Here is a 60,948-nt window from a genome sequence, read left to right on the forward strand (position 1 = left end):
TCCAACATATGATGAGATACTTCAACTGGCCAACTTTCTTGTGATCTAGACTGGGTTTTCTCTTGTGTGGCCATTGTTTATGCCCAGTGTGACTAGTAATAAAAATAATATACAAAAATTATTGAAATATCTTCATACACAAAATCAATAATTGCATGATAATTTGTATTAATACAGTCATTTATCATTAAAATCAAATCATCTATTCAACATTGAGATCATGAAACATAATAAACCTAAAACTTAACACAACATGACATAAGTCCATAAACCAAATATAAAGGAAACATGTCAAAATTTTAAACACCAATTCAACACAAAAATCAAGATTTAAATTTATAATCCAATACATTAAACTATCAATTACATTAACCATCAGCAGAAGTAGAAGTTTCTTCATCATCCATATCGCCTGTCATCCAGTCAGCCCACATGTTGTCAGCTATTTCTTCTCTGAGTTGATCAACATTAAGGACTTCACCACTGTAATCATCCTCAACTTCATCATCATCATCATCATCATCATCATCAATTTGTTGGTTTGGTTGAACACTAGAACTAGGCCCTGCAGCTCTCTCATCTGCATCTAACCACTCATCTTCTTCTTCAATACTGTGCTGTGTAAGGATATGGTTATGAAGTAGAACACATGCTTGAACAATTTTTACTTGAGTCCTAAATGGGTATTCCAGTTGAGCCTTCAATATCTTGAACCTTAACTTCAAATTAGAGAATGCCCGTTCAATAACGCTTCGTAGCTTAGAATGACGCAGATTAAACAATTCCTGTTTATTTGTTGGTGACAAGTTTGAATTCTTCCACTCCTTTAAATGGTACCTAACATTACGGTACGGTCTCAAGAATCCAGTTCTGTTGGCAAACCCAGCATCAACTAGATAAAATTTACCTGTAGGTACCACTAACTTGCTGTCACCCTGTCTATGACTGGCATCCTCTAATATTCTAGAATCTGATGCAGATCCTTCCCAACCAGATAGTATGTATATAAATCTTCTACCATGATTGCATGCAGCTAAAATATTTTGAGATATAAGTCCTTTCCTATCATGAAACTTGCAATGATCAACAACTGGAACCCAAGCTGGTACTTGTGACCCATCTATGGCTCCAATGCAATCCTTGAAGTAGGGGTAGTAGCTTCTTGGATTATTCAATATTTTTTCATGGGTTGTGGTACTTGGAGGGGTCAGTAACACTGGGTATAGTTTAAGAATTGCATGTAATACTTTGTTTAAATACCGACTTACTGTCTCACCAGAGTGTCCAAAATGCAGCTTCATAACTCGATTCTTAACATTGTGGGCAATTGTAAATAAAAACATGACCACTTATTCTTCCACTCGAACTGAGTTCGTGTGATACAGAAGGCCACAATCTTGTAGCCTTTGACATAAGGTAAAAAAAGACCTTCTACTCATTCTTATTATATCTCTACAAGTCCTGTCGGAAGCACCAATTATTCTCTCTGTCTCAATCCATCCACGATTACCCTCACGTCGATAAGGTTGTTTTTTGAGGAACAGTTTGTGATACTTTTCTACTGCTATAACAACAGCGGTAAGTACCCAAAACAATATCATCTCTTCATCATCGGGGTCAATATCCATCTAGTACAAAAACAAAAAGTACAAAATATGATGACATCAATTACGACATATGTTAACCATATGAAGTACTAAAGCAAAATTTTCATATACAATCTTTACACAACAACTTTATATACACAGTTCAAGCCATGATTCAAACATTCAATAAAACAACAGGCTTTTCACCCAAGCAATTCCCCTGAAGCTCTAGCTTTCTAATCCCTGTTTTGTCCCCTTATTTTTATAATCCCCTCTTTGTAAACTTCAGTCCTTCTCTCTCAGATATCTCTTTGATCTCCTGCAGTCAATAATTTACCTATCTCCTTATACACCACTCACTAAATATAGATTGGCAAAGATATTTCTTTCACAATCTCATTGGATTCCTTCTTCACCTCCTTCGAGATGTGTGCAAAGGCAGCTGCCCCTTCTTTACCTCCTTTGAGATGTGTGCAAGGGCCGCTGCCTAAGTATACAAACTGGTGTTTTAAAAACACCATAGTTGGACTTGCTCAACCAATGAATGACTCAACTAAGGTAACAGTAATTGGTTACAATCTTCCTATCATTTGTGGAATTATTAATCACAAGAACCCAAAGTGCAACATTTCAGATGAGTGAATACCAAAATTGTGAAGAGTTCTGGCAATGATATTGCTTCCTTTATAACTTAGTCCAAAATAGTTAAAGATCACGAAATGTGAGCAACACTGCTCAAGATTATAATCTCAAACTGAACTACATAGTTGCCATGGCTACTAGGTGAGGCCAAGGAGCCCTAGGGGAGCACCATATTCCAGGAAGATTTGCCTAATTACAGGGTATGCTTCCATATTCAACCAGCCTTGTTTCCATGGCATTGCCTACATGATGCCTTGACAAGTGACAACTTCAACCGAAAGAAACAAGTTACGTAGTTGGATCACTAGCTGAATACAAGAAGAAGCTTGAAGGAGGCCAAATTGCAACTTATACTTGTTGGATCACTAGCTGAATACAAGAAGAAGCTTGAAGGAGGCCAAATTGCAACTTATACTTGTTTACTCATAATCAACAGTAAATGAAACTTTCAAGCCATCATATTGTTCATATACTCATTTTAGTTAGAAAGAAACGAGGATATTTGCTACAGATGGAAATAAAGAGAAAAATAACTGGGCATTATTAAGGGTAGAAAACAGAGATGCACGTTATGGAAAAAAAATTAAGAAGAAAACCCTTTTAAGGAACAGAGGATAAGGACAGTGCATTTAATTCATCCCACTCCTTGAATATGACCCTACTGTCTACCCGTAACCAATTCCAAAGTTCCAAAATTCTTTCCTTCTTTCACTAAAGCTAGAAGTAACAACCCCTTAATTAACTTACCATAACCCTAGAACCCCACAGAGGAGACTAGAGAGAGAAGACAAATGATTTCAATGTTAAATGACCCCCATGCAAAGCATACAAAGATTCCAAATGCTTCAAAAGATATTTAAGATTAGATCTTGAACAATGAACCCACCTTCAAGGTCAAATCCAACAGGATTTTAGATTTAGAATTTGTCCAATTTAAAATTCAGTTTAACTCAAGCATATTCTGAACACTGGTTTTCTCAGAGTGGGTTCTCAAACAACTGATTTCAAGGATCAAGTGGAACAGCTTGCAACCATAGCTTAAGAAAATATGATGACACTGTGTTATAGTGGTGATTCATGGTAAGTTATTTGATGGGAAGACATGTGAACCAGCTGAAACTTAGATTTTGTGCTGGAATCAAAAGAATTAGAAGTGAAAATTGAGGTGGTCCCCATTTATTTTTTCCCTCGTTAGAGTAAGGTGGCCTTGGATGATGGATCAAAGAATGTAAAATAATCCATCCTTGTGTGTAAAGCTGGATTTTGCTAGTCTGAACTGCTATCAATGAGTACAAATTTTGATCTTTGTTAACTATTTAGATTTTGAAGCCAGCCAAGCTTATGTTATCAGAAATCTGAGTGATAAATGATGACCATTGGTCCACATTGGGTGTGCAATATTTTATTGAACAAGGATACTTGTGTTATGGTCCTGTAAAGTGATGGGTGCACCTTATTCAGCATAGCTTAATATAGTGGGTCCTATTGTTTTACGTGGAAGCAATACACTGTCTGGGATGGATTCAGAATCCTCATAACTCCTTCATGGCATAAAGCCTACCCTTCTCATTTGCATAATCATATTCAGAGAATTTTGATATTTAGGGAATATAAGTGATACAAGTATTCAGCTTGAGTTATACTATGTTCTTGCTGTGTGTTTTTGATGGCATTGTGACCATTGATGCTAAAATCCCAGAATTGTTTGACAATCAGCTCGGTGTGGTATACGATTGGGAACAAAAGTGGTATCCCTACTGAGTAGAGGGTGTCTAATGATATTTTCTGTTCTTGTTTACCGATTTATTAGTTATTACCTAAATACGACTCTCCTAGATCTACTAGGATTGTCCCATATGGCCTGAATTATTCTTTGATTTAAAGATATTGTCTATTGGCTACTGTTTCGAGTCTTTCAAATACAATACTACATTAGAAGGGGTAGAACAGGATAACAGTAAAGAGAGCAGGTAAGGAAGAAGAGGAACAAAGAAAGATGAAGGGAAATCATACCAAGGGGAAAAAGGAAGAAGAAAAAAAGAATGGAGGAGAGAGAGAAGTTTCTCACGCTACAGCCATAACACAGTAGCAACTCAAAAACTCTTTCACTTCATTTTAATCTTCCATTGTATTACATCAATATAAAGAAAAATACTTTTACATGATAATAGAAACTCAAATAAAATGGAAACTAAACAATCTAGGCAATATATCAAATATGCTCTCAAGTCACCCCCAAATCATCTACTTAACCTATGTATTTTTTAAAAATCCATAACTATAATGCAGCTGTCTCAGAGAAGGGAGAGAGTGAAGAAATGTGGCATACCTGTGTTAATCCAAGATGTTCCTTCCACCACAGATTTTCAAAACAACCCTAACTACAATCGAACTTGAAATGGAGAGGAAAATCGGTTAGCAATCAAATAATTTTATTTAAAAAAAAAAAAAAAAAAACCCTAACTACAATCAGAGAATGATAAAGGGAGAGACAGGGAGATACATAGACACAGAGAGAGAGACAGAGATAATGTGAGAGAGACAGAGACAACGATAGAGATAGAGAGCGATAGGCAGAGAAACAAATAGAGAGAGAGAGAGAGAGAGAGAGAGAGAGAGATAAATGGAGTAGTAAAGAACCTTTGTAGACGAAAAGGAGAAGGCTGAGAGAAACCCTAGTATTGACTTCCTTTGTCTTCGGTTTGGAGAAAAAACAAGATGGCAAGACCAAAGTTGCAGAGACGACTTCGGCTTTGGTTTGGAGAAGAAATGAGAAGGATGCGAGAAACCCTAGTCTCGATTTCCTTCGTCTTCGGTTTGGAGAAGAAACTTGATGGCAAGACGAGAGTTGCAGAGACGACTTGGTCTTCGTTTTGGAGAAGAAACGAGAAGGCTGAGAGAAACCCTATCGACTTCCTTCGTTTCGATCTCGATAAAATTGGAGTCCACAAGATTCCACCGTATTTATTTGAGGGCTTGGAATCCTGAATTCTATTTGGAATTCACCCCCTTGGACGAATTCTGGTGGATTCCAAAATTTAGCCTAAAAAGTAGATTTTTATGGATTCTTGGAATCCAATACGGATCTGGGTTCCGAGAAACCAAACACCCAAAAAATGACGGAATCCGGATTCCGTCGAATCCGACTCCGAAGATACCTCCAACCAAACGCGTCCTAAGGGATGCTTTACCAATTAGGGACAAGCTGATTCATAGAGACATCCCAATTCAACCCAATTGCATTTTTTGCTGGGTTGATATGGAAAGTTGCTCCCATGTATTTTTTGAATGCCCTTTTACATTAAGAATTTGGGAAAGTATTTTCTCTATGTGTTCACAAGATGGGAGAGTCCAGCAAGGGTAGAGGATGCAGCTATTTGATCCCGCTATGCTAATGGAGGTGGAGGAAAATTTAGAATAGTTGGGAAGCTGCAACTATATTTCATATATGGATAGAAAGGAATTTTTGGATTTTCAGAAACAAAACAAGAACGACAGATTCTAGCCTCTATTAAAAATGATGTTACCATAAGGTGCTCCTGTGTTCAGCTAACAGGTAATCCATGTGCTAACAACCAATTTATTGTTACTAGCTGGGGGCTGAATGTGGCTTGGGTTACAAAGGTTCCAAATGCTTTAACTTGGTTCTTCCGGCCTCCTTGCATTATTGCCTTACATTGTGATGGATCGGTTTCTAGAGATAGAGCTACTTATGGGAGGCTGACTCGTACTGCAAGTGGAGATCCACTCATTGCATATGCGGGGATGGGGGAGGAGTTATCGGTTCTTGGTATGGAGATGTTGGCGATTCTTAGAGAGATTTCTTTAGGATGCGTTTGATTATTTAATTCCGTAGAATCTAAACCTACGGAATGATGATTCTTATTTTATTAAACTTTTTGGTAGAAAATGAAGTAGATTTTAAAGAATCAGGGTAATTCCACTGTTCTATGTAAAATTATTTCGCTCCGGAATTTAGCTCTAGGGGTAAATTCCAATTTTTTTTTGTTTTGGTTGAAAAAGGTAAATTCCAATTTGAAACTTACATTTGAGGTACTAAGTATATAAATGAAAAATCAGGGTGATGCCAACTCTAGTTCTCAAAATCGTAAATCACAAATCACAAATCCAAAATCCCGATATGGAACCTAGGACTCGAAGGAAGAATCCGAAGGAGAGGAACCGCGGCTGAAGGAGAGGCAACAATCGTTGGCGCTCATCTCCGGCTCCCAACCGAGGTATCGTTCTCATCTCAGCTCTCCCTCTCGGATCTCTCTCTCTCTCTCTTTTTCGCTTTGTCCCTCTCTGATGTTACTCTAATCAGTGTCTGTTCTCTCGCGTTTGTGAAGGTGAAGCACCCAAACTCTTCTCGCAAACTGAGGATCTGTAAACCGTGTCTCTCTCTCGTGTTCGTGAAGCTAAAGAAAGCATTCATACTCTGGCAGGGTTATTGAGGCTCTCGCTCTGTGTTTGCTGAAGAAAGCATTCATATGAGTTATCATTCTCTCTCTTTTGCTCTCGCTCTATGTTTGCTCTTGAGGATCTAAAATTGGAAATGCATTTTTTGATCTCTGCTCTCTCTCTCTCGCTCTCTCGTATTTGATGTTGATCTTGAGGGTATAAGATTGGACATGATGCTTTGTAAATTACTCTCTCTCATCGCTGATGTAAAATTCCATTCAACTTGTTCGGTTCCATAATTTCTAAAGAGAACATCTTGCCGATATTTGGGTCCTGCCCAATCTAATAAAGCTGTAAGACATAGTGATGGGGGAAAGAGGCCCCAACGGTTGGTGAGAGACGACTGACAAAGGCCATAGATAATTTACAAGTTGAGCCATCTCAATTGGGAGCTGAAGGTCGGAAGATCGATGTGAAGAAACCCTCCTCCCTCCATGAATAGGAAAGCTGTATCCAATGATCTTCATTCCATCTAATAAAGAGCAAAGAAGTTGCACAAACCATATTGGAAATGCAATGTCTGAGTATGGTTCTTAGCTGATTGATAGATTAGATTAGGTTAACCTTCTAAACCTATTATCTCTTCTTTTGAAAGAAGAAAAACTTAAATAATGGTGGTATAATGGACGGATCTTGATTATATGGGGATTATGCTCAATGTATATAAATTCTGGAATTGAATGATTTACTTGTCGGAACATGTAGACAGTAACTATGCATCATTTAGAGCATTTGAGGGATTTTATTACTAGTGTTAGAGGACTGATGAATGATAGTTACTTGTTCAATATGCATCTTATTGTTAATTCTCCATTTGTTATAAGCAATTTGCCAGACCAATCTTTTTCGCTTTTTGACTCTGTGAGGATGTTTATGTTAATTACCTACTAAAAAGCTACCAGGGGAACGTAAAAATTATTAGATGGAAATGCTTGGGTTCCTAAACATTACTCCATGTCTGTCAAGCAGCAATTGTTTAGAAAAAAGATAGCCTCATTTTCTGTAGCAAGGTCAAATGGTGTTTCAACTTCCTCAGCTCTGTATGCATTTCCTTGGGGTAGTTTTTTATATGTATAATGCAAACTATGAAGCCTTTAAAATGCATTAATTGACTTCCCCTTTAACTCATACTATCTTTAGCACATGCACTATTTGTTTATGGGTAAAGAATAACATGAGATTGCTAATCACTCTCAATCTTAACAACTGCAACTGCAACTGCCCCTAAAGTTTCAGGTCAAAGGTAAGATTCAAATTGGTTGTGCCATAGAAGGAATCTGCACCATCCAAAATTGAGAATCATAGAATCTTGTTGATGCTCAATAGAATGTATGAATGCTGAACTATATGCAATACAGGTTTAATTTATACATATTAACGGACAAGAGAGAGAGGGAGATAGAGATTTGTTAGATGTAAGTTTAGCTTTGAATAATAAAAATAAGATCAATAGAGACAATAGTATTTTGGATTTCCAAAGGTGGAAGAAAAAGTATTGTTTTTAGTATGATCATTCTTACTTGATTAGATAAGAATGGGTTTTGGAGAATGATGGGTAGTGTGAATGTGAGTACCTAAAACGGAAAAAAAAAGGATATAGAACATGTAAAAGAATGAATCTACTCTGATCTTTATCTAATATAAGGGATGGTGTAAATACACAATATAGGAATGATTGGTAACTTTATAGTATATTTTTTAAGCACCATTACCCTGTTCAGTCATAACAAGTATGATATATGGATTTGGATGATAAGGGTATTATATTCTTTTTCTTACCCCCTTCACTTCAATCAATATAAAACCATGGCAGACAGAAGGGGTTATTAGAAAAGGTTTTCATCTAAAGTGCTAACTTATGTTTTGAATTGTAGATCAACGTATAAATGGATATTGATGACAATCATGATGAGGGTTATTAGAATCGCAAAAAAGTAATTATATTAGGGGTTGTTGCTGCTGCTATAGGAGCGGAGCATTATAGTAAAATATTTTTCGGTAAAGCTCTATACCATGATGAGTCTCTACCTGGACTTTAGGAAAATGAGAGAATTATTGGTGTGTGCAACAATACATCTCGAAACTCATAAGAATGAGTAGGAGGGTCTTTTTTAGTTTATGTCAATTAGTGCGACAGAGGGGCCTTCTTTATGATACCAAATCAATGCAAGTGGAGGAACAGATAGTCATGTTTTTGCAAACAGTCGGCCACCACAGGAAGAATCGTAAAAATCTGCATGATTTTGGACATTCCAATGAGACTGTAAGTAGGTGTTTTAATCTTGTATTGGGTGCAATATTGAATTTGTACCCAGTATTATTGAAGCCTCCAAGTACAATAATGCATGAGTGAATAGTTGGTAACTGTAGAAGCTTCTACCCTTACTTCAAGGATTGCATTGGTGCTATTGATTATTCACATATCCCTGCGTGGGTACCGGTTAACGAACATAAGCGATTTCACGATTGGCATAGAAATATTTCACAAAATACCTTAGCTGGCTGCGACTTCAATTTGAGATTTACATACATACTAGCTGATTGGGAAGGATCAGCATGTGATTCATGAATATTAGCTGATGCACATCATAGGAATCGAGAAGGAAGGATAGTTGTACCAAATGGTAAATAATATCTTGTTGATGCTAGTTTTGCCAACTAAAGGGGTTTCTTGAGATCATACCAGAATGTTCGTTACCATCTAAAAGAGTGGGAGAACAGTCATCAAGTACCAGCTGATAAAAAGGAGTTATTTAATTTGTGACATTCCAGATTGTGAAATATGATTGAACGTGCGTTTCGTATGTTGAAGTCAAAATTCATGATATTGAAAAGCCAGGCAGAATACCCTTATAAGACGCAAACTAGGATTGTCGAAGCTTGTGTTCTTCTTCATAATCATATTTTTTACTCGAATACTATTGAGAAAGAGGAGTTTTTGCAGCAAGAGAATGCAAAAACTAATACTCCTAGTCAAACAGAAGGATTAGATACAAATTATGAAGAATTAGATGGTGATTCTAATGATAAAGTTAATGAAAACATTGTTGATGATTGGGAACAATTTTGAGATGCTATTGTTGACAAAATGTGAGCTGATTACATTGGAGGAGTTGGTGATGATGAAGATGGTGATGATGTAGATGGTGATTCTGAAGAGTGAAAAGGCAAGGTTTATTTGGTTGTTGTTGTAATTTTAAGTTAAATACTGTTGAATTTTATTAAGTTTGATGATGTGACTTAATCATGGAATAACGAGTTATGGGTTAGTTGGTTATGTGGATTGATTCTATTACTTTATTATATGCATGTTTCAGATTTGGTATTTAATGATTAATTGCATTTGAGTGGTGAAGGTATTATATATTTTATTTAATGATTAATTGTATTTGAGTGGTGAAGGTTTTAAAAGATTATATATTCTCTGTAATAAACATTACTGAATTGGAGTTATTTGTCAAACAAAGCATGGATTCAGAACAGGGTTCCCAGGCAAAGTCAAGAGATATTGCTTCATGGCCAAGCAAAGTTTCACATTTCATGCTCCAGTGTCTTATAGATTATCATAATAAAGGAAGGACTGGAGATAATGGTCTAAGGAAAGAGCAGTGGCCGTCCTTATCACTTGCCATCAAAGAGAAGTTTGGTATGGACTATGATTGGGAACAGTGTAGAAGCCACTATAGAATATGGAAACAAAGGCTTCAAGTGTTGTGTGACCTATAGAAGCAAAGTGGATTAGGGAGGAACCCAATGGAAAAGAGGTTTGATGCACCAAGACATGTATGATGTGAATTCAAGGTAAAATTGTGTGTCTAATGATTTAATTTTTTATATTAACACAGGACATGTATGGTCTACCCTACAAGACATGTAATGTATTCTTTTATATTAAATTTATGAATGTATTGTGATTGTATTTGGCAGAAGAAGAAACAAAAATATTGGAAAGAACATAGAGTGCTTCCCATACACTTGGATGTTGCAATATGGTTGGGAAATGAAGTTGCAACAAGGCACAGAGTTGAACACCCATTTGATGCAGTGAATGATTTTATGCATGACAGTTCGATTCCAGCTGCGGGTTTATATGGCCTTGATGCTATTGATGAAGAATTTACTGAAGCTGTAGATAGTGCCCCAGCCAGTCAATGAGGAGGGGGGAATCATAGTCGTGGTTGTCCTCAGGCATCTGCCACCAGTGGTAGAACAAAGAGAAAGAAACGTGGACCTGATAAGGTAGAAAGTCCCTTAAAATCCATTGCTACCGCCATGCATTCTTTGGTTAAGAATGACTCGCTAGATGATCTTGCCGATAGACTCAATGAGGCATTTTTTCCCTTCCAACTATTGACTTGGACACTAGATTTCGTGCAATGAACTTTTTTATGGCAAAGAAGAAGAAGGCCATCATTTTTCTGAAGGTAAAGAGAAAAGAAGACAACCTAAAGATTCTTGAAAGTTATCTGGCAGAGGGAGGAGACGAAAACAATCAAGACTGATGCATTGGTGGTACCCATCGTGGTTTTTTTTTTTTTTTTTTTGTTATATGACATAACAGTGGTGAAGGAGTTGGTGAACTAACAAAAATACTTTATTATGGTGTTAATTAATATTAACTCTAGACCTATCTTTTAGTTTAGTTAGCATGACATAGACAATTAAACTCTTAGAGTGGTTGAGATTATCTTGGGATACTGGTTGATGCTATTCTATCTTTCGGAACTATTTCTGGAATTTTAGCTATATGCACTTGTGATGTTGCTATTCTCTATAAATTCTAGAATTTTGTCTACATGCACTTGTGTTAGGTGTTTGCAATTCTCTATAAATTCTGGAATTTTATCTACAAGCGCTTGTGTTACGTGTTTGATCTCTATAAATTCTAGAATTTTGTCTACATGCACTTGTGTTAGGTTTTTGAACTTCTCTATAAATTCTGGAATTTTGTCTACAAGCACTTGTGTTAGGTATTTGATCTCTATAAATTTTGGAATTTTGTCTACATGCACTTGTGTTAGGTGTTTGAACTTCTCTATAAATTCTGGAATTTTGTCTACAAGCACTTGTGTTAGGTGTTTGATCTCTATAATTCAGAAATTTTGTCTACAACCAATTGTGTTAGGTGTTTATTCTCTATAAATTTTGGAATTTTGTCTACAAGCACTTGTGTTAGGTGTTTGATCTCTATAAATACAGAAATTTTGTCTACAACCACTTGTGTTAGGTGTTTGATCTCTATAAATTCTGGAATTTTGTCTGTATGCACTTGTGATAGGTGTTTGATCTCTATAAATTCTGGAATTTTGTCTATGTGCACATGTGATAGGTGTTTAATCTTGTTTGTCATTCTCATATATATGTTTACACTCACACATTTCATAGTTGCCCAAGTCATACCCCTATTTTTTGAACCTGAAAATAGAATCATACCAACTCTGGCCCAAGTGCTCCCAGTTCTGCTTAATTGGATCATCCGTTGAATATTTTCCTTGTTAATTAGCAGGTTTTACTCTCATTATAAAAAAAAAAATGTATGAATGTGGAATGGGACAGTGAGAAAAAAAAAATCAGACTACTTGATACATCATGAAACCATCCCCCTATAGAAAGATGACATGTGTATCCCCCCCAGGGGCGAGGATGGCCAAAGAACTCGGAGTCGAGCCAGGTCATCCCAGCCAAACCGAAGAAGTGTACCCCCCCGGGGATAGTTTGGACTGGAGACCTACCGACCAAGATGCGCGAAAACTTGGCATGCACCATAGAACCATCCGTCACGACACGTTGGGAAACACACAATCGAACTGATCAAAGTCGCACTAGGCGATCTCACCAACGCACATCACAGGAAGAAAACTATAAGCCGGTGAATCAAGGAAACGGGCGTAGAGAAGATGGTCTTGACACACAAAATGGCCAAGCTGTGGATACAAGCGCGACCCAACTCACGGGAGATGAGCTTGACCGTAAGCTCAAGGAAATCAATGACAAATTGAAGGCCCTAGACAAAGGGACCGACCTCAAGGAGTATTTTCGGCCGGGCCAACACCTGTTCTCGGTTGAGATAATGAAAGCAAGGCTCCCTCGAGGGTTTAAACTGCCCAGCTTCGAAGCATATGATGGAAAGACCAACCCCAACAACCACATAAGCTACTTCAATGCGATGATGACAGTCTACAGGGGGTCTGATGTCGTGTCATGCTGGTCCTTCCCCACTTCCTTGAAGGGACTAGCTGCCCTATGGTTTTCCAAGTTGAAGCCAAACTCCATAAAAAGCTTCACGGAGTTGGCCCGACCCTTCATGAGCCGTTTTCAAAGCAGTGTGAAACAACAGAAGATGGCGGCAAACCTGTTGCCAGTACAGCAGCAACCTGATGAGTACATACGGGACTACATCACTCGTTTCAATGGTGAGTCATTGGAGATTAAGGACCTAGATGATGGCATGGCCTTCAATGCACTACACATTTAGGTCACAAATCATGACCTGGTCCAGTCTCTAGCCCTGGAACGCTATGGGACCGATGCTATCAGTGCGCGAACATGTTTGACATCATGAAGGGCCGGAAGGCGGCTGATGGCAAGGGAATGGAGAAGAAGAGAGCGAGTAACAAGGAAGAAAAGAAGGAGGGTGAGAAAAGGAAAAAATCTAATTGGTACCAGGACCGAGAATGTAGCCTTGATTATACCCCACTAACCACCTCCCAGACCAACATCCTCATGGAAGTCCATGACCGAGGACTCTTGCAATGGCCGAGACCAATGTTCTCGATGCCTGAAGACAGAAATAAGAAGAAATACTTCAAGTTCCATAAAGACGTCGGGCACGACACCGAATGTCACACCCCAAACAACCCCCTGGGAGGATTTAGGCAAGTGACCGGATATCCTACGACATCCGCCAATCCCCAAGGATCAAGAAGCAGTACTTATACGTCACAAACCACACATTGAGGATAAAAAGATAGTAAAAGAATATCAGAGTGCAACGGAAGATTAGACTACCCACAGATGATTTATATCATCGATAATACAATCCCAAATACCTATGTTTTACCATATACATATCCATTTATGTCCAATAAGTACATTATCTTGGTAATACACTTCTTGAAAGAAAGAAACTTAAATAATAACAAAATCGTCGCTAAGCAACGAGATGAGGAAGATCTACAATTCCATCAACAGCTTCCTCGCCCATTGGCAAACCCGTTCCTGCAAAATCAACTAAAAGAGAATATACAAGAGTGTGAGCTCCACCGAGCCCGTGAATGAAATACAAACCATGTATGCACATGCAAGCACAACCAAATGAGTCCTACAAGAGGTGCAGTTTATTTTATTTATTAGCCACCTAATATCACAACTAAGGCAGATTAGTGCTACTACAATCTCCAATACATGTATCCCTAGTGCGGGCTTGGTTACCCCTTCCCGCGATACACCCATTGAGTTGTCGGAGAGGATCAGTCATCTCCCGCATTCGTTCACCAAGGTCAGCCCGACCAGCCCTCTGTGATTAACATGTGGGGATTAACCTGTGGGGTAACCGTTAGTATTTAGCTAAATTCTTTTCCCTTTTTAATTGTGGCATAAAGCCCGACATATAGCTCCTGACATTAATTATGGCGTAAAGCCCGGCATATAGCTCCTGGCATTAATTGTGGCGTAAAGCCTGGCATATAACTCTTGACATTAATTGTGGCTCCCATAGGCATCCAACACCTTAACCCCTGTTGGCAAGGGTGCGTAGCACGGGTGATGAAACCCTAGCCCCATGTCTATATGTCATCGTATGAGTCAGGCGGTGTCAACTGTATCCCATAATACGGGCTACCACAGGTCTCATTTTCAAGCCGGCTACGGCATCTAATCTAGCAATTCCACATACAAGCATTATCATCCATTTTCAATGTTCATCAGATAAGATTTAGGATTCAAATGAGAATATAAAACAATTTAAAGTAATTAAAGACAGTAAATATTGTTGTTGTTGGCATGACCCATCAGTCATGTTACACCTACACTCATGGTGTAATTCCACTCACTTTGGTTTGACCCTACCGGTTCAGTTGTTTGTTTAGTTTCGGCCAGTATCTGGCTATGCACCTCGAGCACGGAATCAAGTCCTAAAGTAATAAATTAGAAATGTGTTATTTTAATTATTCACATTGTTTTGGATAACCTAGTGTTAGTCTAGGCTCACTGGTCTGACTCGGAGCTCAGTTCGAGATCACTTTGAATTCTCTGGGCCTTGCACTGGGTTTTAGGCCTATGTCCCGGTGCATCACCCGGAGAATGTGGCTTAGGGTCAATATGGTATTTTACCATTGTAGTACATGTTCCTAAGTCACAATAGTCTTACTTCACAGTCCCTAGGTCAGTAGTGCTGCAGGACCAACACAAACAAGGTTTCCAAGCCCTGCGGGGCCCACTCGGGTACCCAAGGTGTTCATAATTATGGACAGATGTGAGGAGGGGTATTTTGGTCATTTTCCACCTCCTTACACTGTTTATAGTCCATATGTGGAGGTCCCCAAACTCGGATTTGCAAAACAGTCCACTTTAATTCTCTGGGTGATGTGTACATCGCCTAGTGCTATCGCCCAGAGAATTCATATGCAGAATTTGTTTGGATTGAAATGAAATTTCAGTCTGTTTAGAGACATAATTGGTTCATGGTTCCTTCTAAGAAAATGAAGCTCTATGAATCTAGTTTCTATAAAAACTGGAATCGAAGGAAATTAAGATTGGATGATGAAGTTATGTTATTTTTATTACGCAAAGGTCAATCTGTCAAGACAGCAGAATCCGATTTTGACAGAAACTTGAACTAAACTTTTAACTAACTTAGAGACAGAAATAGGTAACGGTGTCTTCTAATAAAATGCAGCCCTATGAGTCTAGTTTCTAAAAAAATTGGAACCAATACAAATGAAGTTCAAGTGGTGGAGTTATATTATTTTAACTAAGAGAAGGTCAATCTGCAGAGTAGCAGAATTTGATATTTATGTTGGGATTAGACATGCATGTATGGATCCGTGGCTCTATCCTAATATTCATGTTTTATGCATATGGTTTGGTATAAACTAAGCTATATTCATGGCTGGAACTAAGGTCTAAACAATTCTAAGTTTGTAAGAATGTGGATGAAGAGCAATAGCATAGAATTCATGGCATGCATGCAAGGATCCATGGTTCTATCATGCAAATCATGGCTTACATTCATAATTTAGCATGATGGTTTGCCAAATCATGGCTGGAACGTAAGTTCAAATACTTTCCAAGTTTGAGAAGAAGGTAGGAGGTAGGAAGGAGAGGTTATGCAAGAGGATCATGCATCCTAGTTACCAATCTAAGCATTTCATACATGGTAGCATGCAAGGTAGGAGTTTGGGTTAAATTCTGTAACTGTTTTCCCCAAAACAGAATTTTATAAGGAAGATTTATGAGATGAGAAGGTTGGATTCTAGTGGTGCTTACCTTGGGTCTTAAGAGCAAGAGGTGAGCAAGGCTCCTTCTTCTTCATCTTCTCTTTCTCTTTCTCTTCTTCCTCTCATCTTTTCTTTCTTCTCCTTCTCTTTCTCTTCTTCTTCTCTTTTTTTTTTTTGTTTTTTTTTTTTGTCAGTTTTGCTAAACTAAACCCAACGAATATGGGGAAGGGTTCCCTTATGTACTTTATTTTATTTTATTTTATTTTTGATTTATGAGATTACAATTTTACCCCTTCTTTATCCTTGTATAACCAATATATTATTTTGTTTATTTAGTATCTTGGGTACCCATCTAAATGTGTAAGGACATGAATGTCCCCATACTTTAAATGAAAAGTCTCTAAGTCCTAAACCTATGAAATTCCAGTCCTACCCTTCCTTGTATCCATTTTCCACCAATAGGGATTAATCTTCTTCTTTGATTAAGGTACCCTTATAAAGTGAAAAGACTTGATTACCCAATAGTCTTATGTTTTATTTCAATTATATCTAGTCTATCCCAACTTGTCACCTATTTATTAATTTGATTTCTTAATTCTCACCACTAGGATCCTTCCACATGGAATGCCATGTGTCCTCCAACTATTGTATGCATGTTCGACATGCAACATATGTCACTGCTTGAGTGTGCCACGTGGCTACCACTTTAGGTGGGCTCCACATACATATTTGTTTTAAAAATTGACTTTACACCTCACCACATGTCTTTTATTAAATTTATTTAAAGTTTTATGTATATATGTAAAAGTATACATGGGTGGGGATTTGAACCTACAACCTCCTTCCTCCTTCTTAAATAGCCAAAGTAACAATCAGTTGGGCTAAGACCTTAATTTGCTATCTTTTGAAGAATAAATTAATTTATTCTTTTGTTCCTACTGTTTTAATCAAAATTTTGTCTAGGAAACTCGGAATTGACTTTCGTCAGTTGTATAGGTTTCGTTTTAAGGTTCTTCTCAATAATTTATTGATCCTAAGAATTATTTCACATGGTCAAAACTTAATTTTTCATGAGTTGGTATAATTACCCTAATGCCCCTATATTACAAATATAAGTTGTTTTATTGTTTACCGATCATCAGGTTAGACCGATGATGCACTAGTTGGCAACCAAACTTAATGGGAAAAATTTTAAAACAAAGATGTGGGCATTACATTACGTTATTTTTCTCGACCATTCGTTCAACGCTCCACAAGGTACTGGTGCCATTGACCTCGGGTTTTGGACCTTCAACAAAATTTCAAATTAGCCCGTATTTTTGGGCACAGGTTTTACACCGAAGACTACCAATAGCTGAAACGGGAGATAGAAGATGTGATCCAGAGAGGCCACCTCCGACATTACGTAAAAGGGGAAGAGCGAAGAGACGCCTCGTATGGTCGGAGAGACACGAGTGCGGAGCCAAGGAGGGATGATCATGCCTGGGGAGAGAAATGAACGAAATCGACACGACGATCGCCGAGAAGTTCGGCAAGATGATTGTAGGACAGGAGCTGAGGCTAACACATCAACAGCACCGGCCATCCTCCCAATCATCGAATGTCCCAGACAAGAATCCTCCAGGAAGGCCAAGGCAAAGGCACGGTTCGTGGGTCTGGTAGAGACAATAGAGAAAACAACAAAACCTACCCCGACCATCTCCTTTTCAGAAGAAGACCTAGAAGGGCTAAGCTGGCCACACGATGACGCGATCGTGGTTCAGGCAGTTACAGCAAATAGGCCCATGCAGTGTATTCTGCTGGATACCAGGGCCTGTGGACCTACTATCTTATGATGCATACCTGCAGTTCGGGTTCGAGCCGGGAACACTAAAGCCAGAGAGTGTGCCGTAATATTAGGTTTCTCTGGACATCCAGCCCCAATTAAAGGGTTGGTAGAGCTGCTGATGACGGTAGGCACGGCCCCATTCCAAAAGACTATAAAGGTCAACTTTATGGTGGTTTGGGTCGCGATGGCGTACAATGTCATACTAGGGAGGCCGAGCCTAAACGAAATAGGAGCGGTAGTCTCCACCAAGCACTAGAAGATGAAATTCATCACTGAGAACGGAGTGGGAGATAGTTGAACCGAACAGAAGAAGGCTAGAGAATGTCATGTCACGCTCTTAAAGCACACGAAAGGTAATTTCTGGGGGATGGCCTTTACAGTCGAAGTTTGCGACAACCGGGATGAGCATAAGCAACCACTAGGGGAGCCAGTTGAGGACTTGGTCGAAGTCCCAATCAATGACAACGACCCGACCAAGGTTGTCAAAATTGGAGCCCTACTGAAGGAAGAAGAAGCGAAAGAGCTCGGGTCCTTCCTTAAAAGCCATGCCGATGTGTTTGCCTGGTCGGCTGCTGACATGCCAGGCATCCCGCGGAACATTGTAGAGCACACCCTACATCTGGACCTGGCAAGAATGCCGATCCAACAGAAAAGAAGAAACTTTGGCCTAGAGTGGCATGCAGCAATGAAGGAGGAGGTAGAAAAGTTGAAGGCATCAGACTTCATCAAGGAAGAGCGGTTCCCGACCTGGTTGGCTAATGCAGTCATGGTACCGAAAGCGAATGAAAAATGGAGGATGTGCATGGACTACACCGACCTGAACAAGGCTTACCCAAAGGACGAGTACCCACTTCCCCGAATAGATCTCTTGATTGATGCCACAGCGGAACATAAAAGGTTGAGCATGGATGCATACTCTGGGTACAATTAGATCCTAATGAAAAAGGAAGATGAGAAGTATACAATATTTCGATCTGACCAAGAGAACTTCTGTTATCAGGTCATGCCGTTTGGCCTGAAGAATGCAGGAGCCACGTACCAAAGAATGGTGAACAAAATGTTCAAGAAGCAAATCGGGTGTAACATGGAGGTGTACGTGGATAATATGCTTGTGAAGAGTGTTCAGACTTAGGATCATATGGCCGACTTAGAAGAGGTGTTCCAAGTACTCAGAGAAAATCATATGAAATTGAACCCAGCAAAGTGTGCCTTCGGGGTCACCTCGGGAAAATTCCTGGGATACATGGTCTCACAGTGAGGCATTGAGGCCAACCCAAGCAAAATCAAAGCAATTCAAGAATGGCCCTGCCGAGGACGGTTCGAGAGGTCTAGAGTTTGAATGGAAGAATAGGAGCCTTAGCTAGATTCATGACCCGGTCTGGGGACAAATGCTTGCCATTCTTCAAAACCTTGAAGAATCTCAGAGAGGCCAAAGACTTCGTATGGACCGACGCCTGTCAAAAAGTGTTTGAAGGCCTAAAGGAACATCTCATGAAGCCGCCCCTGCTAGTGTGACCCGACCCTAAAAGGAAGCTGCTAATTCATCTGGCAACCTCACCCGTGGTAGTAAGCATGGTGTTATTAAAGGAAGAGGATAGGCAGCAAAAGTCAGTCTATTAAGTGAGTCACATTCTCTTAGATGTAGAGAGCAGATAACCTAAGATCGAGAAGCTCGTGTTTGCGTTGGTGGTGGCAACAAGAAAGCTAAGGCCCTACTTCCAGGCCTACCCCATAATGGTGATGACAGATCAACCCCTGAAGAAGGTGATGCACAAGTCAAATGTGTCGGGCTGCCTAAGAGCATAGGCAGTAGAATTGAGCTACTACCAAATCGAGTTCAAACCTAGGATAGCCATAAAAGGTCAGGACCTCGCGGATTTCCTGGTCGAATGTATGTTGGCTAAGAACGAGCATGAGCAAGAAGAAGAAGTTAAAGATGAGACCAAGCCAAGGGCATCATGGGCGATGTTCATGGATGGTTCGAGCATCTTAGGGGGGAGCGGAGCTGGCTTTATACTAACTAGCCCAGAAGGTTTCAAAATACAGTACGCGCTACGCTTCGATTTCCCAGCATCGAATAATAAGGCCGAGTATGAGGCATTGATTGTCGGGTTGAAAGTAGCCTGAGCCATCCAGATTGAAGGACTGGTCGTGAAAAGTGACTCACAACTGGTCATCAATCAGGTGAATGGTGAATACGAGGCCAAGGATGAACGGATGAGCACCTACCTGGAAAAGGCCCGGACCCTGATCGCGACACTTAGAACGTCTATCATACAAAGAATATTGTGCATAGAAAACACAGTGGTGGACACGTTGTCCCGGCTATCCAATGATGACCTATCCCAAATGGGCGGAGCAGTCTACGTGGAGAGAGTAGCCGAGCCAACCCACAAGGAGAAAGAGGACGAGGTCGCCCAAATTGACACGGAGCTGAGTTGGATGGACCCGATAGTGAGCTACCTCCGAGATAACATACTCCTAGAGGATCGAATGGAGGCCAGAAAGATTAGAGGAAGGGCGTCCAGATACACTTTGATTGATGGACAATTGTATAAAAGGTCGGTTACCACGCCCCTACTCAAGTGCCTGACACCGGGTCATGCCCAATACACCCTGGTCGAAGTTCACGAAGGAATATGTGGAAGTCATCTGGGGGGGAATGCCTTAGCATACAGGGTAGTTCAACTGGGCTTCTATTGGCCAAGAATACAACAGGACGCGATTCAATACATCAGGACGTGCGAGTAGTGCCAGAAGTTCGTACCAATTCCTCATCAGTTTGCGACACAATTGACTTCCATCCTCAGCCCCATACCGTTTGCTATGTGGGGAATGGACATACTCGGTGACTTCACCCTAGCCTCAGGGGGAAGAAAATACTTGGTGGTCACGATAGATTACTTCACAAAGTAGGTAGAGGCCAAGTCCTTGGAAAAAATCACAGAAAAACAAATGGAGAAGCTCTTCAGGGACAAGATAATTTATTGGTTCGGGTTACCTCAAGTGCTCATCACCGACAATGGGATGCAATTCAATAACCTCGAGTTCAGGCAATTTTGTGTGCACTACAATATATATTTCAGGCCCATTGCAGTAGCCTACCCACATGCGAATGGACAAGTCGTAGTCACGAACCACAAACTTCTAGCAGGGATAAAGCGAAGGTTGATCGAGGCTAAAGGAAAGTGGCTGGACGAGCTATTGAGTGCACTGTGGTCGTATTGAACTTGTACACCAACGGGCGAGAGCCCGTTCCGATTAACATACAGAACAATAGCCTTGGCACCAATGGAAGTATTGGTCGGGTTACACAGAGTTCTCAACTTCAACGAGAGAACGTATCAAGACGGGTTACGAGGGAATCTAGACTTTTTGGATGAAGTCAGGGAAAGCACCCCGATGAGGAACGTGGCCTATCAACAGAGAACGGCCTGTTACTTCAACTCCAAAGTGAAGGAACGGTTGTTCAGAGCTCGAGACCTAGTCCTAAGGAAAGCAAGAGCTTCACAACAGCAAAAAAGAAGGCAAGCTGTCTGCCAACTGGGAAGGCCTGCATGTCATCTCCAAGAAAATACGCCTAGACATGTACCGCTTGAAGACTCCAGGGGGCAAGAAAATATCCCAACCTTGGAACTCTGAGAATTTGAAAAAAATTTATCAATAAAAAATTCATGTTCATGCTTTTTGGCCTATGCATGTCGTGGAATATTCTTTTGGCCTATGTATGTCGTGGAATATTCACAATGAAGTCTCATGTTCATCTCCCTATTATTCACAAGCTACTAGTCCAGATCTTTGCACAAAAGACCGACCTCGTAAGTCGGCATGAAAGTTCCCAAGGGGCATAAAAGACCGACCTCATGAGTCGGCACGAAAGTCCCCAAGGGGCATAAAAGACCGACCCCTGATGAGTCAATATGAAAGTCCCCGAGGGGCAAAAAAGACCGACCTCGTGGGTCAGTATGAAAACCTCTAAGTGGCACAATAGATTGCTCACTAAAGGGAATAGAAGAACGGTAAAAAATAAAGAACACAAGAATGAGAGAAATGAAAGCTTCATTACTTGAAAGTTTTTACAAGGCCCAAAAAATTGGCCCATTATTACAAAAAACAAAAAGAGAAGGGGGTCATGGACCGGCAGTGCGATCCTAGTCTTGGGCTTTGGGGATGACCTTGTTGGGAACAGCCTGAACCAGGGACTTTGTCAGAGGAGGGACGTACGTATCAAATTTATCAAAGTTCAATTTTGGATCCTCGTTGAGGACGTACTCAACGGTGTTGCTAACACCGAAATCATACGCCTCCTGCGACTTCCCTTTGACATAGGCCACAAGCTAGGGAGATTGCTTGAAGTCCTCCACAGCCTAGACTCGGATCGCATCCCTGCTTGCCCAGAGATCTTCCAACTCCTTCTCTAAGGCCTTGATTCTTTTGGCCGCAGTAATGGCTTCCTCCTCCAAAATGCCCTTCCTTTCGGTTAGAGCGGAGAACATCCCCTTATAGTCCCGGGCCTTGACCTCCAATGCTGAATAGTCCTTAGACAGGTCCAGTATCTGGGCCTCTGTAACCTTGCGGACATTCTTCTCCTAAAAGTAAAGGTTGTGATACTTCTCCAACCGTTGAGCAGTATCAGCAACCTTGGAAACGACCTGAAAAGGCGAGCACAAGGCATCAGAAATGCCAAAAAAAAAGAAAAGAAAGAAAGTTAGGCTTGAAAAACCCACCAAGGTCAAGTCCAGGCAGAGAGAGGTGACAAGCTCCTCATTAGTCAAGCTCTCCATGGTGGCGCAACCTGCAGGGAGGCGGCGCTGCTCAAGCCATTCTCGCGCTATCAGCGGGTCCTTGAAGGTGCAGTCACCTTGTAAATCTTCCACCTGGGGACCAGGCAGGCTCTCTCTTGGGGATGATCTTTCTCCTACTCCTTGGTCTCATCATCTAAGGGAATCACCTCCCGCTCATGCTCGCAGCGAGGGCGCTCTTCTTGGGACGCTGCGGAAGAGGGGGTACACTGTCTAGAGAGGCTTTTCCCTCCCCTTCCTTTTGTGACTCTCCTCCATAGGAGTCGCCTGAGGGGCACACGCAACAACATTCCTTTTGTCCTGGGGTTGGACATTTTAGGGTCCATCCACGATGATCAAGCTCACGATAGCTTTCTGGCGATTTGCCTGATCCTCCGCCAACTTCATCTTGTGCTCAGTCGCATCGGACCTGAACGACTTATGGTCTAATCGAACATCCACTGGAAAATAGACAAAGAAACACAGGTCAGAATCTACACAAAATAGGGTGAAAGGATCATCTACCCAGACGAGGACACTCACCTTGAGCCGAGCTCAAGCATAGTGGGCCAGCTGGTCCTCCCTTTTCAACTTGCGGACGTCAAAAGGTTCACGGCCTTAAGGCAGATTTTCCTCCACTCCAACCAGAAGGGGTTCCCCGACATTTAAGCAAAGAAGAAGCGATCCTTCCACTTCTTGGCAGATTGGGGCATGTGGCTAATAAGCTGAATTGACTTCAGCGATCCCATCGGGGGGTGTAGAGAGAGATAGTACCACTTCCCGACCATCTTCTTCAGCATAAAGAAATGAGCGAAGAGAGCAGCAGTTGTCTCCCGATCGAGCCGAACAAAATACATGTAAAACCCAAAAATTTGTCTCCACGAGTTCACTACCAACTGGCCCGGGGAAAGAGTGAAGTGGTTGAGGATGTCCACGACAAAGTCTCAGGCCGAAAGACGAAGGTCGCAGATAAACGCAACCACATACAGGCACACTTCACCCTCGCGAAAGTAGCATGCCTTGTTGATCTTGGTCGGGGTGCCCATCCGGACCTCTTGAGGGATTCAATACCGGCTCCATAAAGCCACCAAAGCCCGGTCATTTAGGACACTCTCGTAAGAGTTTGCACCTCGGGCGATCCCACCAGCATCACCCCCGATGTCAAAATCGGACTCATTGTCATCATCCTCTTCGACGTTGGTCCCTTCATCCTCCTAGACCTCATTCTCGTCCTCATCATGGGTCGGACCGCCCTCAACATTTTGCTCTTCGAGAGTTTGGGCAGAATCAAGACCACCTCCCCTTGGCGGATTGGCTGAGGAGCTTGCCAAATGGTCGTGCCGAGCTGCGAAGCTCTTAGACCAAAATAGGATGGGTTGTTCATCGTGAGTCCTCTCGGAACCCACATCAGGGTCAGAATCCCCATTCATCCCAGCAACATCGTGAGAGCCTGAAACAGGCTCTTGGGAAGAAGAATTAGAAGCCATGAGAAGAAATAAGAAGAGAAAACATACTGGCTCGAAGGGAAGATTGACGACTAGTGAAGAGAAGGCATGCGGGCGTACAAAGAATGAGCCGATCAACAACAATCAAGCAAATCGGAGGACCAAACGAGACTAGGAACGAGCCGAGAATAATAGAACAAAAAAATAAGGAAAAAGCAAGGTAACACAAAGAAGCAGGAGAAAAAATGGAGGATTGGGATTATGAATTTATAGGTGCAAGAGGAGGAGGAATCGTCAGGATCCAACGGTCGAGTACAAAAGGCATCAACGACAGGGAACGAGCGATGGTAGCTCTGCCTAAGGTGCCATAATGACTCGAAGCCACGAGTTGCTTCGGGCATGAACCATCATGCGGCTGACAACCGTCAGCTATCACATCTTAAATGACAACTTCAAAGCAAGAGACCTAGCAGGGAAGTGGCCTGAACGGGAGCGGTTCAACTTCCTCCAAACGTGAACGTCCGAAGGAGTGGGGGGCTCATGATACATCATAAAATTGGCCCCCAATAGAAAGATTACACGTGTATCCCTCTGGGGGCAAGGACAAAGAGAACGAGGAGCGAGTAACTAACAAGGTCCGCCCCTGAACGACATGGTCGGTCATCGATCGAGCTAGTCTTAGTAGTGGCCCGACGTGTCCACGATGTCTAACCCAGATAAGGCGGTGGAGTCACCTCCTGAAAATGAAGCAGAATGGACCTAACGGCCCTAAACTAATGCGCCAATCCAACCTGACAAGGCGTAATGGGTTAGGGAACTTATCCCTAACGCTAAGAGGACTCCTAATCACCTAAACTTACGCTGAGGGAACTTCCTTTCCTAATAAGTCATGCCATTTCCTGCAAGACTCTCCCAATCGCCTATAAATAACTGGGGTAACCTCCTTCCATGATCATCTGAATCCAACTACTATTATCTATTTCTAAGGAGTTCTGACTTAGGCATCAGAGTGACTGAACTGGCTAGGCCCGGTCCTCTATTGTTGCTTACATCTTTGCAGGAACGACACACTCTGTCCCCAGTTCTTGACGCAACACTACCACTTTTTTCATATAACAAAGATTTTCACTTCAACAATACTTCTTTGATACTTATTCTTTCCAGATGGATAATGTACCAACTTGTGACATCTGTGGTCATGAATGTATAATTATGAAATCGAACACTAAGACTAATTTGGGTAGAAGATTCGACAGTGCTGCCAACACCCTACTTTTTTTTATGTGGTGGACCACTTTAAAATGTGTGATTATGGAATGGGACAATGCAAGGTTTGAAGGTGTACTAAAGGACAAAATGTAGGACGAGATTTCTGGTGTTGCCTGCAATCCACCCCGGTAGATATTGTTACTTATTTCATTTGTGAAGTCAAATTATTGAAAACAGTCTTATTTTATTAGTTATTTAAACAAAAAATTATTTACAAATATGTTCTTCATATTTCTTATAGTGAAACAAATCTTTGGGTTGCGGCATGTTTAAATTTATACATGAGGGGGAATCGTCATGTTCAAACGAGCAAGTAGTGAATACCGAATAGGGTCTATCCTCCACCTCACAACCATCGGATCCAACCACAGCCTATCTGCATGATTTCATCAGTTCAGCAATTAGAGGCTCCGAACAACTATCAAGGCTAACTGAGCACGATACAAGGACATTGGAACACGTCCTTGAAGAAAAAACTTGACTTGAACAAGTTAAAAAGTGTGTTTATCTTTGGAAGAGATGATGAGACAGACCATGTCTACCATTGAATGCATTGCATTGGAACAATTTTGAGACTAAAATTTGTGAATTTGAGTTATATAATTGAATTTTAATTGTGGTATGTATGATACTGACGAATACATTGAAAACTACTATTTAAATGTTATATTTTAAGTGACTTGCATTTCATTTCTTGTTTTAACTTTGAAACTCTATTAGATAGAAAGTGAGCAACATAGAGATGCCATTGTCCACTTTTTAACTATATTTATAGCCCATAACAAAATTTAATTCAAAAAATGTTATATGTAGATACAAAAAGATTATACGGTATGTGTCTCTCTTTAATAAAAAAAAAATGTTATCACTACGATGATGTTGGAAAATACTTGGCCATGAATAGCCCTGAGTAATTGACATCATCAATATAGCATTAATGTGTCTCTCTTTTTTGATTTAGTAATCAGTAGTTAGGGCCCAACTTGATGGCATGAAGGTGCATTTCAGTCAATCTAAGTTTTAAATTCCAAATTATTTTTACTTAGAATATATAATTTGACTAATATCCTTTTCAAATGATCAACAAGACATTCTAAAATGGATGAATCCACCTGAAAGAATTTGAGTAACCAAACAGTTATTCAGATAGATTCAGTATAAATCCAACTTATAGAATCAGGGCAACCAAACAGTTTTTTAGATAGATTCAGGATAAATCCACCTGATAGACACAGGATAACACAACAGTTTTTCAGGACGAATCATGTTACAGAATCAGGGTAACCAAATAGTTATTCAGGAAGATTTGTGTTATAGAATCAAGGTAACCAAACAGTTAATCTTTCAACATTATGAATCCACAGTAACTTATTTCATGTATTGATAGAGGGTTCCTAGAGGTATCTATAAGATCTGATTCAAAACTTACCATTGATATTATCACTGGAAAAATCTATAGGCTCTGGAGTATGCAAGTTATCAAGAGTAAAATTATATGCAAAGCAGCTTTGTTAAGGCAGAAGGAATTCAAACATATATGGAGGGAGCAGAATCAACCGACAGATTACATGACATCCATCCCAAGTGATTTGGCAGAAAGTATTTGGTTTCCCCCTGAGTTTTCGATTGATCTTCAAACGCTAATGCAGCGTGATGCAGAGTTTGTGATTTACTATCGAGTGTAGCTGACCTTATGTCTTCTCTTTTCTAATTGGATTCTTGTTTTGTTTGGTGGGGCTTGTCCTGCCTTGTTTTGGATCCTTTTCCACCCACTCATGAGTTCTTAAAGGATGACACATTTTTGTAAATTTCTTGTTTTTCTAGTACATCATTTATACTTATCAAAAAAATAAAATAATTAAAATAATACTATTAATAATAAATCTGTGAAATACATTAAAACCATAAATAATATCTTAAAATCAAGTAAAATACTTACAAGCATCATCCACATCAACAATCATAAAAAATCCTCTCCAATGCCTGACACGAAATCTGCCAGCACAGCAAATAAAATAATATAAATAAAAGATACGAAATGCGGGGCATTACACTTATCATCAATGGCAGCTTTAAATCTATCCCATATGATCTGCTTATCCTACGCCTACATGATTGGCTTGGTCAGCTTCTCCTTGAAGCACGAATATGGTGCACATAAGCTTCTATGCATCAGTACACTTGATAACTTCATATTCTTTCTCCAGCACTTGTTCCCTTGAAAGCTACAAAATGAAGCTTCTTAAAATCTTTAAGGACATGCTTGTCCTCTGTCCCAGTCACTTCTCTTCTACTACTACTACCACCAGCTGTGGTGTAGCTTGAGCAATTTGAGCAGTTACTCCAGCCCGGTTAGTTTGGTTCTGCATCCCACTAAGATTTGTTGTATCTGTGTTTGCCATTCACTCTCATGTGTTGAAGGGCTCTCTTAGGGCTCTTCATTTTGACTTCTAGTCCTCCTTCTTTTAGGTGTCATCACCTGATCACCAAGGACAAGGATTTAGTTAAGTTCCCATCCATAAATGGACTAGCAAATCGATATCATCAATCATTTCCATACAGTCCATTCACATTCATATTCTGTCATGTCTTGTTCTCATTCAGTTTAGTTCTATTCAGTTCATTTCTGTTTTTTTCAACCATCATTCCTATGCCCTCAAACCGTTAGTTTATAGAATCTATCTAAATCTATTCCTCTGATACCAAGACTATAACGACCCCAATTCAAGGACCAGGTGGGGCCCATGACACTAGAAATTCCGTTGGGACCACACAAGAAAACATTCATTCTAAACATATAATTAAATCAAAATGCAAGAACTAAAACAAATAGTAAGCGAAAGACATACAATCTACTTAAAACAGGGTATTGATGGCTCTACAGTCTACATTACCCTACTCTCCAAGGAGAGGAACAGAACATTATAACATTTACAATCATTAGGGTTCAAGACCCTCCTCCAAAAGAATATTTACATCAAAGAAAGGGTTTTATACACGTAAAAGTATAAGACTCCAAAAAGTCATCATCAGACATCACTCTTCAATCCTTTCAACGTGGCAATACCTTTGCCCATGCCCCTTCCAGTCTCATCTGTAAAATGGGAATCAACAAAGTAATAAGCCAAAGCCCAGCAAGTAAAACATTACCAATACTGCTAATATATCATATAACATATGAGGTTTCAATTTCAATCATGGGCATGATTATAGCCCATTAATTCTATAAGTCTTTATTGAATAAATCATTTATCATTTCATTCATTCTTCTTTATCTTTTCTCATTTCATTTCAGTCATTGGCCTCAGCATACCTTATGTTTAGTATACCTTCAATCATACCACCAAAGTGGCTTCAGTCAATTCGCATAAGGCCTGGTATACCTCACAAGTTTGCATATTGGCCTTTGACATTCCTTTCCTTATCTTGCATCATTTCAGTCTCGTATGCTATTTATTTCATTCATGGTGTATCAATCATATCATTCAATCGTTACTCATAGCAATCAATCATCTTTTCATTTCATATACCTTAATAGGCTAACAATCAATCATGGTTATCCATATCAAAATTTCACGGTTAACACTACTAATCATCATCATTTGCACCTAGCATTATCATAGTATACATTCTAGGGTGATAACCATCAATTAGTAATATTTGCTCACCTCAATACACTCGATCCAAGATTGGTCACCAAAACTTGAGAACTATAAGACTTTAAGTCAAGCATCACCTATTGCAAAACATTACCCAAAAATTAGTCATAAACCTTTAGAAAGTCAAATCCCTGGGTGCTATGAGGTTCAGCCCCTTAAAATGGGCAAAACAGGGTCTATCGAACTTGTCGGTTCCTACCGAATTGAATGTCGGGCTCGCCAGATGTCAATCAGGTTCTCTTTTGCCCACAAACAGTGCTAACCAGTTCCTACTTAGATTGTATACCGGATTCATCGGTTAGCGGTGACTCTGCTCACATTCCTTGAGCTTTCGAGGGGGTTTTAATCTATTTATGACAAAATTTGGGAAAAACCTATTTCACTTGAAACGTAGCTATGGAAGTCTTCTTTCACCGTAAACAAGAATCACTCAATTTAGAATAGAAACAAGTGAGATATGACATAAAGAATGCACAAAGGTCAGTCTGTTCAGAAATGAAAATACAACTTGAAAGGGGTTTCAATCATGGGGGTTTCAACAGCCGTGCATCAAACTCAAAATAAAAACAATAAACATAATCGAATCAACATTCTAAACCTGTTGCAACCCTCAGTTAGCCCTTGAATTAACAATTAACAAAACCAAATGCAAATTTGGGAATCATTACCTTGTTTGTCAACCTAGGGTTCAAATCTTTCAAATCTTCTTTGAAACATGAATTGAACCCTTAAATAGTGTGAAATTTAACATCAAACACGAGTTTATAGCTCCCATTACTCATTCAAACATCAATGTACCATACCATTAGAAAACCAAACGAAATCAAAGTGCCTTACCTCAAGTTTGAGCCATTTTTTGAACAAATTGGGTTTATTTCATCTTCTCAAGCTCTCTTCATCAACTTGAACCATAAATCTCTTAAAGTCCTCTCTACACCTCAAAATTCCAGCAAGATTGAGTCTCCTTCAAGTTCTCTCAACTTTGCCCTAATTTTCTCTATAAGGAAAGGTGAAGAGAAAGACTCAACATCCAAAATAGATTATAATATAGCTCTCAAGCCCATAATAGCAAAAACTATAATAAACCAAAGTCTCCATAATCTTCCCATTATATCCTCTCAATATTTCTTCCCCACTAAATATTTTGACCAATAGGGTCCCTTGCATGGTTACTAAGTTCTTTTCTTTCCAATCTTACCCTTAGTCAAAGCTCCATATTTCAAAACAACGAATCACTTAATTCAAACCATGGGTTAATCCCATGAACCAAACCAAACCTCAATTGAACCAATTCAAGTAAATTTCTCAATAAACCAAAATCATCAATTAAACCTTACAAATCCAACCTATACAAGTTACATAAATATGATAAGATAAATAAATAGAATATTAAAATAAATAAACCATCATTAAGCAACATAATACTAAAATATTAATAAATCTATGAAATACCATAAAACCATAAATAACATTTCAAAATCAATAAAAATACTTACATATATAGCTTACCTCAAAATCATCGAAAATCCACATCAAAACCTGACATAACCTGCCAGTACAATAATTAACATATTAAAAATAAAGATACGAGATGCAAGGCATCACACCTATACTATATGTTTGCTTGAGGTATATCGTATGATTTAATACATGGACTCACAGTCAATGGTCTAGATTTAATGATTCTGATATACTAAAAAATTGGCTGAATAGATACTTCCTTGATCACGTGGCAAAGGAAAACTTTCCCCCAAACTTACCCTTTTTTAATAACTTAACTTAAGGTTTTGTTTGGTTGCAAAATAAATAGAAGGTAAGGACAGTGAATTTTCAAAGCTAAAAAAGAAAATTTTGTAGTTATTATCTCATATGGTTATATAAGAAACTCTTAGTCATTCCATATTAGGTCACTAAATTTCACTTTATTGTTTCGTATTCATACAGGCCTTGAGCATGTACAAATACTGGGACATGAGTTAAACATATTTGGGTTGTTGGTCCGTTGGAGTTGAGAACTGAGTTTCTTTCTCATCCTTCCCGTGAACATTTCTGCCCATCTACTCTACTGAATCATATGCTTGATAAATAGTCTTTAGTATGGTTCTTTGGGGTTTTTATTATTACTCGTTATTTCATTTGATCTGCTCAAAACAAGGTTATGGGTTTGAAAAGCCTGACCTGGTACGGGTAGTGAAAAATATTGAACTTTGGATAGCGGGATTAGGATTATCCTCCCCCCTCCTCTTTTTCTTCCCATGATGTATATTCTCCAATTGAGGAGGCACTTATATTATCTACCTTTTTTACCCCAAAAAAAAAATTGTTATCTACCGTTTCTCATTTGTCTCTTTTCAATTACCCTGTTTTAATATGTGTAGGATTTCAGATCTCAGGAGTAATTTCAGCTAGGTGGTCTTACTTTTTTTTGCTAGATGGAAAGTTTCTTTTGTTTGCTACAGGTTCTATTAAAACTTCTCATAGTTTGGAACCAGAGCTGTTTAGTATTCGTACAGGCCTTGAGCATGCTTCCAGTCTAAGGTTGAAGGTGAAAGAAGTGTGGTGCTCAAATCAGCTGATCTCCAATCTTCTTCCATCTCCAACTACTATTCCTTGGCCATGGCCGCTCCTATATCATTTTTTGTACATCAACTCTATATGTTAAGACTTGACTTTTAGTTCTAGGGGAGATCTATTTTGTTTGGCGGTGCTGTCTAACCTGGCCAAAAAGGCTCAAGCGACAAACAATCTTTTTGTAAAGTCTTCTATTTAATTTTGTTTCTTTTTTATCATAAAAAAACTTTTTCACTTTACTGTGCATCCTACTCCATTGGGTTAAATAAAAATTACATTTAAAAAGTATCATTACTAAATATGGTAAGAAATTTAAGTATTTTTTAAACCATTTTGAGTATGAATAGAAAACTTATGCCTTTTTAGGTTTTGAATTTTTTTTCCCCTGAGAGGGGAGCTAGCGGCACAACGGTTAGGTTGTGCTATTGCAACATCAAGTTTGGGTTTGAAATATGAAAACTTTTTTTTTTTTAATTTGGGAGAAAGAACGCTACCTAGTTACGTGCAGCGTGTGAAGGGAGAAAGAACACTACCTGATTATGTGCGACGCACAACCCTTGCGCCCAGACACAAGGCCAGTCGAAATGACCAAGGAGAAAATGCTAACTGGTTGCATGTGACGTGCGGCCCCCTACACCCAAACACATGGCCATGCAAATGATCATTGCCTCCCATGGAAGGTGGAAATTCCTGAAAACACGACAATCATTTTGCACAGCCTTGTGTTTGGGTGCAGAGGCTGCACATCACACGCAACAAGTTAGCATTTTCTTTCCCTTTAAATTTTGGGTTTTCTTCAAATGCCCCCCTTAAATTGCCTAAATGTAAAAATACCCCCATGAACTTTCACTAATTCCAAATGCACCCCTACTTTCCAAACTATGTAACACTCTAATCCTCCCCATTAGTCTAAGATGTTATGTTCTAACGTCTGTCATTTTTTGAACATGGTTAGACCATTCTGCTCTTGATAGGGTAAAGTGACAAAAATGCACGCACTTGAAAAAAAAACCCTACAACTCATCCTCCCCAATCGAATCGGGAAAGATGAGTTGTAAGTATCCTTGTATTGTATTGCTGCCCAAAACCCACCTACAACTAAGCCAACCCAAACCCTTGAATCACCGTTGTCGGCAACTCTACCTCTAGAAACGAATCCATCTGCAACACCCAACCCTTCAACCCATTTGCAATCGTCCCTGCTAACCCCTTCGATTGAACCCATTTGCAATGGTCCCTTGAACCCATAAGCCATTCCTGTTTTTTTTTTTTTTTTTCCTCTTAATATATTTTCTTCATTCCTTAAGATTGGTTAGATTTGTAGGGATTTTTTTTTTCAACAGGTGAAACCCTAAACTCAACAGGTAATCTACAATGAGAAAACCAACCATATTCACATAAAATGGATAATTTGCAATGGTGTGCTTACATCAAAATTTCCATTGTTGTTTCTGGTTTTGAAGCTCTAGCTTACTATTGGTTCAGGTCCAAACAGTTTATTAGTTTGCTTTACCTCTGCCTTCATAATCTTCGTTATTAGTTTGGCATAATATTTTCCTTTTCCTGTTATATCCATGCCCTGCGCTGTTTTCCATATCTGTCCAAATCAGCCTAATCACACCCTTCATATTAGTTGAGATTTCAAAGTTTTCAATCTTATGGTTTGGTCTGATTCATACATGCTCTCGACCTGAGTTGTTGGTTATTGAATTTTTCCCTTGATCCTAAGTTCTGTTCCAGTTCGTTCCATATCGGTCCCTTTCATCTATGTTTCTTCTCTTTTAGCTATTCAGTTCTGTCCTGTAAAACCTTTGCAATTTCTCCACTACTCTCAATTTTGGGTTAGAATATTTAGACTTGCACCGAGAGATAGCTGAAGGACCTGTAACTCCAACCAAGAAGAAACAAGAAAATAAAAGAGAATTAGGAAAAATAAACAAAAATCATTAAAGGAACAACCAATTAAACCATGTAACCGACTTTGGAAGTCACGATTCCAAAACCCCTTCTAGTAAGCCTTGTACAAAAAATTCAGTATAAATTAGGTGTAGGTTAAGCTAGCGACTCATTCAGAGAATAAGGAATGAAGAGAATATACTAAAAGAAAAAAAGGGGGGAAGCAGTGGTGCATCATCCATGGAGAAGGGCTTAAAAGGAGGTGCAGGTGCGTGAGGAGAAATTTTGGGCGTTTTGGGATGAGATTCAAGGTCGTCCGCTGTCTTCAAGGCTAAATCCTAGCCAAGGTTATCTCTTTTGAGTATTTGGGGAAGAAAGGGCACTAGTCCCTTGATTCCACCTAATTGTAGAATGAAAAAATAAAAAAGGGAAAATTACTTGGACACCCTTTATACTATAGCCATTTTGCTTAGATTTCCCAACATTTTAAACAATTATTTGATCACCCCCTATGGTTTACCATTTCTTTCCAGTTGGTCTTGTCCGTTAGTTTAGTGATGATGTCATCAGTTATAATGCCTAAATTACCTTTAAAGGGTTGTGAAGTGACCCTTTAACCCTCTTCCTCATTCTTCTTCTTCCTGCAAATCACCTATTTTGGAAACCCTAATTGATTTCAAAAAATTCTGTGTGTTTTTAAAGGAACCGAAACTTGGCGGCGATGGTGGTGGTGGGCACTCAGTGCCTGACGAGGAGGGTGGAGGTGGGGACGGTGGAGGAGGAGATGGTGATGGGGGGAGAAGACTTGGTTGCAAGGGTTGTTGCAGGCGGAGCACATTGTACATTCAATCTGATCTTTCCTTTTGCAGCCAGTAAGGGCAAGTTCGACACAACAGGTCACCAAACCACAGAGAATTTTTTGAAATCGATTAGGCATATGCTAACAAAAACCTTTCTTCAACAAGCAAACAAAATCCCCAAAATCGAAGTTCTTCGAAACGCTATAAAAATAGGAGTGGGAATCCAAAAAGCCCCAATAATGGACGGAGATGGTGCAGAGAAGTGTCATGGACTTATTAATAACACTGACTGGATTCGAAATTTCTCTCTATTTAATGAATCAGAGAATAAAAAATCATAAGAACTCACGATTCAACCCAATTTGATGATTTGATAGATTCTGTTTCTAGCAAGGCATGGTGGGATGGGCAACGCAAGATGGGACGATATTTTTCACGACAAAAACCCTTTCAGTCTCTACAATTTCACTCAAGCCACCCTTCTCAGCAAACCCAACTCCACCTCTTTCATGGTATAAAGTAGCAAAATATCTATGCTGAAATTATTGGTGGTCAATGGAGCCCAAATCGGTCTGGTTTCTTCTACTTCTCTTACAACTTCAACAATGGCTCTCTCAAGGCCTGTAACGAAGGAAAGAAACTAGCCCTTAGGGTTATTCCACCACCAGAAATGGACAAGTGGGCTTCGTTGTCAGAACTTTCACTAGAAGCTGCACCATCGCCGATCTCTGGTGGAATTGTCCCATCCACTCCAGCTTTCCGGTGGTCGTTTCGTCTTCATCAACATCAAGGAAGTTCACCAAGTCCGGCACCGAGCGTAATCCAAGGGTTGAAGGGCTTGAGACAATGGCGATGGCGGAAGTAGTTGGGGAGGTGGAGGTGATGGTGTGGTTGAAGTAGTTGGGCACCTAAAATGGCTTTTTCATAAATATTGGGTATCTGATGTGTAATTTACCCTAAGGGTAAAATAGATATTTTCATTTAAACTCTAATAACAGATTAACACCGTCAAGTTTTAGAGGGTGTTAAGTAATTGTTTCAAAAATTGATAATCATAAGCAAAATGATTATAGTACAGGAGTGTCTAAGTAATTTTCCCAATAAAAAATCAATAATAAAATTAGTGAAGTCAATTGGGTCATTATATTCTATCAAGAGCAGATTGGTCTAGCCATGTTCAAAAAACTGCCAGATGTTCGAACATAATGTCCTAGACCAACGGCAAAGACTAGAATGTTACATAGTTTGGAAAGTAAGAGTGCATTTAGAATTAATGAAAATTCAGAGAAGACATTTGAAGAAAACCCTTAAATTTTTATATAACCTACCTTCAATTTCCCTTTGCAACCAAACCTAACCTAAAAGAACTTTTGAGAAAATACAAAAAGGAGGGGGCAATCAAAAGTTATCACATGGAAACAGATGCATCTCATCAAAAAAAAAAAAGAAAAACAGATGCACCCGTTTAACAAAAAATACAAACAAGAAACAGATGCAACCTATTTTATACTAGGGAAAATGATTTTTTTAAGAGATTCTATCCTTCGCTGTTTCGCAGGTTACAATCGCTGCAGGGGTAGGGAGAGAGAGAGGGAGGCATTACTGTCATACACTTTCCGCGTACTCGATTGGAAAGCGGTTTGTTTCCTTTCAGATTAGGATTTTAGGGTTTTTTTTTCTCGATTCCTTTTTTTCCCGTCTCTAGAAAAGCAAAAGATCGATTCAGTATCCAGGTTCCAGATTAGCAATCTTAGTACTAAGTGTTTCATTCGATTCGAGCATATTGCCAAATTCTGAATTCTCCTCATTAATTTGGAGTGAGTTTCTTAGTTTCCGTCAACTAGTCGTTTCGATCTCCCTTTGTTGTTGGGTAGTTGTGGAATTCTCTCTTTCTTGCGCGCTCTTGAGGTTTGGTTTGAATCTGGTGTGTTTCACTGCTCTTCTGGGTTCGATTTGGTGAAGTTTGGTGGAGAAAATGGAATTCTATACCTCTATAAGACCTGGATGAGAAATTCGTTGATGAATTCAAGGCAAAGAATGGGACTAAACCATGAAAAATGTAAACTTGTTTCTTCATTTTCTAATAAATTCTGATGTTAATGTCTTCTCAATTTGGAGTTTCTCTGTAGTTTAACTGTTTAAGAGCTGAATTGCAGTTTAAGGTAGTTTCTGGAGTTGCTAGATTTGGGGTTGGGCTTCTCATTTGAGTCAAGCTCAGTCGGTGGCCGCTAGGGTTTGTGGGAATGGCGTCGATGAAGAGCATTGAGAATCTTGTAGCAGCTCGGAAGTCCTTGAAGATGAGCTTAGAGAAATCGAAAGCTCTTGCTTTTGCTCTGGAGAAAGCTGGTCCGAGACTAGAGGAGATTAACCAGAGATTACCCTCTTTGGAAGCTGCAGTACGCCCCATCCGAGCGCAGAAAGAGGCTTTGGTTGCTGTTGGTGGGCACATAGATCGGGCTGTTGGCCCTGCAGCTGCAGTTCTTAAGGTTTTCGATGCCGTCCATGGACTCGAGAGGATGCTCTTGTCAGACCCTCGTTCCGATCTCTCTGGTTACCTTGCAGTTCTCAAACGGCTTGAAGAGGCGTTGAGGTTCCTTGCTGATAATTGCGGGTTAGCGATTCAATGGTTGGAAGATATCGTGGAATACCTGGAAGATAACACTGTTGCAGACGATCGGTACCTCTCGAATTTGAAGAGTTCGTTGAAGAAACTGCGAGATTTGCAGACCGACGAGGAAAAGGCTCGCCTCGAAGGTGGGCTTCTGGAGGCTGCGTTAGACAAATTGGAAGCAGAGTTCCGACGGCTTCTTACGGAAAACAGTGTTCCTCTACCGATGTCGTCGTCCTCTTCCCTTGGAGAGCAAGCCTGCATTGCTCCTTCGCCGTTGCCAGTCCCAGTTATCCAGAAGCTACAGGCAGTTATTGAGAGATTAAGTTCTAATAAGCGACTTGACAAATGCATCTCAATCTATGTCGAGGTACGGAGTTCGAATGTTAGGGCAAGCTTGCAAGCTCTCAATTTGGACTACCTTGAAATATCCGTCTCTGAGTTCAATGACGTGCAGAGCATAGAGGTTTACATAGCGCAGTGGGGCAAGCATTTGGAATTTGCTGTGAAGCACCTTTTTGAAGCTGAGTACAACCTCTGCAATGATGTGTTTGAGAAGATTGGAAAGGATAAATGGAAAGACTGCTTTGCGAAGATAGCTGCCCAGGCTGGTATGCTCGCTTTCCTCCAATTTGGGAAGACAGTTACCGAGAGTAAGAATGACCCCATCAAGCTCCTGAAGCTGTTGGATATTTTCTCTTCTTTGAACAAGTTAAGGTTGGATTTCAACCGTCTATTTGGAGGGCAAGCCTGTATTGAAATTCAAAACATGACGAGGGACCTCATCAAGAGGGTTATTGAAGGGGCTTGTGCGATTTTCTGGGAACTTTTGGTTCAAGTGGAGTTGCAGAGACGGAATCCACCTCCTACAGATGGCAGCGTCCCAAGGTTAGTGAGCTTTATCACTGACTACTGTAATCGGCTACTTGGGGATGATTATCGGCCAATCTTGACGCAGGTTCTGGTCATTCACCGCAGTTGGAAGCAAGAGAAATTCCAGGAGGGGCTTCTTACTGATGCAGTTTTGAATATAATCAAGGCCATGGATATTAACTTGGAGACATGGTCAAAGGCCTATGATGATACCACTCTATCCTATCTCTTTCTGATGAACAACCACTGGTACTTCTACAAGCACTTGAAAGGCACAAAGCTTGGGGATCTCTTGGGAGATGCATGGTTAAGGGAGCATGAACAGTACAAGGAGTATTATGCTGTTGTGTACTCGAGAGAAAGCTGGAGTAGGCTTCCGGGTCTCCTAAGCAGGGAAGGTCTAATTCTGTTTTCTGGTGGGAGAGCAACAGCTCGTGATCTGGTGAAGAAGAGGCTGAAGGCTTTCAATGAGGCTTTTGATGATATGTATAAGAAGCAGTCCAACTGGGTTGTGTCTGAAAAGGATTTAAGAGAGAAGACATGCCAGCTAGCAGTGCAGACTATTGTTCCTGTTTACAGGAGTTACATGCAGAACTACGGACCCTTGGTTGAACAAGATGCAAGTGCCAGCAAGTATGCAAAGTACACAGCTCAGAATTTAGAGAAGATGTTGAGCTCTCTCTTTCAGCCAAAGCTGGGGAAATACAGCAGTGCTAAAGCCAGGCATTCAAATGGGAAACTCAACAATACAGTGACCAATCAATTTCAATCGACCCCAACTGTTGTATAATTATGGAAGCCATTAGCAGTCTTCCCTGATTGTGTGGAAGGAAACATGAACTTCTTGCCTTGACCCTTTCTCTGTGCAAATCTGGTTCTGTACTTGGATGGTTAACCTGCGTGATTGTAGATATTGATATCCCTAGGTACCATGGCAGGTTGGCTGATTTTTCTGATGTTCTTTCGGTCACAGTCTCTCTGCCAAGAGGATGGTGAATGATGATGATCAACAAGAAAGAAAGAGAAGAATATTGAATATATTACCTTATCTCTGAAGGACTATGAAGTTCTCAAAAATAGGATTTTGTCAAGATAAATTGAACATGTGGGTTCACTTGATCATTCTAGCGAATTTTCTGGTAGATTTAATTTCCTTTATGTGACATTGCTTTAACTGTTTTGTAGTCCATACTTTTTTTTCTTTTTTCTATAAATGTCCTCCATTTAGCTATTTACGTTGGCGGCAAAGAAAATGCTTCTAATGTTCTCAAATCGTGTAGTGCATCCTGTGATCTAGCAGTTGTCTTTGAATGTTTTAGAACTTTGAAATGCTATGGATGTTTGACAAAGCTTATATGAAGAAAGATGAATAAGTTGCATGTTTATTATGGATTACTAAAGCTACCTCCTCCATCAACGAATTTCTCATTCAGGTCCTGTTCTATTCTAGGAGATGTTAAATAGGTGTATCATGCTGATGCCCTGAAACCAATAACAAGTCTGCTGATCAATAATTTATTCAAGGAAGATACTTATTTGTAACCTTTGGTTTTAAGGATCAGCTAATCCTAATCGAAGTTCTCCTATCTGGATTGCGATTGTGTTATTCTGAATTTTCTTAGCAAAAGTTTCATTTTCTATTGCTGGATCCTTGAACCTGTTGATCCTGTTGAGACTTCAAATACAGAGTGGGATTATCATTAATCCACATGTTATTGTCTGATATGGCCATTAGATTGCTCAATCAAATTTTCTTGATCTGGATTGGAAACAATGTTTGTTGAAGGTCACTGATAGCCCATGTGATATGCTTAAGCAAATATGATAGTTTGGGTTAGAAAATACAATGGGAGGTATATTTTGCAATGCCCTGTCCGTGCTTCGTGGATTTGAATTGATTTTGGTAGGTTGTACAGCAGGACTTTTGGAGATAAAAAGTTGTGTTTCTTATATCCTTTTCAGATATCAGAAACAGGGTCCAGATCTCTTATACAAGATAGCGACTGCATGTAAAATCTTTAGGGAATTTTTATCTCCTACAATTCTGACACCCTCCAATTCCCCTACAATCCCTCACATGGGAGTGAAATGACCACTTACCCACTGCCTTGGGAAGTGACGTTGGACTTTTTAACTGTTACTTTTTTTTTTTAATATTACCAAAAAAAAAATTTGCAGTTTTGCATGTTTCTGATAGTGTGTTTGGGATTGGATTGGTTTTCATGAAGTACATCAAAGACTTTTATGTTTTTATTTTTTTTGCTATTACATTGTCTGGTTCTCTTGGTCACTATATTGGAATAGGAAACATGAGTGTGAAACGTAGAAGGGGGAGGAAAGTTGTTGAGTTTTGTGTAATAGTTTTTGAGCATTGTTCATCAATTGCATGCAAGGGATCCATATTGGACTTGGAACATCCTCGCACCAATATTCAAAATGGTTGCCGTATGATGGCAGATTCTTCTAAATGTTTGTCATATAATTTTTTGTTTTGGTAAAAAAATGTTTGTCATATACTAACTGTGGTGTTGTTCGGAGTCTGATATAATCTGAATAATGCAGGCTGAGATAAAACAACCAATCTAATGAGCCCTATCAAGACTTCTAAAGCGGAGCTTAATCAAAGAGCAGGGCAGAAGATCTATTGGATTACGTTGGACGATCTTATTTTAGATCTAATGGTTAAGGTTACTAATAATAAAAATAACAACCCTGATCTGATGATGGTCTGGTGATGGAGATAAAAGAGAATACTGTATAAAGTTTTGGAAAAAGTTTTCATACACGGTCGTGTAAACCATGTATGTGAGAGGGTGGGAGTTTCAAGGCATTAATTAATGGGTGGGGATTTATGACTTTTCCAACTCTTTGTGAGAGACCCTCTCACATATACGGTTTACACGACCCTGTATGAAACCTTTCCCCTAAAGTTTTGATGAAAATAAATAATTAAAATAGTAAAGTTTTGAGGATTCGATGGTGTAATATCAAAAAACAACCCGCCAATAAACAATGAACACGTGGAAGGGATAACTTGGGTCACACGGCTCTGAACGACTCCACTCCCACTCCTAAACTAACTCCAGTAACTAACACGCTCCACTATGAGAAACACTCCCAGTATCAAGGGAACACAATCCCCTTTCAAACTGTCAACTCAGACACATGTCAATAGCGCAACTACTACCGGCTCGATAACTTTCACCTCTATATAAGAGAAGAAGAAGGCCCCAGGCAGGTTCACTTTTACACACAAGCTCTGACTCTTTCTGTACTCTCTTCATTAATTGTTCTGCTGGATTGACATAAGCATCGAAGAGTCCCCCCTCTGAGTCCGCTCCAGGTCTCTTTTGTGCCCTTCATTCTCTACAGGTCTTCACGTCACTCAGTCAAATTCCGGCGCCAATCTGTGGGAAATTGAAAGAGTAAGAGCATCCATTATGACTACTACTAGAAGCATGCACCGAACCACATCGAATCAAGGTGGGAGAAATTGTAACAATTCGGGCCAAGTTCGGGGAATAGCTCCCCCTACAAGGTCCACAACTAGCACTTCCCAACCCAACTCGCGGTGGAAGGGCCCCAAGATGGGGATCGAGAAAGACTCAATAACAGCATGGCCAGACGAGCCACGACCCTCCGCAGAACAATTTGTAGGTTCCAATGACTCAGGGCCAGTTCATGGCCTTACAACAGCAGTTCTAAGAGTTGACCCAGTCTCTCCAGCAAAATTCCCGAGCACTAGCTCAAGCGCATTTGCACGGGATTCAACCCCCATGACAGCGGACGCAGGAGCAAGGCAACAACAACAAGAAGAAAAGTAGCTCGGGTTCGACAAATACAGGCCAGGATGATTGGAATCGCGGGGTTGAAAATTGCTAGAAAAAGGCAGACGACTGGAACGAGGCGCACTCAAAGCTCCAACAAGAGGGCGATCACAAGAAGGCTCCAGAAAGCAACGATCTCAATAAACAAATGAAGGAACTCCAAGAGTAGTTCATGGCCTTACAACAGCAGTTCTAGGAGTTGACCCAGTCACTCTAGCAGAATTCAAGAGCACTAGCTCAAGCGCATTTGCACGGGATTCAACCCCCATGACAGCGGACGCAGGAGCAAGGCAACAACAAGAAGAAGAAAAGTAGCTCGGGTTCGACAAATACAGGCCAGGATGATCGGAATCGCGGGGTTGAAAATTGCTAGAAAAAGGCAGACGACCAGAACGAGGCGCACTCAAAGCTCCAACAAGAGGGCGATCACAAGAAGGCTCCAGAAAGCAACGATCTCAATAAACAAATGAAGGAACTCCAAGAGCAGTTCCAAAAGGTGATCCAGAAGCAACTGTTGGCTGAGAAACCCGTCTTTTTCAGGAAGACAACACTCTTAGATGAGATTATGGTCGTCCCTTTCCCCAAAGAATTCAAGATGCCGGCATTCGAGTGTTATGACGGCATGACTAATCCTGTTCAACATTTAGAAGGCTTCAATTCGATCATGGCCTTCTGTGGGGCCTCTAACGCGATCATGTGCAGCGTCTTTCCGGTATAGTTGGGGAGTTGGAATACAACTCCACATAACTGTCCATCATGATCCACAGATACCCCTCAGGCTTGTGATCCAAAAATTATTTCCTTTGGCTGGAGCGAATGGGGGCACATGATTAGGACTTACCCCTATCGTAAGGCCAAGTATGTGTTGTATCTGAATGTCTTGCTTCCCAATAAACCATGACGGGACAATGGACCCCAAGGCAACGTCTCACCATGATTCTAGGGTGGACTATATCACCATCGGGCGCAACGATAGGTACCTTTATAACTCATTAATGCTTGGCATATATTGTTTCCCTTACGTTGCTAGCATGGCTTTAGTGTAAAGCTTACTCTGTTAGGTACCATAAGCACCGACCTTTGATCTATGCTTGTATTGTCGATCTTGGGGTTTAGCACCCAGTTTAGTTGTTCACCGTCATAAGTAGTAAACTCTTTGTACTTAGTCCAACTGTTGGTGAGAGACTCACCAAAAGATTGATTATGTAGACTAACGATTAGGGGGGTTGTTTTTCTTCCTCACGGCCTCAGTAATTGGTCTGGGCTTCCTTGAGAACCACCTGGAGATCTTACGTTTGGTCCTGAGAACTCTTGGATGGGCCTATGGTCCCATGCATCTTTGGGAAGTGAGTGTTGTTTTTAGGAGGTCTAGTGCTTGAGAAGTGTTGTATCGAGTGTTAGTGTAACCTGTTGCAGCCATTTTTATCGCACTATCATGCTTAATTTAGTGTCAACCATGCTTAGGTCATTTAGGTTTTGATTCTTTTATTTTACATTCCCATATACTAACCCTTGCTTTACAGCCGAATCTCTGGGTATGTGTTTCTCTACCTCCCTTGTACTTTAATTTCTACGGTTCTCTTGTATTTTACATCCCTTTATATTTTAGATTCTCATCCAGAAGCATGTTGTAACCTTACCCAATTGTGCCTAGCAATAGAAAGACCGGCAAGTCCAGGCGGACTAAGGTGCCTAATCCCTTCCCCAGACAATAACTTGACCGGTACCCAAACCAACAGACCATTTGTCCCCCAAAAGGGAGTCCTATGAGAGTCATTAAATTTACATTTTTGGGTCCTAGACCCTCCTCTAGGTGGCCCGACTCTAACATTCAACTCACCTCTCTCTTCCTCCCCAAAGAGGGACAAGGTGGAGGACATGTGGCGATCCCTTGCCATGTCATTGTCCTCACACATGTGTGATAGGAATCAAAATCACTCACATATTAAAGCTTAAATGCACTTCGTATTCACAGAAATTAACATTAAAATGGCTTTATTCGATATTGACATGCCCCGAGTCGACATCAACATAGTGTCGATCGACAGTAGCTTAGCATTGACATTGGCTGCTACGCACCTTCACAAAAATGGCCATAACTTCTTTATCCAACCTCCATTTGATCCGATTCATTTTCAAACGTATAGAGGACTCAAAGGGATACAACCTTTATGTTTTGACTTTGAGCTAAATATCAGTTTAAGTATCCCACAATAGATCTCCAAGATACATGATATGCAGACACAACTTTTCTTTGCATTACATGCACTAGCCTTGAAGATTGAGTCATAACTTCCAACTCCGATATCGTAATGATATGATTCAAATTTCATATGGAAGATAATTAACATATTTACCTTTCTTATGTTTTAAGCTTCCCAAAAATTCAATTGGAAGATAACTCAAAATGGTCATGAAGGTACTCCACAAACATAACTGACAACCTTAAATCTGCCACTTTCTTAGCTTCTTCGACATCAATCCAAGGTTAGACGACATTGAAGTGGGGTCGAAGAACATCATTTGACATTGAGTAGAGGGGCTTAGCTGTCGAAGAAATAATTTTCATTGTCGATTGCATGTCTATATTCAGAGGATTCTATTCAATAATATCAAATGGCCCATCGATGTCGACACTAGGTCAGCTCGATGTCTGTTTGAGCCGTTTGACTGTCAACCTCTAATCTAGATGTCGATAGTACATTTTGTACCTCTTTTTATGATTCTATTTTGGATTAGATTAGTTCACTTTGATTAGTTCCAAAGTGAACTGGGCTGGGTCTAACCCATCCAGGGTAAGTTTGGAATGTCTAAATGCTTATAACTTGTGATCTGTATGCCCGAATTGAGTGCTTCAAAAGCCATTTTTCTCCTTATTTTGCATACTAAATTTTGGTATAAAAATAGGAGATAGTACTGGTCAGCATGGACTGCCTCCAGTGTGGACCCCACTTGTCAAAAATATAATCTTCTCCCAATAAAGGGGCAAATGAGTTCATTTTGTACCAAATTTGGGTATGGTGAAATAATCTGTTATTCAGGCGTCTTGGTACATTTTTTAGATTAATAACCACTTATTATCATAATTTTCTCTTCAAGGGTGTTTTGATCATTTTGCATGGACAATTTGGTGGACTTGTTAGGAAGCATGAAAAACCTGCTAAATCCATAGATACAAAGTCTCTTAGCCTCAGAAAGTGTTTATTAGTAAACACGTCACTTTCCGCGAGGAGGATCAGATCACTCCCAGAGTTGATCCTATAGTGATCCAAGAGTTGGATAACCAGGATACTCAGAATATCCCTATACACCTGCTGATGATTTACTACCACCAATACAAACCCCTATAGCACCACGACATACTGGGAGGATGGTTAGATCTCCAGACTGCTTGGCCTTCTTCAATGAAGATTCAATGTCACGCCCCAAACCACCCCCTGAGAGGATTTAGGCAAGTGACCGGATATCCTACGACATCCGCCAATCCCCAAAGATCAAAAAGTAATTAATATAACTCACAAACACACACACCCATAACAAGGGATAAAAAGAGATACAGAGTGTTGCAGAATCTAAAGCTTATCATTAAACATTCAAATAAATAGTACACTGTTTATTGCTCTATTTCACCAGTTGATTATGCCGTCAATACTTTTCTAACCAATGGTTTTACAAAATACAAAAGAGGGTTACACATCAAGAGCCCAAGCAAGCTATACAAGATAAGGGGGGTTTAGTATATCCTATCTACCCAAAGAGAGTCCCCAAAAGGTTAGGTTAGTATGCTGCCCATCCCTTAAGGGTCGTCCTCAAGGGCCACCCTGGTCATCCGCACAAGAGGGATAACCACCCTCGGGGTCCAAACCTAAAAGGTTGTAATCACCATCATCCTCCTCAGCAAAATGAGTCTCTCAGTTATCGAGATGGCCACCTAGCATGCAAAACTAAGACAGGTAAAAGTGCTACTACAATCCCCAATACATGTATCCCTGGTGCAGGCTTGTAACCCCTTCCCACGATACACCCATTGAGTTGTCGGAGAAGACCAGTCGGCTCCAGCATCTCTTCCCAAGGTCAGCCCGACCAGCCCTCTAGGTTACCACTGTGCTACCACCAGCCCTATTGACTGGTGGGCCTACCGACCAAACAATGTCTTCTTGAGACATTGGCCTCGCACTTTTCTATGCTACCACCATGTCCTAATGATCATGATGGGTCAACTGACCAAACAATGCCTTTCAGGACATTGGCCTCACACTTTTGTGGTATCCAACACCTAAACTCCCGTTGGCAAGGGTTTGTAGCACGGGTGATGATTTCCTAGCCATATGCATTCTATATGATATAGTATGAGTCGGGTGGTGTCAATCGTATCCCATTCTATGGACTACCACAGGCCTCATTTCCAAACCGGCTACGGCATCTAATCTAGCAATTCCACTTATAAGCATTGTCATCCATTGCCAATATCCATCAAATAAGATTCAGAGTTTAAATAAGAATATAAAACAATTTAAAGTAATTAAAGACAGTAAATGTTATTTTCGTTGTTGTCATGACCCCTCAGTCATGTTACACCTACACTCATGGTGTAATTCCACTCACCTTGGTCTGATCCTACTGGTCCAGCTGTTTGTTTAGTTCTGGCCAGTATCTGGCTGTGCACCTCGAGCACGGAATCAAATCCTAAAGTAATAAATTAGAACATGTTAGTTTAATTATTCAAAACTATTTTGGATAACCTAGAGTTGGTCTAGGTTCACTGGTCTGACTCGATGCTCAGTTTGACATCACTTGGAATTCTCTGGGCCTTGCACTGGGCTTTAGGCCTATGTCCCGGTGCATCATCCGAAGAATGTGGCTTAGGATCAGTAGGGTATTTCACCACTATAGTACATGGTTCAAGGTCACAATAGTCTTACAACACAGTCCCTAGGTCAGCAGTGTTGTAGGACCAACACAGACAGGGTTTCCAAGCCCTACGGGGCCCACTTGGGTACCCAAGGTGTTCATAATTATGGACAGAGGTGAGGAGGGGTATTTTGGTCATTTACCACCTCCTTACACTATTTATAGTCCATTGGTGGGAGCCCCCTTGGTCTGATCTGCTAAACAGTCCATTTTAATTCTCTGGGTGATGTCTCTGGGTGATGTGTGCATCGCCCAGTGCTATCACCCAGAGAATGTTTAGAACGTGAACAGGCTTATTTTCTTGGGTTTTGCACCATAGGCAGTGCTTTGATCGACCCTACATGCATGTTAGGTCATTGGGGACCTCATGGGGAGTGGTTTGCAGTGGTCCACTCGGATCTTAACCTGGGCCCACCACTTGGCAGCCAGGAGCTGCCTGGACAGCCTAGTGAATAGTAACCCAGTTGAGTTCCACCTCTAGGCCATGGTTTTGGCTGCAAGCAAGGGCAGATTTACATGTATAATCATGGTAGTAGGCTGTCCCTACCAAGATCCAAGCAAGGGCTAGCCTGTATGCACAGATCCAAGCTCAAACTGCCAGATCTGGGTGCAATAAGGCAGTGCAGCCATGCACGGAGACTGATCTCAGTCTCAAGTGAACAACAGCACAAAAAATACATGAATATACCTCAGATCTTCCATGCAACATGTTTGCATGTTGGATCTAAGGCAGCTTATGGCAGCTCCCAGCTGTTCTGGGCTGTCCATAACCAAATATGCTTCCAAAACACCAGAGATCCAAGGAGATGAACAGTAACAGCAGTACAGCAGCATATGTAGGTATAGTTTTATACCTGAAATGGTCTAAGATGGCTGTTGGGACAGATCAAATGCAAGGGTGAGCTCCCTCCCCTTCTTCTCCTCTCTTTCCTCCATCTCCTTCTCTTTCTCTCTTTTCTCTCTTCTCTTCTCCCCCACGGTTTCAGCAGTGAAATAGGTTCTAAAACAGAGCTGGGGTCCTCTATTTATAGGACAGCCTTCTACTAGGGCATGTTTGGCATCTTAGGTCCATTCCAAGAATGCATTTTTAGATTGATTCGCAACCATTTTGGGCACTCTGGTGGGGTCCACAGGGGTCCAGGGGTATGTGGTGGTTCCCAAGACTCCCTTCTACTACTGGAGAGTGTTTATGGCTAGTAAGGGTGGTCTCCACATATCTATGGATTAAAAAATCACATTTTCTTACTCTGGGCGATGTCTCTGGGTGATGTGTGCATCGCCCAGAGAATTCATTTGCAGAATTTGTTTGGATTAAAATGAAATTTCAGTTCATTTATAGACACAATTGGATAATGGTTCCTTCTAAGAAAATGAAGCTCTATGAATCTAGTTTCTAGTAAAATTAGAATCAAATAAAATAAAGATTGGATTATGAAGATATGTTATTTTTATTATACCAAGGTCAATCTGTACAAACAGCAGGATTCGATTTTGATAGCAACTTGAAATGAACTTTTAACTAACTTAGAGACATAACTAGGTAATGGTGCCTTCTAACAAAATGCAGCCCTATGAGTCTAATTTCTAACAAAATTGGAACCAAGACAAATAGAATTCAGGTGGTGGAGTTATATCATTTTAACTAAGAGAAGGTCAATTTGCAAAGTAGCAGAATTTGGTATTTGTGTTGGGATTTAATATGTATGTATGGAATTGGGTTCTCATCATCAAATCAATCATGCAAATTGACGTTTGGGTTTAAAATGCTTTATCTAAAACATTCAAGGTGATGAGAGTCATCATTAGTTTAGCCTAGAACTAGGTTTAAGTCCAAGGGCCCTAGAATCAAGGGATGGTACCTTCCTTAGGCTATACATTTGGTGGTGAGCTGTACAGTCACAAGGAGTTGATGCTTGCCTTCTTAATGGTATGTAGGTCCTCACCAATGGGGCTACCTCATTAAGTTCAACCACAGGTTCAATGCACCACAGTGTACTGGTAGCTTTGACCTCAGGTTCCGGACTTTCAACAAAAATTCAAATTAGCCCGTATTTTTGGGCACGGGTTTAACATTCAAATACCGTAGAAGAGTTCTACATGGTCACCGATTCTACTGATTCAAATCCCAATATGTTCAGGGAGGCTATACAGGATGTAGACAATGATAAATGGCATGATGCTATGAAAGCTGAGATGAATTCCATGTATACCAATGAAGTCTGGACTCTAGTAGATCCACCAAAGGATATTAAGCCCATTGGCTGCAAATGGATTTACAAGAGGAAGAGAGGAGCAAAGGGAAAGGTGGAAGATTCAAGGCAAGACTGGTTGCAAAGGGTTACACCCAATGTGAGGCTGTTGATTATGATGAGAACTTTTCACCAATAGCGATGTTGAAATATATTCGGATTTTACTATTCATAACAACACGCTATGATTATGAAATCTGGTAGATGGATGTTCAGACAGCTTTTCTGAACGGATATTTGAAGAGGACATCTACATGTCCCAGCTAGAGGGGTTCACTTCTCTAGGATAAGAGAACAAAGTGTGCAAGTTGTTGAAGTCCATCTATGGATGAAACAAGCATCTAGAAGGTGGAACATCAGGTTTGATCAAACCATAAAAGGTTTTGGTTTTGAGCAGAACCTTGATGAACCTTGTGTCTACAAGAAGTTCAATGGGAGGTTTGTCTGTTTCCTAGTCATGTATGTGGATGACATACTACTCATTGGGAATGATGTAGGATTGCTGACTTTCTGTAAAGAAGTAGCTTTCCACAAACTTCTCAATGAAAGACTTAAAAATTCCAGTTATATACTGGGGATTAAGGTTATAGGGATCGAAAGCTTAGAATGTTGGGATTGTCTCAAGCCAACTACATTGATAAGATTCTAGACAGATTTAGAATGAAAGATTCCAAGAGAGGAAATGTTCCTTTTAGGCATGGCATTAAACTTGGTGAGTTATTGGATAATGATCGATTGAAATCCGGGGCCTCGATAATATGAGATATTATTATGTGAATTTTGGTTGATCATTGGTCCTAATACTCGTGATTAATTATATAATGCACTTGCAATTTTGGTGGGACATTTGTTTTCCCTACTTGTGAGGGTGCATTGTAGATGTTGGTAGTGTGGAGAAAAAGAGAGTTCTGGAGAGAGAAAAGAGAGTTTATTCTTCCTCAAGCTAGGGTTTCTACTATTAGAGTTGGAGCAAAGCTTTGGTGATCATAATATTGTGTTGCATTCCTTTGGAGGAACGTGCCATCAGTTCTAGGTAACCTACTTATCCCAGTGATTGATTTGATATCACATGTGTTCATTGAGATCGTGTCTCTATAATTTTTATTATGTATCCGGTTCCGTACTGTTTCTATTGCAGCCAACATGCCAGAGAGATTAGGTTCAAAGTTTAATACTGAAGACAATTGGAACAACTGTTACAATTGTGAAATGAAATTGGAACCTCTCACCCCTTTGTACATGGGATGTACTTGTACAACACCAATACCAGTAGAGCAACAAAACAATGTCGTGGATAGGGGTGTGTCTTATTGTTTTTTTTTTTTTTTAATAAAATGAGACTCATTTGATAGGGATGAGAATAAGGGTGTCAATTTAGAACCGACACCGGCCGTTTAAAACCGAACCAAAGTAAAATGGTTCGGTTTTGGTTTCCAAAGCTGGAATCTTTGCTAGGTTTGGTTCGGGTTTGGTTTCATGCCTAACCGTTAAACCAAACCAAATTACCTATTTTCAAACTGAATAAGGAATTGTATAAAATTATACTCATTTTTATTTTTAAATCAAATATGGATGATAAATTCTTTTCCATTTTAGTGTGTGGGAAAAGTTTGGATGACTAGGATCCTAACAACTAAGGTTTTTTATTGTTTAAGATGTAAAAAAGTTGACCCAAACATTTAAAATAGGACCTAGACTGAATATGAAACCAAATTAAAACCTACTAAGAAGTTGAATACAAAACCAAAACCAAAACGAATTGGGTCAATGAAGTTTTTGGTTTTGAAAATGTATTCCTATTCTCGGTTCGTTTTGGTTCAATTCGATTTTGGTTTCTACATTTTGTTCCCTAAACCGAACCAAATAATCGAAACCAAACTGATTGACACCTAGGGCTGCAAGTTTGGCCCTATCGGCCCGCACCCGCCCTGGCCTGCCCTGAGCCCGAACATAGCTTGGGCTAAAGATTTCTGGTCCTGAGGGCAGGTTAGGGTCAGAAATTCCTGGCCCTAAGTCAGGGTCGGGCCTGGTCAAGGTTGAGACCTCGGGCTCACCCCAACCCTGATTTTGACCCTGATTTTTTACCTTGCTTTTGTCCCTAATTTTGGTCCTGATCTTGAATTCTTGACCCTGATTTTGACCCTGATCTTGACCCTAATTTTGACCTTAATCTTGACCCTGATTTTGACCCTGATCTTAACCTGATTATATATAACAATATGATATTATATTATATAAGAAATTATTAATGTAGCAACTAACATCAACTAAAGGGTCTGTTATTTATCAAAACATAACATGACACCAAGTCATCAACTACTGTTCTGATTCTTTTTCTATTATTTTGATTTTTTTAAATAAAATAGGGTTCATAAATTCAACCTCATAGTACATTATATATATAAATATATATTATATAATCAGGGTTGGGAAAAATTAATGTGTAAATTCATTTAACAAATAAAATGCTCAGAGGTATTGAAGGTCTAAGGGGGACATAAGAAAAAATTTGACCTCTAAGTACAGATACATCACAATACAAAAGAAAAACCAATTTAATTAATTCTCAGATGGAGACAATTATTCCAACATGATGTAGAATATTTTGTGCAAAAAAAAAAAAGCCAAATAAAAGAGAAGCACATCTCCGTGAGGAAAATTCTTTATTTTTGTTTTAGTATTCTTGTATGTGCTCTATGGTTCACTGAAGCATTGTTTCTGGGTTGTACTTTTTGAAGAAAATTCTTTATTTATCAAAAAATAGAAATTATGATCTTAGTTAGTAAGTTCAAGAACTGCAATTAAATGGGAACGGATACGTTCGGCAATTAAATGGGCTAGACGGCAATAATACTTTTCGGCGTAATCAAAAGCATACGACAATAATATGATACATGTTTAATACGGTCACTCTATAAGAAAAAATACGGGCATATATTCATTATGTAATAGATACGCACCACCTAATAAACAAAATAATAGCATATAGACAATGATTTTATAAAACAAAACCTCAACTAAAAAAAACACAATATAATATCCCCTATTACATCTCATAAGATTATCATTTAACAAATCAAAATATCAATAAAATTATCTCATTAGACAAAAAAAAAAAAAAGACATAATATGTTCTAAAACTTCTCTAAGATGAACTTGTAGGTGAAACTACAGTCCATGGGATCATGGCGGTTCACCTTGGTAAACCAATAAAAAGTATGTTTCAAGTTTCCTACTGTAGGGAACTCCAAGGTTGTCCCTAGGGAACCCTAGGGTTGCCCTAGGGCACCCTAATTTGGCATAGGCACCCTATTTTCAATTTTAAGGTTATCCATGGTCGCCCATTGTGCCCTACAGGAACCCTAGTAGGGTTTGGTATGACAAACCAATGCCCAATCTAATCATCCCTATTCCATCTCATGGATAGGGGGATCCATCTCACAGCCGAATGCACAGTGGAAAATAATCGATTCAGGTTACTTTCATATCCCATGAATAATCAATAATTAAAATCAAAAGGAATTAACAAAGAATTGCTAACCTGATGAGCCTCAAGTGTTGTTCCTCCAATAGACAATGGTTCCTCCTCCAATGAGCACTCCAAGTAAACAGATCTGAACCTCCAATGGTGCAACCAAGGTTCTTTAAGCCAATCCTAGATGCTCTTCAGTTCTTAAAGCACAGATCTGGGTTTCTAAAACCCTAACTTTCAAACAAAGTAGAGAGCAAGAAGAAGAAGAAGAAGTGATCACAAGCGAGAGAGAGGGGAGGCCAAAAACATCCAAGAGGGGGGGCAGCCAAAAACGTGGAGACTTGTGTTCCCCTCTACATTTTGGTTTCTTTATATAACTAGATGGGAAATAAAATCCCAGTGAGAGTCAGACTCTCTTTCTCTTTGTTTGGCAGTTCTGTTTAAACTCAAAGTGCTTCTAATTGGTGAAGAAGCAGAATCTAATAGGGAATGATAAAATTAATTACTTTATTTAATTTGTGGATAATTATAATTAGCATCATATCCATTAATTAAATAGAAACCCAATTATTTTAGCAAATTCTAAATAACTCCCTATATGACAATAAATTATCATGTACAACCCCCCACTACTCAACACCATCATTGTGGAATCTAGGGCATGTACACTTGTACTGCCAAACCCCATTCCATAGTACATGTCCATATAAGAGTGTCTATACATTTGATCGGGTCCTGCAAAACTCGATAAAACACTATATTCAAAAAACTACATATAATCTATTATTTTATGTAAAATAGGTTTTGCAAAAACCATTTCCAAAACAGCACTGGATCCAGATTTCAATCCGACCATACACAGACAACCTCAATCTTGGTGTTCCCCAATCAGGCAGTGGTGACCATGTTGAGTAACTCCTTCACTCACAAAGTATTTGCACATTACTAGAACACCGGCTTTGACTCACTTAAGTCTTAGTCATTGATGAACCAAAGAATGCGATCACACTTTGCGGTGACAGGGTTCCCTCAGGTAAAGGGTGTCGGTGACACAAGTCTATCCCTTCCTACATCTGGCAGTAATACATGAGGGAATCGACAAAGTAGATTTTTTGCCAATACACACATCAATCATGTGAGTACTCACGTTCATACCCTAACATCACATGTCTAGGCATACCCAATGCGACGACTGATAAGGGTGCCCTGCCCAAACCCTAGTCGTGACTACCATTTTAAGTAAAACTTACGGACACATAATGCTCAAAAAGTTTATATCACATGTGATAATATTAAACCAGAATGCATAAAGGTTCAAGACAAAGCAAAACCGGATTGAACAGGACCGAATCGGGTTTGATGGACACATAAATCCAACAATCTCCCACTTGTACATCAAAACCAATTTCCTATACATTTTAAACCCATGCCCTCCATGTGTTTTTCAAACACTCCAGGAGACAAACCCTTTGGCATAGCATCCGATACATTTTTAGTAGTGTCTACTTTGGAGATACTCACGTCGCCCTGCTAGATAATCTCCCTGATAAAGTGATACTTCCGTAGCATGTGCATATTCCTTTAATGAGCCCTAGGCTCCTTTGCCTGTGCAATTGCCCTTCTGTTGTCACATAACAGGGGAATAGGGCATTTGACAAAAGATCAGGGACTACTCCAAAAATGTTAGGGACTTTTTAACCCAAACACCTTATTAGCCGCATCACATGATGTAAGGTGTTCTTAAAAATTGGGATCGACTATAGATTTCCATTTTGCACTCCTCTATACAATGGCACCTCCACTCATTAAACTCGTAACGACTCACAATACCTATTGCATAGCAAATGTCAGGCCTCATACAAAACATAGCGTACATAAGACTCCCTATTGCATAGGCATAGGGAATCCTCTTCATCTCTTCGATGTCCGTTTACGACTGAGGACATTGATATCTGGAAAGACTGATCCCATGTCAGAAAGGGACACTTCCCCATTTGGAGTTCTCCATGCTAAATCTGGCCAAGACTTTGTCTATATAGATAGCCTGTGACAAGCCTAGCATCCTTTTCTGGTGATCTCTTATGAGTTTGATCCTAAGGATATAGCTAGTTTCACCAAGGTCTTTCATCGAGAACGTTGTAGACAATCACTGTTTCACTGATGAAAGAAACCTTATATCGTTACCCATCAGTAATATGTCTTCTACGTATAAAATAAGAAAACATATTGCACTCCCACTGATCTTCTTGTAAATGCATGGTTCATCCATATTTTGATCAAAACCAAAATATTTGATTGATTGATCAAACCTGATGTTCCAGCTTCTGGAGCCTGCTTCAATCCATAAATAGACCTCTACAATTTGCGTACTTTTCTTTCTTCCTCTAAGGAAGAGAACCCCTCTGGCTATTGCATGTAGATTTCTTCTTGAAGAAATCCATTCAGAAATGCAGTTTGCACATCCATCTACCAGATCTCATAATCAAAGTATGCGGCGATAGCCAATAAAACCTGATGGGCTTCACCATTGCCACTGGTGAAAAGGTTTTCTCATAGTCTATACCCTCTTTCTGGGTATAGCCCTTTGCCACCAGTCTCGCTTTGAATCTTTTAACCTTTCCATCCGTGCCCTTCTTCCACTTGAAGATCCATTTACATCCAATCAGCTTAATGCCAAGTGGTGGATCGACCAGAGTCTAGACCTTGTTGGAATGCATCGAATCGATTTCAAAACGCATTGCCTCCAGCCGCCTAGTGGCATCAATATCCTTAAGAGCCTCAGAGTATGTTATCGGATCATCATCCGATTCAATCGACACCATGTAGAAATCTTCCATTGTTTGTTTCTCTTCGGTTAGAAGAGTAAGCCTGGTGGGTGGTCTAACAGTCCTCCCACTGCGTTGAGGTTCTTGAGGTGTTGGTATTTCAGCGGGTATGCCAATTGGTCTCACTTCTGGAAGTGAAGTTTCTAAGTTATCCAATAACTCTTTAATGACTACAGTTTCGGACCTCTTGGTCAATATTTCTTCCTCCAGAAATGTGACATGTTTACTTACAATGACCTTCTGGTCAACCGAGTCATAAAAATAGTAACCTATCGTGCCTTTGGGGTAGCCTAAGAAAAAACATCTTGAAGTTATGGATTCCAACTTGTCTGCCTGTTGCTTTCGCACATGTGCTATGCAACCCCATACCCTAAGGTGTTGAATGTTGGGCTTACGCCCTTTCCACAACTCAAATGGTGTCTTAGCTATAGACTTGGATGAAACCCTATTTAAGATATAAATAGCCGTTTCTAAAGCGTACCCCCAGAAAGAGAGAGGTAGCTCACTATAAGTGAGCACCGTCTGGACCATATCCAATAGAGTCTGATTGCATCGTTCGGATACACCATTTTGTTGTGATGTTCTTGGATTAGTTAGTTGACTAACTATCCCTTACGATATGAGGTATTCTTTAAATTCATTCGATAGATACTCCCCTCCACAATCTGATCGTAAGGACTTGACGCATCTATCGAGTTGTATTTCGACCTTGGCTTGGAACTCTTTGAATTTATCAAAGGCTTTCGATTTTCTACGCATCAAGTATATGTAACCATATCTAGAGTAATCATTGGTGAAAGTTATAAAGTACTCATACCCATACCTTGCTTGTATGTTTATGGACCCACACACATCAATGTATATTAACTCTAACAGATCTGTAGCTCTAGTACCTTTATTGCTAAAGGGTTTCTTGGTCATTTTACCCTGAAGGCATGATTCACAGGTAGGGAATGGTTCCACCCTCAAACACTCTAAGGGCCCATCCCTTACCAATCTACTGATTTGGGCCAAATTAATGTGACCTAATCTTAGATGTTATAGATATGTTGAGTTCACTGGAGCTGCTTTCCATTTCAAACCAACATTCGAAACTACATTCAATCTAATAGGGCAATCTAGAAAGTATAATCCCCTTTGCACCTATCTAGACACCACAAAAGAATTATTAAAACGAATAATCAATTTAGAATTAAAGAAAAAACTATACCCGTCCAGAACAAGTTTTGAAACTGAAATAATCTTCCTCTTAAAAGAGGGTTCATAGTAACAATCATTTAAAACTAAATTAACTAAACCAAAATTTAAAATATAAGTTCCCACAGCCATCGCCATGGTTTCAACTCCAGTGCCCATCCGATGACATACCTCATTTCTTTCCAGATTCCTTGTCTCCTTGAACCCCTACAAATTATTGCAAATGTGAACAATGGAACCACTATCCACCAACCAAGAATTGGTTGATTCAAAAGACAAATTAGACTCATAAAGAACCTAAATATCACATGTACCTTCTTTAGCAGCCTCAGTGTCATCTGGCTTTTTATCTTTCACAATAGCCAGGAATTCACGACAATTCCTTTTCCAGTGACCCTCCTTCTTGCAATAGAAGCATTTGCCTTTAGCTTTCCTATTGCCAGACTTCCCACCCTTGGGTTTCAGGGACTAATCCTTATTTTCCTTTTTCTTCTTCTTCCCATTTGAAGAAGGCTTCATATCAGTTGCATTGACCTCAGCTATGCCCTTTTTCAAGGAAGCTTCCACCTCTACCAATGCATTATCAAGCTCGGTAAGCTCCATCTCCTTATCTGACATCTGGTAAGACATCTTAAAGGGTGCATAGGCAGAAGTGAGTGATGCCAAGATCACATCAGTCTTGTATCGCAGACCAAAATCAGTCCTCATGGATTCCTATTTCTGAAAAAGATTAATCATTTTCATGACATGGTCCATCACTAGAGTCCCCTGGGACATCTTGTAGTTATGGATATGACCCACTACATCAGAGTGTGCATGTTTCAGCTGCCTATTGAACAATTCAGCAAGCTTATCTATTTTACCGCCTGAGGTGTGTATATCCTTGACTGAGTCCAGAACTGATTTTTCCAATGATCCTAGTGTCACGTCCTTATCCCAAGCTCAGGCCATAAGCACAGTCAAGAGGATGATTAGGATGACACGCATCACCCTAATTCCTATCAGGATTAACGACACAGTGTCCCAAGCCACAGTTAACAACCAAGGACCCACCCAAATAATTAAATTTGAGAAAATGAAATATTATTCTAATCATTGTCAGAGTTAATATGAGTGGAAGCAATATTTACATAAAGCAGTTACAATATGTTCAGCAGGCTAAGTGATACAGTAATAGTTTAACATTGAATATCAACTGACCATGATATAACTACTCAAAATACTATTAAGTTATTACAGAAAATGTCATAACAGGCACAAAGCCCCAAAAGAATCAAAAGGTGGGGACAATCCCCAAAACATCAGTGCCCGTAAGCATAATCATCACAGGGGCAACCGTCGTCGTGTTCATCTGACACAAATTCTCAAGTTCCTCTGCACCAATACTGTCATACTCAGTCGACTGAGCTTCGAAGCCAGCCAAGTAGCCACCATCTACTTCAAAATCTAAAAATTTGTGTACACAGGGGGTTAACTCCACTGAGCCAGTGAGGGGAAGGGGAGTGTATAAACACACAATCACACATAGTCCATGATGCATGTAATGTTATTTATCTTTTCCACCTAACAAACAGTCTAAGTCATGGTATATGCTACTGTGATAACTCGGGAGACACTGAGGGTCACTTAACTTATCATCCCAGTGAAACCTCAATTATCACGAAGGAGCCTACGCTAGTAGAAGCCATCAGACCACCCAATGGCAGACCCCGATAGCCATCACTACCCCTGACCTGGCCTCTCCCACCTCCACAGGCAACCGGTGCTCAGACTATCCAGCACATAAAACCCTGTTGACAAGAATCGTAGCATAAGGGAGCATAAATCCTAATCACAGATATCCTACATACAAGTCCTATCGTCCCGAGAGGTATTCCGGGTGCATCAATGTCCCATTCCATCTAGTACCTGGACACCAGCACGGCACAGTACATACAGACCAAGATGGCAAGCAATGAATATAACAAGAGTTTTTGAGGTTCCGGTGCCAGGTATAATGAATATAACAAGAATTTTTGAGGATTTTTTAGGTTCCGGCACCGGCATACCCGACACCGTAACCCAATATAATGAAGTAAAGTAAACATATCCATTAATAGAAAATCTGGGCGCGGATGTAACACCTAGGATGTAAAGTGATGCCTTGGAGTCCCTCTTGAGGAAATCCTGCATCTCTTCATGTGCCTCAAAATCAACTGGGTCGGGTTGAGTAGGAACTTGTTCATCAAGAACTGTATATAGTCTTTTTGCAGTCAGGAGCAATTTAATGCTCCAGTACCAATCGACATAATTTATACCATTTAATTTGTATTCGCTAATGAGTGTTAATAGGTTGAAATTAACAACAGCCATTGAGTAATAATCTACACTTGTACAAGTAAAAACACATGCATATTAATAACCATTGATAAAAATTAAACATACACATCAATGGTCTTTCATGATTTAGGTCTCCCTCATGACCCAAAAAATGAATTGGATACCTACAACCATTGCATGCATAACTTACCCTGTTGGGAGTCATTATACACACCGTGGTAGTGTGGACTAAGCTATCCGCCTCATGGACTTCCAATATTTTTGGCCACCTGGGTGTCATGCCCAGATCCTATCGGCTGACATACACCAAAGTCATGCATTTACCTATTGCATTAGTTAGAATCATGGAATCATAGAATCATGAAAGATGGCCCACTGTCGCAGTGCCCTCTCACTATTCATATCCTAACATATCTAGATAGAGGTAAATATAGATAACCATGTGATAATGAGCCTGGTAATATCCTGTTGGCGTATGTAGGGTCATAGCACACAATCTCTACATTTATCTTCAATAGGAGGCCATGGACATGTCTACTAACTTAGACTAGTCCATATCATACATGAATTATGATTAAAGAGGGATTAAGCAACTCTTGCATACATATCATGGATGGAATCAAATAAAATAATTAATCAACATTAATTAAAAATGATTATGAGATGGCGGCATTTTTATGAGAAGCAATTAAAGAACCCTCCCAATAAAAATAAAACTAATAACTTTCTTTTAATTATGGGTGCATCAATCATGCCATGGATGCCACGCCTCGATCATCTCCTCCGCCCGATCATGTCTTCAAAGTAGGTGAAACTCCTCTAAAATTAGAATGAAAACCTAAGAAAAATATTCTATACACTTTCTTTTCCATAATAAAGAAACCCCGCATAGAGAAACCAACCCACCATTTTGGGCTGCCCATGGGGTGGAGTACATTTGTTTATAAAAAAGAAAGGGGGAGAGAGAGAAAGAGAGAGAAGCATCACATCCACCCATAATCCCAATGCATCACATACATCAAATTACCATCTACATTATTAGATAGCCAATCCCATAATCACATAGACAATGTAACATTATATATGGGGCCCACAATCACATGGATCATTCTAGAAATAAAACATCACATCTCATGTGAAACCATGTACCCAAATTCACAATAGAATCCAATTTATTACCATGTGAGTGTAGAGAAAAATCTCTTCACCCATCTTCTTCCTCCAACTCATAAAACAATAAAACAAATAAAAACTTCTTTTTTTTATTTTGGAGGGAAAAACACTGCCAAACATACTAGGCAGCAGTCGCACAAGGCACCATGGGCAGCAACCATGTGGCACCACTGGCACCGTAGGCAGTAGCCACTGGCACCATAGGGAGCAGCCACTGGCACCGCAGGCAGTAGCCACTGGCACTGTAGGCAACAGCCACTGGCACCGTAGGCAACAACCACTGGCACCGTAGGGAATCTAGGGTACAAAGAAAATTTTTTTTTTTAATTAAATCTGGAATAATGGGTTTTAAACCCTATGATGGAATAAAAATAAAAACATTACAATAAAAAAATTTCCATCATCTTATATGAACAAGGTTGTTACAACAACTATAATCACCCATGTGCACATGACAAGGTTGTTACATGAATAACTACCTTGTAACCATAGTCCGAAATCTCACAAGATCTCGCTGAGATTCTCGATTTTTTGTAATACTGAGTCGAGATGGCATCTGAAACATAGAAGTGCATTTTCTCACCGAGATCTCGCGAGATCTCGTCTTGAATTGGGCTCGATTTTAAGATGAAAAACATAAGGAAAAATGCAAGATCTCGGGTCGAAAAGCCTGTCTCGGATATGGGGCTGGGTCATTTGACCCAAATGACTTCATTTAAGTCATACAGATGTGTTTACAACCTTAGCTCGACAGAGAACTCTCAAAATAGCTCTCTCTTCTCTCTAACACTCTCTTCTTCTCTCAAAGCTTCTCTTCCCTTCTTCATTTTTTGGTTGGATTCAAACCTTTGGAAGCTGAATTTGGTGCCAAAGTGATGATTGAAGCTCAATTTTTGGAAGATTGCTCAAGATTTTGAAGGTTTTTTTAAAGGTAACCCATTTTCCCTAAACCTATTTTTTTGAAAAAAATTTGATGAAATCTTGGTAGATGGGTGTGATTTTGATTTATGTTATACAAGTTTGGCCGATCTATCACTTGATGGAGGCCGAATTTTTTTTGGGTTATTAAATTTTTTATTATAATTTCTGAAAAAAAATGATTTTTTTTAAAAAGAAATT

At 39.9% G+C, this 60,948-nt stretch overlaps 3 protein-coding genes across 3 annotated transcripts in view; 1 reads left to right on the plus strand and 2 right to left on the minus strand.

The window, feature by feature from the left end:
- The window catches only part of LOC122662998, a 909-nt gene extending 835 nt beyond the window's left edge, over positions 1-74 (minus strand). Inside the window, exon 1 of the mRNA XM_043858704.1 lies at positions 1-74. This exon is cut by the window's left edge and continues 253 nt beyond it. Within this exon, the coding sequence (XP_043714639.1) occupies positions 1-74 (74 nt within the window).
- A 294-nt stretch (positions 75-368) lies between these two features.
- Positions 369-1,343, minus strand: LOC122662999 (putative nuclease HARBI1). Its single transcript, XM_043858705.1, has one exon. It carries the CDS (start codon positions 1,341-1,343, stop codon positions 369-371), a length of 975 nt encoding a protein of 324 aa, XP_043714640.1.
- A 34,658-nt stretch (positions 1,344-36,001) lies between these two features.
- Positions 36,002-39,200, plus strand: LOC122661698 (exocyst complex component EXO70A1). Its single transcript, XM_043857189.1, has one exon. It carries the CDS (start codon positions 36,619-36,621, stop codon positions 38,644-38,646), a length of 2,028 nt encoding a protein of 675 aa, XP_043713124.1. The 5' UTR covers positions 36,002-36,618; the 3' UTR covers positions 38,647-39,200.
- Positions 39,201-60,948: the final 21,748 nt, after the last annotated feature.

This window comes from Telopea speciosissima, chromosome 5 (assembly GCF_018873765.1).
Source record: "Telopea speciosissima isolate NSW1024214 ecotype Mountain lineage chromosome 5, Tspe_v1, whole genome shotgun sequence".
NCBI classification, from domain to species: domain Eukaryota; kingdom Viridiplantae; phylum Streptophyta; class Magnoliopsida; order Proteales; family Proteaceae; genus Telopea; species Telopea speciosissima.

Bases quoted from the DNA above. Each gene is read 5' to 3' on its own strand.
- LOC122662999 (XM_043858705.1), bottom strand. From the start codon at position 1,343: ATGTTTTTATTTACAATTGCCCACAATGTTAAGAATCGAGTTATGAAG.
- LOC122661698 (XM_043857189.1), top strand. From the start codon at position 36,619: ATGGCGTCGATGAAGAGCATTGAGAATCTTGTAGCAGCTCGGAAGTCC.